The sequence below is a fragment of the Schistocerca gregaria genome, chromosome 2 (assembly GCF_023897955.1).
Source record: "Schistocerca gregaria isolate iqSchGreg1 chromosome 2, iqSchGreg1.2, whole genome shotgun sequence".
Taxonomy (NCBI): domain Eukaryota; kingdom Metazoa; phylum Arthropoda; class Insecta; order Orthoptera; family Acrididae; genus Schistocerca; species Schistocerca gregaria.
This window is the reverse complement of record NC_064921.1, coordinates 676,374,071-676,446,159: the sequence shown is the minus strand read 5'-3', so window position 1 is coordinate 676,446,159 and position 72,089 is coordinate 676,374,071. Positions and strand designations below refer to the sequence as shown.

Here is a 72,089-nt window from a genome sequence, read left to right as displayed (position 1 = left end):
AGCATAGCCCCCTTATAAAATTCCTCCATGTTCCCCTATTCAGTGCTAACATTGGTGCCTCTTCTGATGTTAAACCTATTACTTCAAAATCATTCTTAACCGAATCCAGGTACCTTCTCCTTGGTCTGCCCCGACTCCTCCTACCCTCTACTGCTGAACCCATGAGTCTCTTGGGTAACCTTGCTTCTCCCATGCATGTAACATGACCCCACCATCTAAGCCTGTTCGCCCTGACTGCTACATCTATAGAGTTCATTCCCAGATTTTCTTTGATTTCCTCATTGTGGACACCCTCCTGCCATTGTTCCCATCTACTAGTACCTGCAATCATCCTAGCTACTTTCATATCCGTAACCTCAACCTTATGGATAAGGTAACCTAAATCCACCCAGCTTTCACTCCCATACAACAAAGCTGGTCGAAAGATTGGACGGTGCACAGATAACTTAGTCTTGGTACTGACTTCCTTCTTGCAGAAGAGAGTAGATTGTAGCTGAGCACTCACTGTATTGGCTTTGCTACACCTTGCTTCCAGTTCTTTCACTATGTTGCCATCCTGTGAGAATATGCATCCTAAGTACTTGAAACCGTCCACCTGTTCTAACTTTGTTCCTCCTATTTGGCACTCAATCCGTTTATATTTCTTTCTCACTGACATTACTTTCGTTTGGAGATGCTAATCTTCATACCATAGTCCTTACATTTCTGATCTAGCTCTGAAATATTACTTTTCAAACTTTCAATCAAATCTGCCATCACAACTAAGTCATCCACATATGCAAGACTGCTTATTCTGTGTTCACATATCTTAATCTCACCCAGCCAGTCTATTGTTTTCAACATATGATCCATAAATAATATGAACAATAGTGGAGACAGGTTGCAGCCTTGTCTTACCCCTGAAACTACTCTGAACCATGAACTCAATTTACCGTCAACTCTAACTGCTGCCTGACTATCCATGTAAAGACCTTTAATTGCTTGCAAAAGTTTGCCTCCTATTCCATAATCTCGTAGAACAGATAATAACTTCCTCCTAGGAACCCGGTCATATGCCTTTTCTAGATCTATAAAGCATAGATACAATTCCATGTTCCGCTCATAACACTTCTCCATTATTTGCCGTAAGCTAAAGATCTGGTCCTGACAAACTCTAAGAGGCCTAAACCCAGACTGATTTTCATCCAATTGGTCCTCAACTAATACTCGCACTTTCCTTTCAACAATACCTGAAAAGATTTTACCCACAATGCTGATTAAAGAGATACCTCTGTAGTTGTTACAATCTTTTCTGTTTCCATGTTTAAAGATTGGTGTGATTACTGCTTTTGTCCACTCTGATGGAACCTGTCCAGACTCCCAGGCCATTTCAATTATCCTGTGTAGCCATTTAAGACCTGCCATTCCACTGTATTTGATGAGTTCTGACTTAATTTCATCCACCCCAGCTGCTTTATTGCACTGCAATCTATTGGCCATTTTCTCCACTTCCTCAAATGTGATCCTATTTCCATCATCATTCCTATCACATTCTACCTCGAAATCTGAAACATTACTGATCACATTTTCACCTACATTGAGCAATTCTTCAAAATATTCCCTCCATCTGCCCAAGTCATCCACAGGATTCACCAGCAGTTTTCCTGACCTGTCCAAAATACTTGTCATTTCCTTCTTACCTCCCTTTCGAAGACTGCTAATTACACTCCAGAATGGTTTTCCAGCAGCTTGACCCATAGTCTCCAACATGTTTCCAAAGTCTTCCCAAGATTTCTTCTTGGATGCTGCAATTATCTGTTTGGCTTTGTTTCTTTCTTCAACATAACTTTCTCTGTCTACCTGAGTTCTAGTATGTAGCCATGTTTGATACGCCTTCTTTTTCCTTTTACAGGCTTCCTTGACTGTGTCATTCCACCATGCTGTTTGCTTCATCCTACTTTTACACACTACTGTTCCAAGACATTCTTTAGCCACTTCTAGTACTGGGTCCCTGTACCCTGTCCATTCCTTTTCCAATGACTGTAATTGACTACATTCAACTAACTGGTACCTTATGTTTAAAAAAGGAGTTTGTGATTACTAAGCCAATAATGGCACAGAAATCCAGGAGTTGTTTCCCGTTGCTGTTGGCCTCCGTATCCTCTCCAAATTTACCCATAACCTTTTCATACTCTTCTGTTCGATTTCCAATCCTGGCATTAAAATCCCCCATGAGCAGAACACTGTCCTTGTCCTTTACTCTAACAACTACATCACTGAGTGCCTCATAAAAACTATCCATCTTATCTTGATCTGTCCCTTCACAATGCGAATATACTGACACAATCCTAATTTTCTTGCTAGACACTGTCAAATCCACATCAGTTGTTCGTTTACATACCTTATTGCAACTACACTGGGTTCCATTTCTTTCCTGATGTAAAGTCCTGCACCCCATTGTGCTATTCCTGCTTTGACTCCTGACAGGTAGACCTTGTATTCTCCCACTTCCTCTTCTTTCTCACCCCTTACCCGAATGTCACTAACAGCTAAAATGTCCAGCCCCATCTTACTTGCAGCCTCTGCCAGCTCTACCTTCTTCCCTGAGTAGCCCCCATTGATATTAATAGCTCCCCATCTCATTACCATTTGTTTGCCAAGTCATATCTTAGGAGTCCCTGGTTTGCCAGTTAGAGGTGGGACTCCGTCACCTCCAAAGGTCCGAGGCATTTTGCTCTGATTGTTGCCAGCATCATATTTAAAGTACCAGGGAAGCAGGTTGCTAGCCTTACTTGCCCCGAGTCCCATTGGGTTTTAGCCCTAACGGTTGAGGGACTAACCAGTGGATTTGGTAGTCTTTGCCGTATGAGCACAAAGGTTACCATGTCTCAGAATATGTCCGAGATGCCCAGCCTTCTTCCAAAGTAACTGGTATCCCGACTGTCAGGACCACTTACTTGGCCACTCATACGTTGCCCGTGGTTCTTGAACTAGGACATGACTACAGGAACCCACACCATGAACCACCTCTCTAAAAAAATAACTGTATGTTCAGAACTAGTACATATTGATGTAATGTTCAGAACTAGTACATATTGATTTAACAAAAAACAAAGTAATTCCTTTTTGTAAATTTTAACTTGCAATACATCACATTGTGTACAAAATCATATGAAATTTTTTTTCACGAAAACAGCCAAGCCAACACTGACCTGTCCAAAATTTGAAAAATATTTCTGGTATAGATTACTTATGTTGAGGAAAAGTAATGCTAGAGAAGGATGTCTCTTTACAATATTCCCCTCACGAAATTTGGAAACAATGCGTGACCTACTATAAGGTTTGCCAAACGGTGTACAAAGTGATGCCAAAAGTTAGAATACAGGTGTATAGATGTATCTGATACATAACATATTGCAGAAAACATAAGAAAAAGATCTGCTATACAAGTCACAATTTATATTTATATCAGGTCATGGCATTCAGATTTTTAGATCTGTGGAACACTCTGTCACAAGACAAATGATACGAAGTCAAAACTACAGCATTACAGCACAAAACTACAGAAATTGCAAGTCATGCCTTCAAAATCTTCAAAGGAGGAGAAAACAAAATTCAGAGCCAAGTGTATGATGAGTGAGACAACTCTAAAAACTCAAAACGATGGGTACAGACCATAAGTAGGAATATAGCACAAAATCAATCAGCCACATAAACTAGAGTATGCAAGGATTTGTTGACTCACGAAAGCAGAAAATAATGCAAAATTTTAGGGTCTAAGCTTATGATGTGGGAACCGACGCATGAATCCAAACCACACCATGTACAAACCAGCAAAAATTGCTTAGACACAACAAAGTGAATAAAGTTCATAACCATATATCAGTAAGTTCAAATCATATATAAAGATTAATTATAGGAATCATCTAGCTTCAATCAATAGTGGCATGCTCTCCTTGAGAACACACACACACACACACACACACACACACACACACACACACACACACACAGAGAGAGAGAGAGAGAGAGAGAGAGAGAGAGAGAGAGAGAGAGAAAGTCACAGTGGCCAGGGGTATCCAAAACAGAGTTAATCATGAGTTTGCCCACAACTCAAGAGATACAATAATGCAGTACTCAGGATAAATACAGGTAATCAGAGTCATAAATAGCTTTGAATGATAACATAATTGAGTAGCTTGAGGGCCAAAATCAGTGTGTGAAGTCAAAAACGTATACATCTTGTTATACTGTCTATACTCATAAGTGTCTTCCACACTATTTGCTAATTTTTCATACAAACTAACCTACATACATAGAAGCCTATAAGATTCATTTACAATTGATAAAACAATACATACTGATTTAAAGTTACGTACTGTATTGAGAGGTTAATCCCCCTACTTGAAAAAAACATACATTTATGTGGAATAACACTGTCTGTGGCAGTGATGACTTTTTATAAACAAATAGTTCCAAGAATTCTCCATATAGTATGATTTCTTGGCTAACAATTTACAAATTTCAGTCACAACACTGATGTAATTGACAGATGAGTACATTACCCAGCACCTATGATCTCTCGTAAGCTGACTGGATCAGCAAGGTTACAGCCATACAGGAGTGCGGGAGTGGATCCACCCACATCATTCAGTTTCCTCTCTAGATTTCTCATCACATGCTCCAATGGATAGGTAACTTTCTGTCTAGTTTTCATATAAAATCCTGAAACATTGTTTTGTGTACTAAGTATGGTGCTCAGTACCTCCTCCCCACCATCACATGGCATATGCTAAACAAGTATAAAGGATTTGTGTCAGAAGAGGTTACAAAGTGTTCACATCTGAAACTTCAATAAACAGAGCCAAATACAATGAAAAAAATGAAGTAGTAAAATGATATGCACAGATATACTAAGATACTATTCCTAATTTTTATAGTACAAGATATTAAAATTTATTACTAGATATTTAATGGCACTGTCCCATTTCAAAGATGTAAAAGGATCTACTCATTTAGTATCAATGTATATATGTATAAAATTCTGAAGCAAAAGTCTATTACAATACACAATTATATAGTTGTATGAACCTGCAAATATAGTGTGGCATAGATATAAACTCAGTCAATAGATAAGGCAGAACTGTAGAAACCGCATGATCTTACACACTACATTCATGATAAACAGAACAGAATTATATAATTGTATGACTCTGCAAATATACTATGTCACAGATTAAAACTCAGTCAGTAGATAAGACAGAACTTTAGAAAGCACATGATACTTATGGATCATGTCTATGAGCTTTCAGTTCATTTCTTATTGCGTAATCCAGACAACTTATTAGACTTAGGACACACAAGTCTGCATGCATTAGGATGTGGATCTTCAAGAATTTCCAATGATCCTGAGGAGGATTACTAGGTTGGTTGCACCAATAATCACACCAATTTAGCAATAGTTCATTTATTGACCTTAACACATACAAGGATCACAAAGAACTGAACTGAACGTGGCGGAACGGCCAAAGATAATGCTTAGAGTCCAAAGATTTCATTGGCACCACATAGGCCGCCGCCCCCCCCTCTGCAGTAGTGTTGAGATGCCAGAGGGGGGGGGGGCGGTGACTATGGCGTCAGCAGGGGTGGTCCATGGGAGCCGGACCATGGTCAGCTTACACAGTGTCGTCGGGGAGCTGTGTGGGTAGATATCATGAAGGAAGGTTTGGCCACCGAACCTGGAAGTCGTTGAAGCCAGCCGGACGTCATACTGGGCATGCTGGTCGTGCGGTGACAGGTAGGCTGGCAGTTTGTGAGTGGAACAGAGCGACGATGACGATGTCTCTGGTGGGCGGGGTGAACACACAAAGCATGTCCAGGTCGACGTCAGGCGGGAGGGGAACACATTTCACCAGGTGGCACGAAATGGCAGAGGTTGCGTCATGAACACTTGATGAAGAGAAACGCACGGCGAACAGTGTATAATCACGCAGTGTTATTGAGATGTCGTGGATTATATCCAGGGAGGGACAGGCAGAAACACCTCAAACGAGAGCACGTTCAAGATGGGGGGCATGAGAAACCTCGGCAGGGTGAGGTAGGCGACGGTAGAGAGGTCGGAGGGACCGGCGAAGGGCCAGGCGGCAAGGACGTGATCATAGGCAAGCTCGGTGTGGGGAGCATGTGGTCACTCGAGGGAATGCATGAGACCAGAGTAGAGGGCAAGATTGGAGGAGAGCTCAAAGATTTAAGCTGGAACTCACTTGACGGAGTGTGTGAGACCAGGTTAGAGGGTGAGGTTGGAGGAGAGCTCGACAATTAGAGTTGGAAGTCACTCGATCGAGGGTGTAAGCCTGAAGTGGAGGGAGCGGTCGGAGCGTCGTGAGCCACAACAGTGAGTGGCGTGGTCGTGGCCTGAAGAGGGGTAGAAGAAGGCTCAATATGTTGCGGAGCATGACGTACTTGCAATTGTCCAGAGATTTCACGATGTGAACCTTAGGGTGGGATGGCTGGCAGGCGGAGGGATATGGAGGCTGATGAAGTGGCATCTGACACGGTCCATGAAGGAAGGTAAGTCAGTGAGGGAGAGAAGCGGAAGGGCTCACAAGTTTGCCACGGAGAACAATGTTCTGGCCATATACGAACTCAGCTATTGTGCCTTTGAGGTCTTCCATATAGATTGCATGAATGCCGAGTAGCACAAGGGGAAGGGCCTCCGTCCATAGAGAGTCATGACATCGAAGAGTCGCCTTGAAAGTGCGGTGCCAGCACTCGACTAGCCCATTACTTTGATATGCTGTGGTACAGATACGCTGGATGCTACAAATGTTACGAATCCCGTTGAATAGGGGTGACTCAAATTGTCTGCCCTGGTCAGTCGTGATGATAGCTGGACATCCGAAACGCGATACCCATGACTCGATGAAAACTCGAGCAACAGTTTCTGCCATAATAACCCAGCGAGTTGTTTGATCGATAGACGAGAGAACACAACGAAAGCCGTTAAAGGGGTAAAGAGGGCCGACAATGTCAATATGAATATGCTGAAAACGCCCAGGAGGGATCGAAAAGGCGACGAGGGGGGGGGGGGGGGGGGGGGTTGAAGTGTGCTTGTGTACTTTGCAGCATTGGCACACGGCGCAGGAGGGTGCCCATTGCTGGCAGTCCTTGTTGAGATTTCTCCACACAAAGCGCTCCGCTACGAGAAGGGCGGACGCACGAATCTTGGCCTGGGCTAAATTATACAATGTGTTGAAGACAGCTTGACGGAGCGTGGTTGGGATGAGGGGGCGTAATGTGCCCGAACTGTCGTCGCACCAGATCTCACCAGGAATGCCAGGGAAGGTGGTGCGGACGAAGTGTAGTGAATAAGTAGAATCTGAAATCAGGTTTTGTGTTTCCTCGTCGGCGGGTTGGAGGTTAGGCAGTTCAGAGAGGTCTAACAGCGAATGGACGGCGTCGACTCGTGAAAGGAAATCAGCAACTATATTGTCAGCACCCTTTATGTGTCTGACATTGATGGTGAACTGAGATATGAAGTCTGTGTATCTGAAGTGGCGAGGAGGCGGATCAGCTGGCGGGTTTGTAATGGCGGGAGACAGGGGTTTGTGGTCCGTTAAAACATAGAAAGAGCGTCCCTCAACGTCAGTCTTAAAATGCTTAATCGCTTTGTAGACCGCGAGCAACTCCCTGTCAAACACGGAATATTTCTGTTGTGCATTGGTGACTTTGCACGAGAAGAACTGCAGAGGCGAAGTTTGGCCATTGATTGCATGGCTAAGGACAGCGCCAAAGGCAGTATCGCTCACATCTGTGGTGATGAAAAGCTGTGCATTGGGATGAGGATGCGCGATGGTGCAGGCCTCGGCAAGAAGATTTTTGAGGGCAGTGAAAGAGTCAGTCATAGTAGGGGTCCATGGAATGGGCCAAGATCCAGAAGTGTTGGTGCCTGCCAAGGCGTCCGTCCGTGGAGCCTGAATCTCTGCAGCCTGAGGTAGATGTCAGCGATAATAATTACCCGTCCCCAGAAAGCGCCAAGCTCTTTGAATGACGAAGGTCTGGGTAGGTTTAGTATTGTTTGTACGTTTCAGGGGGCGGTGAAATGCCGTCGGCAGAGACCCGAAAACTGAGAAAAGTGACAGTGTGTTGATGTAGCCGCAATTTGTCCTGGTTGGTCTTGATGCTCGTTGCCATGAGAGTGTTTATAAAAGTTTGCACACGTCGAATGTTGTCCTCGATGGTGGAGCTGAACACAAGAATGTCATCAACATATGCAGAGCAGAATTTTAGGTCGAATAGAATTTCGTTGAAGAAGCATTGCCAGGTCTGGGTTGCGTTTTTCAGACCGAAGGGCATGAATCGAAACTGAAATAACCCAATCGGGGTGGTGATTGCTGTCTTCTCGATGTCTTTGGGTGCCATGGGGATCTGGAGGTTGGCCCGTTTGCAATCAATGACAGAGAACGTGGTCGCACCTGCGAGGGAACTGGTAAAGATGGCAATGTTGGATATGGGGTAGGTGTCCATAATTGTTAGTGCGTTTAGTCGACAGTAGTCTCCGCACATGCGCCAGGAGCCATCTTTCTTGAATGTTATATGTATGGGCATAGACCAGCTACTGGCAGAGGGTTCAATGTCGCCAGAGCTCAGAGTTCAGAAATCTGATTTTTAAGGTCGGAGAGGCGCTCAGGACAGAGTCGATGTGTTTTACTGGGGATCAGAGGACCTGGCATGAGGTGAAGCTTGTGAACCGTGCCATTGATGGCGACGGAAATGTTGCCGGCGGCACGGGAGGCGGTTTGTTTACAATGTGTGGCAGGCAGGGCAGGCGAGGTGTGGTCGTGGTGTTCGGAGCCACTCGGCGGATCTGAAGGGAGCCGAGGCGGCGAAGTGTCCCAGGAGTCAACGTAACAAGATGGCCGCCGGCCTGAAGCAGTGGCACTGTGGTTGGATGAGCTCGTGAACCGTTAGTGAGTCCGTTGTCTGAGGGCGCGGCCTGTGGCAGCACGGCCGCCAGCGATACGCTTGGTGCGAGTGCACTGTTTGAGTTGTCAGTGGCGGTCGCACGGCGGCGCGCAGGAGCCGAAATTGCATAGTTTGAGGTGCTGTCCGCAAGGGGTGGGGTAGGAACTGTCAGTTCGGGAACACATGACGCTCGTCGCGCATGCGCACTTGTGTCCGGCCGAGTGTCAAATGCTGCCGTGTTAGGAGGGTGTGGCCCTGCAGATCTGTCAGTACACATTATGGCAGTCTTGATAGCATGGTTGCGAGGGGTAGCGGGAGGTAAACACACGGAGGCTCGATTGCTGGGATTGCAAGCAGATTCGGCACACTTACTGACCTTGCTTTGTCCTTGCTGTAGTGTCTGTAATTCCTTTGCTGCATAGGAGAGCTGGAGCTGTGTTCGTGGAGCTGGAGGGAGAGCTCAAAGTTTTCCTTGCATAGGCAAGTGGCGTGTTCAAGCTCGACAAGGCACTTGCGCGTGGTTTCTTGTAACGTCGTCGACAGAGGTGAGCATGTACGGATGAGATGAGCCCGGTCCTATGTGTCACGGTGTCACGGGGGAGGGGGGGGGGGGGGTTGCTCGATGGAGCACAGGGGAAGTGAGTCTTGGATGGATGATGGATGTACTAGGTCCAGTGAAAGTTTGGGGTGTCGCAAGAAGTCAATGCCTAGTATAGGTTCGTCAATTTTGCACACTAAAAAAGTCCACTCGAGTTTGCAGTTTGCGGAGAGTGAGACGACATGTAAAGTTGAAAAGTTGAACCCGAGCATTGTAGTTTAGTTGAATTCACGGCTTGCAGTGAAGCATGATGAGGGCGGATGTTTGACGACGCTAGGGACATAGGCAGCAGTGAAACATCGGCACCTGTGTCCACTAGGAAAAGGTATCTCAACGAAATGTCTTTAATGTAAAGTCATCCACAATTATCCGGTCATTCCCAGACAGAATGAAGCACTGAAGGCGGGGGGGGGGGGGGTGCCTGGCATGTTGTGTGCAGGAGGCGGTACCTGGACCTACCTGCAATCGGCGTTTGGGAAGTAGCAGGTTGGTCTGCAGTTCCGTGCCGCCTCACCAAATCGTGTGTGGAAGCAACAGTACAGGTAGTGCGGTTGCATTTCCTGTGGAAAGTTCATTGCCAGTGGCGGTGGCCGAGTTTCGGTGGCGGCAGCAGGTTCGGTTGCAGGAGGGGGCGTGGCTATGGGTGAAGCCAGTGACATCCCAGTTGCTTGTTTACTGCTTCCCAGAGCGAGCTGAACGGTCCACACAGTACAGCACCGGCCACAGGGCGATGAGCCTGAACCTGAGACTTGTCAGGTAGGCAGTGGCTGGCGAAATAGAGGAGAGATGCAACGTGTGAGTTGTCAGAAATTGTCATTCTTTGCTCGATAGGTGCAGCAGACCTTTGAGCCAGAACAAAGTGGATCTGAGGAGATAGTTTATCTGACCAGATGTCGAGGAGAGCTGTGTCAGAGAATAGATCGGCACTGACCAAGGCATGTAGCCATCTCCAGAGCTGGGAAGGTATGTCATTGCCTAGTTGCTCGACATGGAGCACTTACCGTATTGCTGCCTCAGTTGTCTTTTTGGCTAGAGTGTACTGGGTAGAAGAGTCCGGGGCGTCGACCGGGTCAGCAGTCAAGTCCTCCTGGTCGTGCAGGTGGGTAATGAGGCACAGAAACCTGGTTGACTTGTCAAGTTTGTAATGGTCGAACACTTTTTTCACAATTTTGAACCAGGTTGTTGCTCTGTCGGGATTAAATGGCGGCAGCATTCGTAAGCATTGTAGAATGTTTGGAAGAGCAGGTTGAGTTGATTTCATTGGGGCACTGCCTGAACTGAGCTGTTGTTGCTGTAGTATTCCAGGAGAGTGTGGTTCCAGGGGGTGTGGCAACGACGGCTGTTCGGGTGGCAGCGTGAAGGTGACACGTTGTGGTTGAGTGCAATCCGTCATGACACGGAAGGCCGACGCGGGTGGGACACCATAATGTGTCGATTGCAGTTGCGGAAGCTCAACATATTGTGGGTGTGTTTAGATAGATGCGTCGCAGAAGACCAACTCAGATGAGGCACCGAGATGTGCCAAGAATGGTAGCGGAAGCTCGACTGGAGCCAGCGCAGAGGCAACAGGTGAGAAAAAGTTCAAAGTTTGAGAACGTGCATTAGTCTGCGGAAAGCTGGACATATGATCAGACCCGGGGCCACCTGTGTTGCAGGCTGGCTGCAGATGTACAGGCTGTCCAGAAGCACAGTGTGGGAAATAATGTCGAATGTGGGACAGAATATGTGAATGTTCACTGTTCATAGTCACTCCACTCAAAACAGTGTGCGGATAAGGGGAATGTTGTAGCACAAAACACTGAGGTGTAGCAGTGGGACAGAGGTGGAGATCAGGCACAGATAACAAGTTATTGTTCCTGTTGCTGGCTGAGGTATCGAAGTAGGAAGGCATGTGCTGATGCTGAACCATGGCAGGCGTGGGCGTGATTGGTTGCTGATGAGATAGACCTGTGAGTGAAGCAGTTCCGGGCACATGGCAGGTATCCGTGTGGTACTGCATGGATTATGGTGTGGCAAATCGTTGTCCTGGCAGTAGTAGGTTGTCCGACGAAGCATTTGCAGAAATTGGCATTGGTCCCACACTGTGCGGAGATCCATAAGAGGTAACTGCACAGTCAATGAGGGAGGGCACATGTGGCGGGAACAAAGGCGTTTGATAGCCGGAGTCATGCGCACTCCTAACCTCACTTATTGTTGCAGGCTCAAAAACGTCCAGCGAAATCAGTGGCATCATCGAGTGAGAGGCATTGTGTTGCAGTCCTGGCGGGTGTACATTGCCCGCAACACGATGTGAACATGGCGGAACAGTCAAAGATAATGCTTAGAGTCCAAAGATGAATGCATATTGATGTTGGTGTCGATTTCATCAGTGCCACAATCCTATAGAAATATTGAAAAATGTCTGTATCTCAGATGTCAACACTTTCGATTTCTCTTCAGCTTTCACCAACACAAGATCTCCTACATCAGACTTAGAAAATCAGCCTTTATCATCATGTGCTTTCTCCTATCCCCCTACTTTTTCACCATCTCCCTGACACATCCTTCTCTTTCTTGCGGTGACAGAATTTTACATGGAGGAAACTCAAAATTATCAGAAATAAAGTTAGCTGGTGTGCGATTAAACATGATTTCAAATGTTGAAAAACCTGTTGAAGAATGTTGTAATCTGTTCATAATATCATCAAAATCACTGAAATAATCTATCCAACGGGTATTATTCTTATTCCAATTTCTTCCATATAACTTGCTGCAGGGTTACTTGATGGATGATATGCTGAGGTTACAATATGCCTTATTTTTCTGTGTCAACAAACTCTTTCCAAGCTTGTGATGTAAACTAAGAATCATTGTTGGATAAAATTGTTTTAGGAATACCCATCTGAAGAAAATATGTGTTTTCAAACTTATAAAAGATTTGCCTACTAGTAGCTTTCTTAAGAGAAAACAGCTTTATGAAGTTAGAAAATACATCAACTACTACAAAAACATAACAAAATCCATTTTTAGACTTAGACAAAGGTCCATAATCATCCACAGACATGATCTGGGTTACTATTAGGCAGTATGTTTTGCATTTGGCCTCTACTTGCTTGGTTACTTACCTTCACTCATCAGTATCTGTCACAGCTGGCAATTTCCTTCTTGACTCTCCTTCCTATGTCATAAAAATAGGTGTTTTCCTGCATCTTTTGTGTACATTAGGTTTATCCACAATGATCAAAACTCTCATGTGTATAAGTGATTAAAGTATCAATACATTGTTCCGGCCAACATAGTTTCCAGTCATCTGAACCAGTCTTATGTCTCCTGAATAAAATACTGTTGTGTACCTTATAATATTGTTCCATCTTTTCTCCGTCTTTCTTACCCAACATGCTCTTAATCAATTTCAAATTTTGATCATGATTTTGATACCTGCAGTGTCTGCAAATTATCAAGCTCTCTTTTTCCTCTTTCATACCTCTCAAGTACATAATTTTAAACTCTTTATCTTCTTCTCCAAAGTTTTTAGATGTTTCACCCCCTAAAGGTGGTCTAGACAAAGCATCAGTGACAACATTGTCTGTGCCCTTAATGTATCTGATTTCATAATTGAACTGCTGTAAAAACAAGGCCCAACAAGTAATTTTCTTATGGTATAGCTTTGTGATCAGTATGGATGATGGCTTTGGGACCTAATGGATAATGTTTAATCTTGTTGAACACCCAATCTACAGCCAAAAGTTCTTTCTCAGTTACAGAGTATGTCTTTTCATACTTCTGCAATATTCTAGTAGCAAATGCAAGAGATCTATGTTCAGTAACACCATCAACTTCAACCTCCTGAAATAAATGAGCGCCCAAACCAACATCACTGCTGTCTGTCTTCTGTCATAATACAAAAAGGAAGAGACAAATCCAGTCTGAACAATATCTGACTGCGACACAACTGTCCTTTGATCTGATCGAAAGCATCCTGACATTCCTGATTCCAATCCCAAACAGTACTCTTCTTCAAAAGTTCACACAGGCATCAAGTATTCAAAGCTTGGCTGCCACATAATTTTCTATAGAATCCAGTTGACTCAAAAAATGATTTAAACTGTTTTTTGTTGCAAGGACTAGCATCAAGTTTCTCTTTATCAGGTGCAATTCCTTTCTCAGATATAACATGTCCTAAAAATTCAACTTCTTCCACACCAAATTTACACTTACCTACTTTCAAAGCTATACCTTCTGATTCCAATTTTGAAAACACATCTCTTAACAGATCCAAATGTTGTTCCCAAGTCTTTTCAGTGAGCAAAATGTCATCAACATACAATTAATTTTGAACTCACTTCACTTCCCAAGACAGAATCCAGAACTCTTATAAATTCAGCTACAGATACATTTAGCCCAAACGGCACCACACAGTATTGAAAACATTTATCTTGATATAAAAATGCAGTATACTTTCTAGAATTAATTTCAAGTGGGATCTGGTGAAATCCAGAGGTCAAATCTAAACCCTCATGCATTTTACATAATCAAATTTGTGTAACAGCTTGTCCACATTCTCAGGATGGTCATTCTCTCTGATAAGAAAATTACTAAGATGTCTAGAGTCCAAAACAATTCTTACTCCACAGGATTATTGTAGGGACTCCTGTTTCTCTCAGTTACCTCCCACATCTGCATTTTCTGAAGTTCTTTCTCAAGTTCTTTCCTTTTTGATGTCCCTGGATGTAGTTGTAAAGTCCTTGTTCATTCAGTTCGGTCCGTCATTATTGGTAGTACATTGTCATTGTTGGTACAATTTGCTTTGTTGGGCAACTTTTGATTTTCGTGCCTCATGTGATCAGAAATTTATACATATGTAAATTGTACAGGAAATAAATCACTTTCCTTTTCTGCAACGGACAAAACTTCATTATCAGTCAATTAATCCCAGACAACACCCACACTTGTAATCCAGCCTTCCCTCCTTAGTTGTTGCTACTGTATTTATGGTTAAGTCTTTTCATAAGATTTGAAAGGAATAAGATTTACAATAAACTTTTTACTTATTTTCTTTTCTCATGCAGTTGGCTCCAGTTCTTCATGTCTAGGGGTCTGATTCTTGAAGCTGAAAATTTTGCATTTTAGGTTCTAATGGTCCAATTGATCTAAATAAATTTGAAAAAAAATTGTATCACAGTTTACTATGTACACTGTCTTTTGAATTTTCACATTTACGAAGCTGAAATTACATTACTAGTCCAAACTACAAAAGTCCTTTCCCATCAGAGGCTTGCCTACTACTACTTCACTCTGTAGTAATAACAATATTCCTAAGGGTTTTCTTGACAAATGAATTTGTGTTAGTTTTTTATTATTATTTTATAAATGAATCCAGAAATAAATATAATAAACAGTACTAGATTGCATAATTAATGACAGAAATTTTAAGTGTGCAAAAAAAAAAAAAAAAAAAAAAAAAAAAAAGAAGAAGAAGAAAGAAAGAAACCATCAATTTGAACAGTAGATTCAGAGCTAGTGCATATCGATGGTAAGGATGAAAACGAAGTTATTTCCTTTTCATGAACTTTATCTTGAAATAAAACACAATGTGTACATAATCATATGACATTTTTTTCAGAACAACAGCTGAGACAACACTGACCTGTCCAAAACTCGAAAAATATTTCTGGTATCGACTACTTCTGTTGAGGAAAAGTAATGCTGGAGGAGGATGCCTTTTACAATTTCTAGTGTTGAAATTTGGCAAGATTAAAAGGGTAGCCACATGGAAAGTAAATGTTCTGCTATGGGATCTGTTTATATTTTGTGCCACTGATGTCTTAAAGCACTGAAACTACTCAGCTGTGTTTTCTGTTAAGGTACAAGTAATGTGTGCATCAGTTACAACGTGAATGGGTCACTGTATCTTAGTGTTCAGGGATGTAGTTCAGATATAGCAGCAGCTGGGAAAAAAGGTGAAGTAAAAAATTTAGAAACAAATATAAATATTTCTACTGTAAGAACTCTTCACCAAAATGTACAATATGTATCAAGTAAATTAATGAGACAGAAGTATAAGTAACAGCAGAACTACCACATATATTTATTATAACAGAACATGGGTTAAAAGAAAATGAAATTAGTGTTTACATCATAAAGAACTAGGAGATGTCATCATAAAGGTGGAGCTGCAGTATATGTACACAATGAAATGAGGGGTTGGTCACCTGTGGACAACTGTACAGAAATGCTGTTTGAATCAGCAGCAAAACAAACAATGTTCGAAGGGGAAACATGTTTGATACTAGGGATATATAGATCAGCAAAAAGTCAGGTAAATGGTTTTTTAAAGGAGCTAGAAGTTCTGTTAGACAAGGCTGCTAGGCAATTCACATACATAATAGTAGCAGGTGATCTAAATATTAATCAAATGAAAGAAAGCTGTTACAGAAGGAGTTTCAGTGATCTAATCAACATTTACGATCAAAAAATGGAAAAACCAGGATGTAATGTACAATATTATGAAATGGGTAGTTGTTACTCACCATACAGTGGAGATGTTGATTCGTAGATAGGCATGACAAAAAGACTGTCAAAAAGTGAGCTTTCGGCCAACAAGGCCTTCATCAGAAATAGACAACATACGCAAACATACTCACACAAATACAATGCACACACTCATGACTACAGTCTCTGTCTGCTGAGGTCTGAATGCAACTCGCACACACATGACCTCAGTGTCTGAGTGCTGAGGCCTGTGTGTGTGAGCTGCATTTGCATGTGTGTGTGTGTGTGTGTGTGTGTGTGTGTGTGTGTGTGTGTGTGTGTGTGTGTTTTCTGACAGTCTTCCTGTTGTGCCTATTTGTGACTCAGCATCTCTGCTATATGGTGAGTAGTAACTATCCTTTTCAACATTTATTATTGAAATCTATTAGTAAATAGTCTCACTGTTTACAGTAAAGACATAGAAACATTAATAGATCATATAATTACCAATATATCACAAAGCAGACAAAAAGTACATGCATTGCTGACCCCCATGGGGTATTAACAGAAGTATCAGATAAGCCTACTATATCAGAAAAAAATCTTTAAAGAGTTGTGACAAACAAAGCAAGCAGACCTGTGGAGACTACCAGGATTAATGCAATCAAAAGATGGGAGTGATATATAGCAAACAGCAAATGTGAATAAGGGATGAGAATCTTTCTCCAAAATGTTGTCCAATTATAAAGATCATGCATGTCCATTAAGATGCAGAAATTTGTGAAACTAAAGCTGGGGCATTGTTGTTGTTGCGGTCTTCAGTCCTGAGACTGGTTTGATGCAGCTCTACATGCTACTCTATCCTGTGCAAGCTTCTTCATCTCCCAGTACCTACTGCAACCTACATCCTTCTGAATCTGGTTAGTGTATTCATCTCTTGGTCTCCCTCTACAATTTTTACTCTCCACGCTGCCCTCCAACACCAAATTGGTGATCCCTTGATGCCTCAGAACATGTCCTACCAACCGATCTCTTCTTCTGGTCAAGTTGTGCCACAAACATCTCTACTCCCCAATCCTATTCAATACTTCCTCATTAGTTATGTGATCTACACATCTAATCTTCAGCATTCTTCTGTAGCACCACATTTCAAAAGCTTCTATTCTCTTCTTGTCCAAACTATTTATCATCCATGTTTTACTTCCATACATGGCTACACTCCATACAAATACTTTCAGAAATGACTTCCTGACACTTAAATCTATACTCAATGTTAACAAATTTCTCTTCTTCAGAAATGCTTTCCTTGCCATTGCCAGTCTACATTTTATATCCTCTCTACTTCGACCATCAGTTATTTTGCTCCCCAAATAGCAAAACTCCTTTGCTACTTTAAGTGTCTCATTTCCTAATCTAATTCCTTCAGCATCACCCGACTTAATTCAACTACATTCCATTATCCTCATTTTGCTTTTGTTGATGTTCATCTTATATCCTCCTTTCAAGACACAGCCCATTCCATTCAACTGCTCTTCCAAGTCCTTTGCTGTCTCTGACAGAATTACAATGCCATCGGCGAACCTCAAAGTTTCTATTTTTTCTCCGTGGATTTTAATACCTACTCTAAATTTTTCTTTTGTTTCCTTTACTGCTTGCTCAATATACAGATTGAATAACATTGTGGAGAGGCTACAACCCTGTCTTACTCCCTTCCCAACCACTGCTTCCATTTCGTGCCCCTCGACTCTTATAACTGCCATCTGGTTTCTGTACAAATTGTAAATAGCCTTTTGCTCCCTGTATTTTACCCCTGCCACCTTTAGAATTTGAAAGAGAGTATTCCAGTCAACATTGTCAAAAGCTTTCTCTAAGTCTACAAATGCTAGAAATGTAGGTTTGCCTTTCCTTAATCTTTCTTCTAAGATAAGTCGTAGGGTCAGTATTGCCTCACGTGTTCCAACATTTCTACGGAATCCAAACTGATCTTCCCCGAGGTCAGCTTCTACTAGTTTTTCCATTTGTCTGTAAAGAATTCATGTTAGTATTTTGCAGCTGTGGCTTATTAAACTGACTGCTCGGTAATTTTCACATCTGTCAACACCTGCTTTCTTTGGGATTGGAATTATTATATTCTTCTTGAAGTCTGAGGGTATTTCGCCTGTTTCAAACATCTTGCTCACCAGATGGTAGAGTTTTGTCAGGACTGGCTCTCACAAGGCCGTCAGTAGTTCCAATGGAATGTTGTCTACTCCCGGGGCCTTGTTTCGACTCAGGTCTTTCAGTGCTCTGTCAAACTCTTCACGCAATATCATATCTCCCATTTCATCTTCATCTACATCTCTTGATATTCATACAAGTGGTTCTCTTATCTCCAAAGGTCTCTTTAATTTTCCTGTAGGCAGTATCTATCTTACCCCTAGTGAGATAAGCCTCTACATCCTTACATTTGTCATCTAGCCATCCATGCTTAGCTGGGGCATAGTAGATGTAAAAATGAAGATGGAAGAGCTGAAAACTGCGAAAGAACAATCTCAGGTAAATCAAGAAGCAAACTGTGATGCCTATAGGAACAAGCAAAGATCATATAAGAAATTGATAAAAGGAACGAGATCCAGTTACTACATAAAAAAATTACAGCTTCTAATAGTATCACAAAGACCATATGGTCACACATAAAGAAAGAGAGTGAAGGTTTAGACATGGAAAACGGAGGGAACATAACCATAAAGAAGAATGGGAAGGAAATCAGGGACCCTAAAGAAGTCAATAATATTTTAAATCAACATTTGTTGAGGTAGCAGACAAATTAATAAAGCATAATTTTCCTGACACAAAATGTGCACAAAGTAATCCTCACAAGACAAAAAACTTGTTCCTTCTCCCAACAAATGAACCTGAATTAGTAAAAACACGCAGATTAAAATGAAAAAATACTGAGTGACCATATGGTACATCTACGAGACTAATTAAATGCTGCCTGCTGTGGGTTGTAAAATATCTGACTTTTCTCACAAACTTAGCCATGGAAGAAGGAATATTCTTGACATGTTTAAAAAAGAGAGTAATGTGATCCATATTTTGAGGGAGACAGTAAGAAAGATTCAGGAAATTACCTATAAATAGCTTTTACAGCTAACATATCTAGAATAACAGAATGTGTAATTAAAGAAGGAATAGTAAATTTTATGGAAAAATGCAATACTTTGAAATTTATCCAGGATGGGTTTAGGAAGCGTAGATCCACCACTATAGTAACAGCTGAATTTGTAGCCTGCGTAATGAAGGCACTAGACCAACAACAGAAAGTTTATGGTATGTTTTTTGACGTTTCAAAAGCTTTTCATTGTGTATGCCACAACATATTATTAGAAAGGCGTAAGTGTTATGGTATAAGGGGCCTACAACCAATATCATAAAACCACTCATGGAAAATGGAGAACAGTGAGTAGAAATAAAAAAAATGTGAACACATTACTGTCACAAAAGTGTACCCAAATTTTGAATTCGTTAAATATGGGGTCCTCAAGGATCTGTTCTTACCTTAGTACTTTTTATTTTATATGTAAATAAAAACAAACAAACAAACTCCTCCCAAACAGGCCATGAAGGCCCAATGGTACTGACTGGCCACTGTGTCATCCTCAGCTCATAGGTGTCACTGGACGTGGATATGAAGGGGCATGTGGTAGGCACACTGCTCTCCTGACTGTATGTCACTTTCCAAGACCGAAGCCACTTCTTCTTAATCAAGTAGCTCCTCAGTTTAGTCTCACAAGGGCTGAGTGCACCCCACTTGCCAACAGATCTCGCGGACCGGATGGTCACCCATCCAAGTTCTAGCCCAGCCTGACAGCGCTTAACTATGGTCATCTGACGGGAATTGGTGTTACCACTGCTTCAAGGCTGTTGGCTTTTTATGTAAATGATATGCCCAAAATAGTAGATAAAAGTGATGTCATGTATGCAGATGACACTTCATTTGTTATAAGTAGTGTTTCAGCAGATGACTTACAAAAGCAAACTTCTCTAAATACGGAAAATGGGAACAATTATTTCAGAGGAAATTCTTTTTATAAGCATAAAGAAAATCACATATATGCAAATACATTCAATGAAGACACCTAACTTGAACAATATTAGTGTCAAGCTTGGAGACTTGGATCTAAAAGAGACAGAAACGTATCAATTCTTGGATGTGACAGCGGATAGAATAGAATAGAATAATTTTATTGTCGTTAGGCCATTAAGGCAATAGACAAAGTCATACATAGAATACAATATAATTCATAGGTAAATGATACGGGAAAAGCATATAAATAATCCAGAATGAGATTTTCACTCTGCAGCAGGGTGTGCACTGACATGAAACTTCCCGGCAGATTAAACTGTGTGCCGGACCGAGACTCGAACTCTGGACCTTTGCCTTTCGCGGGCAAGTGCTCTACTAACTGAGCTACCCAAGCATTACTCATGCCCCATCCTTACAGACGTACTTCCACCAGTACCTCATCTCCTACCTTCCGAACTTTACAGAAGCTCTCCTGCAAACCTTGCAGGACTAGCACTCCTGAAAGAAAGGATATTGCGGAGTCATGGCTTAGCCCCAGCCTAGGGGATGTTTCCAGAATGAGATTTTCACTCTGTAGCGGAGTGTGCGCTGATATGAAACTTCCTGGCAGATTAAAACTGTGTGCTGGACCGAGACTCGAACTCTGGACCTTTGCCTTTCGCGGGCACTTGGCCACAAAAGACAATGGTCCCAAGTTCAAGTCTCAATCAATCAATCAATCTCTTTATTCATCTGTTAACAATATACATTGTATGGATGTAGTCATTTACAATATAGTTTCTTATCTTTAATCTATTTCAAAAACTTGGATAATAAATACAAATATTTTATATCAGTGTATATAAATAATATTACACAGTTTTAATCTGCCAGGAAGTTTCATATAAATAATATTTGTTTAGAAGTGAGTTCAAGTATATTTATAATGGTAAAAATGTCAAAGACAATAAACCCACAAACACTGCTACCAATGTACTACGGACTAGTTCATTCACAAGTTTCATGTGGTATACTGGTCTGGGGAAATTCTGCAACTGTGCGCATTCAAAGAGTATGAAAGCCACAAAAGAAGGCTGTAACATGCGTAGTAAAATTATCTCCTAGAGGTTCCTTCATAAATAAATTCAGGGAACTAAACATATTAACAATAACATAACTTTAAATATATATTAAACAATTATTTATGTAAAAGGCAACCATGCTGTATTGTTAAACAGCGATATCCATAACTATAACATAAGAAATAAAAATGATTACCATATTCAAGGAAATCAGTTCATATTAACCAATAAAGTGCCCATAAAAGCAGGAGGCCTTGCCTTCTATACAATAGTTTGCCAAACTATGTAAAGGTAATAGAAAATATGGCTGGGAAAAAAAACCTAATATTTCACTTGGTTAAAACTTGTCTGTACAGTGTTAGAGATTAACTTGAAGAAAAAAAATTAATCATATGTAACTGTGCAAACTTCTGGAAAGCATAATGTGACTTTAATCTTTGGTAATTATGAACATATATCAATGTCCTTTTTTAAAAGATGCTTGTATTCTAGAGGCTATTTTTGAAGAAACCTGTCATTTTGCTGATATATGTTTGTAGTTACGTAATTTTGAAACTTATAATTGTTCAAACTTCATATAAACATGATGTGTCCAATACCACTGTATAGAATGGTCCATGGTCATAAATAAATAAATTACGTTAGAGCACAAAGTTATTTATTAACACTTACAGAGTTTACTGCAACACAAAATTAGTTATTGATAGTTCATAAAGGTTAATGATCCTGTGAATTTTCTAGGACTACAAGTGAAAAACTTTCAAGACTGACAGAGAGTGAATTACCATGGTGGAAAAACTTGTAGGTGAGGCTGAAAACAATCACTTACCAAAATGGTTTCACATTCTGCCAAGGTAGAAAAGGAAAGCAGAATGTCATAATACTTAAATCTTAAGCAGGTCCAGTTGTAATATGAACATTCCAAAGAACAGTCGGTGTAGTGCCAAGTCATGAATATTTCAGTCAGCCATGGAGAGGTACACTTTTGCTTTTGAATATAAGTGAGAGTGAGACTGTGACCCCTTGCCCTTAACATGGCTGGCTGACTAGTTCACATGACCTGCCGACTGGAGAGGCTATATGTTCATCACTCCCGGTAACCGCACTGGATGTAGGTTGAATGAGGCATATCAATAGTATGGCACATCCATAAAAGTGTATAGCAGGATTAAAGAAGGTGACACATTTGTTAACCAATAGAGTATTGAATAAAAGCGAAATAACACATTTCACAAGAGAAACAGTGCTAGATAATCTTCATTGCACCCCAACTAAAAACTGTTTGCAATCCATGTAGTTCAGTATCTTGTTATTCATTTACTCACACATTGTGGTCCATAAGCCCCATAATCAAGGAGAGGCTTTAGGGATGTTGATCTGATTTTACTCAAACAGGCTGAAGCAGCCAATGGAGGCTGTTTCTTTAATATGTACTATCAACCTGTCACATTTGCTTGTCCTGCTCTGATAAAGAATTAAACAATGAAAACTACAGGTAGCAATATCAACAATGTAGGAAAAGATAGATTGATACTTACCATAACGAAGATATGTCAAGTTGTAGACAGTTGTGGCCGAAAGCTACATGTGTGTCTTTTAATCATGCCTGTCTGCAACTTGACGTGTCTTCTTTATGATATGTAGCAACCTATATTTTTTAATAAAAAATTGACTATTGAATAACTGCACGTTATTGGATCTAAAAACAAACTGTCAATGGCTCTTGCATTATATCTTTCATCAAAACTCTATCCATCCTTGATCAATACTACCATACAGAAAATCAATTTTCAAGTATCCAAAAACTGTGGTTAAGTCTGCATGACCTTATTAAAACTGTCTCTAGTTGATTTATAAAGCTTCTTGTTGACAGGCTGTAAAATGTTAGTACTAGAAACTTGTATGTTTCCTGATCCACTATTGCAGCACAACATTCAAAGAGCTGCTCAACAAAATATTCATTACCCTGCATGGCTGGGGGCTTAACTCCAGTTTTTGCACATATAGCTACTCCCCTTTGTTATTACTGGTTCTGTAGTACTACCATATTAGCTTGTATAAATCAAAATTAACCTGTCCAATTTCAATGATTTCTATGTGATGCTACTTCAAGACACTTTTTTTCCCTGTGTCTGTTAGTACTTGTCAAAAATGAAAATGAATGTTTGGTTATTCTCGTTGCACTTGCTGCCAGTTATGTTATACAATAACTGTTTAAGATATTCAAGAACCTGTTACTGACTTCATCTGCATTCATCATATTAACATTTAAGTCTCTACAAAAAGAATGTATACCTTAGGACTACATGGCTTGTTTTGCATTCATTTTGCAAAAAAGATATTGGCATCACCATTATGAGATCTAGTATAATCAGTTTTTAAGTGTGTTTTGTTCTTTTATCTCTACCACTGATAACTCTAAATGTTTTTCTTGACTCAGAGATATTATTTCACTTAAAAGTTGGAACTGAAGTTTGATTGGTTTATTGATCTATTTCATGTACAGACACACAAGTGCAAGATTTGGATTTTTATGTTAATATCAACAATTTTATATTTACTTATACCTTTGTACATAAAATACACATTAATATATCAATTAATGAGAATACTTAAATAAATGTAGTTATGCTATATCTAAGGAGATAATACACAAATTTTCTTCTCTATGGGACTACACTGGGTTAACATAGAAAAAATTATTTTTTGTAGATATTCATTTACTGTGTAAAAGCAGTGATCAACTCAGTATGACTTCAATTTAGATCTGAAGTGACCAATGTCCTTTATGTGTTTAATGGTACCTGGTAACACATTGTATAGCTTGATACCAGGGTGTATAAGACTGTTTTGAAATAACTTCGTGTTGGCACTTTGAACAAGTACATCCAATTTTTGTCTTGGATCATAGCTGTGCATTGTGTGATTCTGAGTGATGAGTGGTCTTTTTTAAGTTTTAAATACAAGGAAGAGGCAGGATCATCCTTTCTTGAAATAATGATCTACATGATTTGCAATTATCAACGCCTTCCATTATTCTTATGTTTTGATGCCATCTCCAGAATTTCTCCAGAACATAATCCCATACCAGAGGTGAGATTGTATGACAGCGTAAAATACACACTAAAGAGTTTTGCAGCTGCTAAAAAATTTTAATGTCCACAATACAAAGCAAGAAGTACTTAATTTTTTGTTCATTTGCTCAATATGTACTTTCCATTTCAATTTGGTACAGGCTGTTTTGGTAATTGTCTGTACATATAGTTCTACTTTGGGTGATATCAGATTTTTTGTTTGTGTTTGTATATATCCATAGCTATAGTTTTTCCAGTGTTTATTATTAAGTCATTGTTATCAAAGTAACATGTTAGCCTGTCAGTGGCTTTTCTTACGCTTTTTTACAAGGGTTTATTCTGAGTTTCCTGTAATTAGAACGCTTGTATCATTAGCAAATTGAAATATTTCACTGCTGTCACTGCTTATGTTTAGGTCATTTACATAGAGTAAGAACAGATCAGGACTCATTACTGATCCTTGTGGCATACCACATTTAACAGTCAGTAGCTTGGAATTATATTTCCTAATGACATTATCCCTTTCCTGATATATTTCCCTGTAAGAGCTAAGCCAATTGTTAGTTATTCCTCTGATGCCAAGATTTTCTAGATTATGTAGCAATTTATCAAGATTTACAGTGTCAAATTCCTTTGACAAATTTAAAAATATGCTCATTGTAAGATTTTTGTTGTCTAATGCTGATAGCACCTCAAATAGAAAGGAGTGAACTGCTGATTTGTTTGAACAGTTTGCTCTAAATCCATGCTGAGATTCTGACAGAATGCCATTATTCTCTAAGAAGTCTGTCAGCCTCTTATTGAAGAGCCTTTCTGACATGTTTGCGAAAACAGACAAAAATGCTAATCGTCTGTAGTTGGAAATATCATCTTTGTTTCCTTTCTTGTACAATGGCTTTACTTTTGCTATTTCAAATGTGAAGGAATAGTTTCTGTAGCAAAAGATTGGTTACATAGGTGAGATATGGGCTCAACAGTCAGGTCTCCACATTTTTATAATAAATATCATGTACTCCTGCAGAGTGTATTGTTTTGTGACTTTTTATTGTAAGCTGAATTTCTTCTGTATTTGTTGGGTATAGGAAAATTTATTTGCTTGCTGTTTGCTGTTTTCTATTGGAGGTCTGCTGTAGTAGTTTCTGTGTTGCATTTATGAAATAGTTATTAAGTCATCTCTTAATGTAAATACATGAGCCTCTACTTCTCTTTACTTATCTTCCAAGTAATATGTTAGTTCATAAGAAAGTAAACCTAATTATTAAATTTCAGAGCCTTTCCATCAGTGTTCAGTAATGCAGATAATGATGTTCTTTACAGCCTACTGTTCAAGTTCTGTTGCACTTTGTTCCTTATTGATTGAAAATTCATTGGAAGGCTGTCAAACAATTAAAGTTACTTATCTTAGGAGGTTCTTCTTGCTTCTTTCCTATATATAAAACATTTCAGATGACAAGAAAGCAGAGCCTTCCGTAACTCCCACTGCCACACGGGTTCTGCTACCGCATCAAAGGAAAATTAAGTCCAGAAAATTAATAAATTAGGACACAGAATTGCTAGCCAATGCTTACTTTCAGGAAATGAAATGTACAGTACTACCAATGGACACATGTAAAAGTAAAAGTGATTTACTACCTAGTTGTCACTCCCATTACCACTGTTTCTCCTCTTACAATCTGAGAAGTATACATCAATCTCCTTTTGCCCACATACTGTATCCTGTTTCTTCTATTGCTACTGAAGTAGCTGTTGTAGCTGACATCGTTGCTGCTGAGTATAATGATACTACTACTTAAATTGTTTCTTCCTTGTTTCTCGAAAATATGCTGCTTCTGTCATATCTACTGGAAAGAGTAGGTTTACCACCAGTAAGCAGTTACTAGTGGCTTTCTTGAGTGTAGTCTCTCCTGTCTGGATCTTCTGATGACTCTAATTTGATTGGCTCCTATATTTCATGTTTATGAAGGTAATTTTAATTAACACATCAAGTGTTTTACATTAATAGGATTCATATTTCTTATTTAAGTGCATTTTATGTTTGAGGATGTGCATTCTCTTCAAATTAATTGTGTCAAAAAATAAAGCATTATTCTTAGATATGCAGATTTTTTTATAGATGGTATTGACTTTCTGGATCTCCTTATTTACAGAAGACCAGTCTTTAAATCATGCCTATGAGTTAGGCCTATTACAATCATTTTTAAAAAATTCTTTTTATTTTTTATTCTATGTAAGACTGTCACCAGTGTTCAAGCTGCTCCTCTAAATTTGTTTTCATACACGTAATTTGTGTTACAAAATTTTACTTTGCACCAATTTTGCAACACTTGATTACTATAGTTGACGATATACAATCAATTCACTTTAATGTCATCACCTATGATTGACATTAATGGCAGTCTCTGTAAGCCCATCTTTATACAGGTTCGTTTACAGACTTCGGTTGGTCAATATAAAACCTCAAACTTTGCCATCTTCATTTCAAATTTTATTTTACTTTTGTAACAAGTCTCTGCATTATACTACACCATCTTTAGAGTTTCTGACCAACATGTAGGAAGACGCCAATCTCATGTGCAATCAAAATAGGGGCAGCATTCAGTAACCAGTACCCATAAACTGCTTTTTTTGGCAATGTGATCCCTCCGTTCATCAATTGCAGACTCCATGGAGTGCACAGTTCATGAATGAAGAGGACAAGTTGTTAAAACGGTATCCTATGGATACCGGTTACTGGAAACTTGCCCCTGTTTCAACTGCACATGACAATGGATTCTTCCTACATGTAGATCAAGGGACCTAAATATGTTGTAGTGTGACGCTGAAACTGGTCACATAAGTAAAATAAAATTTGAATGTGTTTTGATTTGATGTTTCAATGTGCAATAATCAATAACAGGTGGTTGTGGAAGTTATATACAATGAGGGATGTGGAAAACAGTGCAGTTGTTGCTCTCATCGAGAAATGAAGTGATTTATCTGATAGGGCATGATAATTAGCTTTCAGGCCAAGTGTGAAATCTTTTCCAAACTAGCTTAACTTTGTAAAGTGTTTGTGTGCCAACATGGTTACAGTATACTGAGCATAACAAAATGATACTATCCAAAACTGGTGCCAAGAAAGCTGTGGTGCACATTACAATATGTAAACAAAAGTCTTCTCCAATTTGCCAGACTTCAGAAATGAATCTCTAACTAGGATCCAATGAGATTTGTACCTTGATGATATCACAGGGTTTGTTGCATGTGTGTACAAAGGTCACTGGTGGTTTGGATGTGTTTTGAGTGTTAATGAAGATACCAATGAGGTTTCTATTAGCTTCTTATGTCCCCAAGGGCCTTCACCTTCATATGTATACCCTGAGGAACCTGACACCTTAACTGTGGACAAAAAGCACATTTTTACAAAGGTTGGTGTGAGAACAGCAACAGGGTGAACAAATTTCCCTTCATCAAAATATGCACAAACAGTGTTATATATTGCTTCCCAGTTCTGAGGCATAGTAGGTCTGGATGATATACTTGTCATATTTGGTTCTGTAAATCTGAACCTGTTATCCATGCTTTAATAGGATGTGTTCAGCTGGGATGGCTACATCATGTTTCACATCACTGAAGATCAGATTTCATAGTATGTGACCTTGCATATTATAAATGCTTGCTATTGGCCTGTTGACTGTACTAACTTACTGTGTTATGTTATAACACCACCTTTTTAACAATAAACATGTTTTTCAGTGCTTTGTGTCATATTGCTGCAGTCTGAAAACAATTTATTTTGCGTTAATGCAAATCATTGCTGTATATATTAATTTGTATCTCCTTATACCATTCTCACCCCTTTATATATATATATATATATATAAAAATAAAACAGAAAGAAACTTCCACATGGGAAAAATATATTAAAAACAAAGATTCCAAGACTTACCAAGCGGGAAAGCGCCGGCAGACAGGCACATGAACAAAACACACAAACACACACACAGAATTACGAGCTTTCGCAACTGGCAGTTGCTTCGTCAGGAAAGAGGGAAGGAGAGGGAAAAATGAAAGGATGTGGGTTTTAAGGGAGAGGGTAAGGAGTCATTCCAATCCCGGGAGCGGAAAGACTTCCCTTAGGGGAAAAAAAGGACAGGTGTACACTCGCACACACACACACACACACATATCCATCCGCACATACACAGACACAAGCAGACATATTTAAAGGCCAAGTAAGACGATAGAGAAGATTTCGAAATGCAACAGAGACAATAACAAACGTAATTGTTGGGTTCAAATTAATGATGATGTAAATAAAATAGAAAGAAACTTCCACATGGGAATAATATATTAAAAACAAAGATTCCAAGACTTACCAAGCGGGAAAGCGCCGGCAGACAGGCACATGAACAAAACACACAAACACACACACAGAATTACGAGCTTTCGCAACTGGCAGTTGCTTCGTCAGGAAAGAGGGAAGGAGAGGGAAAAATGAAAGGATGTGGGTTTTAAGGGAGAGGGTAAGGAGTCATTCCAATCCCGGGAGCGGAAAGACTTCCCTTAGGGGAAAAAAAGGACAGGTGTACACTCGCACACACACACACACACACATATCCATCCGCACATACACAGACACAAGCAGACATATTTAAAGGCCAAGTAAGACGATAGAGAAGATTTCGAAATGCAACAGAGACAATACCAAACGTAATTGTTGGGTTCAAATTAATGATGATGTAAATAAATGTGTCTGATTGTGTCTGTGTATGTGCGGATGGATATGTGTGTGTGTGTGTGTGTGTGCGAGTGTACACCTGTCCTTTTTTTCCCCTAAGGGAAGTCTTTCTGCTCCCGGGATTGGAATGACTCCTTACCCTCTCCCTTAAAACCCACATCCTTTCATTTTTCCCTCTCCTTCCCTCTTTCCTGACGAAGCAACTGCCAGTTGCGAAAGCTCGTAATTCTGTGTGTGTGTGTGTGTGTTTGTATATGTTAATTTCGAAGGTTACATGCTTCGAGAGATTCAAGGTCACTGACCTTAATAGTGTACATTCTTCAAAATGACAAAAACTGCATATAATTTAAGAGCTTGTTTTAAGACCTTTCCAAAATTACGCAGTTCACTGTTCTATATTTATTAGAACAAAAGTTACAGTTGTTTACGTCAGCAGTGTTTGTCAAATTTTCTGCACTTTTTAGAACTTCTAATGGTCATAATTCTTATCTTACTTGTGCTAAAATTCTGTAATTTGATATTTTTCATTCTCTTGTCATGTGCAGGGAACACACCAAATTTTATGAAACTCGAAGAGGGTTAGGTTGACACCTGTGTTGATTTGACATGGAATGACTCGAATGGGTAAATGGACTCAACAAGCTGAAGGAATATGTTTCAAGCAGTGAAATATTTCATCAATACTCCACTTTCTGCTACGTAAATGTCTTCTCAGGCTCTTCCACCAAGTTTATACTAAACACTGTGGCTAAGTTGCTCACTTACTATTTTTATTATTGAAACCTAGTTGCTGAGCATATCTTATTGTCAACATCTGCTTATCATGGCACTTAAATCATTTATTATAATATGTAATAGCTGAAGGTATTTGGCTGTACGGATACATTTTCAATGGCTGTTGTTCTGTTATCTTCCATCCTGAAGCAAAATCTTACTGTGAAAAATAATTTAAAACCAAAGATCAACTACTATTGTTCTATATCAGTGCTATGAGAGAAAACCAGTTACCAGTAATGAGTATCCAATTTAGTCTGGTAACCTAACTAGCACTTACTATAATTTCACGCTAAAACTCACTACTGGTGGCCTGTAAACCATCAGTACTTCCAACCTGTGTTTTTACAGATACATTGCTTTGGCACTGCATGCAAATGTCTATTCGGTGTAACATTCAAACTTGTATGGCATGTGGGTTATGTTGCCTTTTGTATATAGTCACCCTCTACAATAATACATTTCATAATACACTGAAGTGCCAAGGAATCTGGTGTAGGCATGTGTATTCAAATACAGAGATATGTAAACAGGCAGAATACTGCACTGCAGTCTGCAGCGTCTTTATAAGACAAGTGTATGGCGCAGTTGTTAGATCAGTTACTGTCACTATAATGGCAGATTATCAAGATTTAAGTGAGTTCAAACGTACTTTTATAGTTGGTGCATGAGCAATGGGACACAGCATCTCCAAGGTAGCGATGAAGTAGGGTTTTTCCCATACAACCATTTCACAAGAGTACCATGAGTATCAGGAATATGGTAAAACATCAAATCTCCGACATCACGGCAACTTGAAAAAGATCCTGCAAGTACAGGACCAACTACAACTGAAGAGAATCGTTCAATGTGACAGAAGTGCAACCCTTCCAAAAATTGCTGCAGATTTCAATGCTGGACCATCAACAAGTGTCAGTGTGCAAACCTTTCAAAAACATCATTGATATGGGCTTTTGGAGGCAAAGGACCACTTGTGTATTCTTGATGACTGCATGGCCCAAAGCTTTATGCCTCACCTGGCCCCATCAACACCAACATTGGACTGTTGATGGCTGGAAACATGTTACGTGGTCAGAGGAGTCTCGTTTCAGAATGTATCAAGTGGATGAACATGTACGGGTATGGAGACAACCTTATGAATTGACGGACCCTGCATGTCACCAGGGTACTGTTGAAGCTGGTGGAGGCTCTGTAATGGTGTGGCAGTTGAAATGACATGGGACCCTTCATACGTCTAGGTACGACTCTGACAGGTCATGCCACATAGTGTTGAGGCACTTCTGCATGCTCGTGGGGGCCCTGTGCGATGTTGGACAGGTGTACCAATTTCTTTGGCTCTTCAGTGTATATTATCCTGTATAAGCTGAACAGAAACTTTTGAAATATGATAAGGACCCATCCTTACAAAGGAATAGTTATTTCAGTAATGGGTGGAAGTAATATTGGTAAAACTTGAGGAGAGAGACCAAGGCTTTAATACAGGTTCATTATGGCTGTAGGAGTTAAGCAGACGTGATGAGATTGCATATTACTGTCTAGTGTGGTAAGCTGTGTCAGACCAGTCTTTAGACTAATGATTGCCACAGCACAATATTACCATGCTCCAATCCAGATGTATTTGTTTAATTTCAGAATTGTACAAATAAGCATAACACATGCACTGATTTCCGTGTTTCCTTTCAATCACACTTTCCAAAGCCATCCTGGCTCAGAAGAATAGTTTGAATACCACAGTGCTTTTTCAGATGATGTGCTCTTGCCTACCTTTATGCTGAAAGGCAGTTACAGCAGAGCTTATCACGAAACCCCTATACCACAAATGGATGCTCAAACACTATCCTGTAGTAATCTATGCAAATGTATTAAGCAGTTAGAAGACTGTATCCTGTGGTAGGCAGCACATCTCCTATTCTGCTTAATTTGCACAAACTATGTCAGCCAATTTCTCCAACAAATCTACAATTTTTGATGTCCAAAAAACGGGACATTCTAAACCTACATTTCTATGCAGCCAACCCACAGTAGCCCATTCCCCCATCCCAGGTCACATCACATGAACCCTGTTAATGTTTCACGTTGTGAGACTAATATTTTCAATGCAAAGTGGTTACATAGCTCTTCAACCACAATCTACTCTATTTAATCAAGAAAAGCAGAAAAGTACCTCAAACAGAATGACCTCCTCCAAGACAACCGGGATGAATTTCCAATTCACATCTTTCTTACATGAAATACTGAAAGTCATGGATTAAGACTAATACATAAAAGCGGCTGTAGTATTTCTTTAGTGCCAGATAAGCATTTGATTCAGTGCTAGACCAAAGCTTATCAACAAAAAAGTTTGTAATATTGGGTTTCAAACTAAATTGTGGATTTGAAAATTTGTATGCTGGGTGCTCCACAACTTGTATGTTTGACAAAGGACATCTTGTGATACACCATAAAATGTGTCTCAAAAGTGTTTACTGGCCAGAGTGGTATCTCGACACAAAACTTTTCATCAGTGGCATCTCGTACAGAAGATAAACAATAAATGGATGTATACCTATGTTAATAACACAATAAAGATTATTTACATTTATGATGATTACAAACAATGCCGGTCTAGAAAATATTGAAATCCCATTAATATTCAAAATCTGATTATAATCCTGTACACAGCCATGCTCCATGACCACTGTAGGGTCTGTTATCTTGTGTACCAACGAAGTGTCATCCTTCTACTGTACACAGATTGTCATGTACAAGTTACTAAACTATAAAAATGTTGAACAGAATGAGAATGACCATCTCTGTACCACATTGTATGCTGCACACAAAGTGATGGATGTTTCACCGCCAGGCCACCGAGTGCATTGTAATGGTACGAGTGAGGCTCTAATGTGACTGCCAGCAGTCACACACAATAAGGCATGTGATTCTGCTGTGGCCATTGGCAGAAAATGTGTTACAATACGTATAAACACAGTCACCAATTTCTTCTAACAGTGTGGCTGAGATGAGTAACATAGTGGACTACACACAACTAGCTGGATACACGGGCCAGGTTTTTATTGTATAGTAGATAACTGAACACCTTACATAGGACTTCCTAAACATTTTGGATTATTACACTCTTTCCCAGCTCATTTATGCATTAATAGTTTTTGCTGCTACAATCAAAGTGACTTCCAACTAAACTGTGATCTACACAACCACAATATATTTTAATTTTCATGTAGACTGCCTGAGAGTGGGGTTGTGTACTCTGGAGCAAGTCCCCATTTAACATTATGCAAGAAATTGGGAATACCAACCAATTCAAATGAAAATTAAAACTGTGCCCTGTTAAACATGCCTATGAATTACCTGAATATTTTGATTCAAGGATTGGGCAGTTCTGTTAGTTACATGGCAAGGAGATAAACAAAAGTTTAAATGTAACTGAGGTTGTAGCAGTTTTCTTCAAAGTGGCAGCATTCTATCTAATTTATTAAATTAAATTTCGCTGGCATAAGCTCATCACCCTTTAAGCACTATACTAACAGTTAATTGTTAATACAGTGCACAGATTAAGTTCCTACGAATTGCTTGTCTTTTGTTATTGGATCACAGTAGGTTCTCCATTTTGGTGGGACACAACAAATGAGTGCTGGTAGTGCTTTCAAAGACATATGATCCACGAGGCTAGCAGCTGGAAGCATATGGATCAATCAACGTATTTCTGAGTCAGTCAAGTCAAAGAACACCATGTTACGAAGAACATTCTGCATTTCAGGAAAAATGCCTTCTGGGAATTCCCCAAGGTGGTATTCCATCACCCATCCACCTGCTAAATATACTGGTCCACCCTCGTGCCAACCATCTTTCAAGTCTTTGTTAAGAGTCACGTCAGTTTGAAACTTGTCATCTCGGTGTAGGTTATTGTAGTCCTATCCCTGATATATCATATGCCTGGAAAGACTACACCACTTGTGAAGGCTCCCGAGCCCATGATGAACTGCAATGACTATTTCACAGCCAGTTACTTTTAGTTTAGTTCTACAGATCACCTAATAGCAAACTCTCCCTGTTTCGGACCTACACGTATCACTGGACTACCCCTCCCCCTGCAAATCTATTTATCCTCAATAATATTCCATCCGATTCCCTCCTACTTAATTAGGTTTATGAACTTACAGTCACCCACTCTCCCATTATTATCTCCACCTACACCAGGGTTTGCTTTCTCTACTGCTATGTACATATTTGCTGCTGTTTTCTCTCTCTCTCTCTCTCTCTCTCTCTCTCTCTCTCTCTAACTCTCCCTCCTCCTCACACACTCAGACCCTATTCTCATCACCTGTGAGAACTACTCACCTACTAGACTGCAGTACTAAGAGTATGTAACTGCATCTTTTTGAATAATCTGAAGAATAAGCTGAACTACTATATTCAAGTCTTTTGTGTGCCTCTGCTGATAATAAAAATGCTTTTTCTTTACATTTTATGAAAATTTTGTTTTTAAATCTAAATTATACTTGTGTACTATAACTGCAACAACCCTAACACATATTCAGAAAACAAAAGAAGCAGCAAAAATGTTCACATTTTGTCTAATTCTGAGGTCAGAAAGCAACAAATAGGCCCACATGTAAAATTGACATTTATACTGATAGCCAAGGGTGGGGAATAGCGTCTGAACTGCAAAGTATATGCAGACATAAGGTCAACAGCATAGTGAAACCAGGCGCAAATTTCAAGGCAGCAACTGCAGTCAGTCACAAAATAATCTCAGGTCTGAACAGTAACGATTTTTCTGTCTTTCTTGCGGGGACAAACGACGTAGCTAAAAACGAAGCAAAAGATTTCGTGCTGTTCCTTAAACGGAGGTTGCACGAATTCCGGAACACGAATGTGATCGTTTTTTCTATACCACATCGTCACGACCTACATAATTGGTCCTGTGTAAACAACGAAATAGAAAAAACTAATAAAGCTGTGCAAAATATATGCAGGGAATTCAAAAATACAACATACGTTGATATAAGCACACTAGGGAAACGATTTCATACATCACATGGCTTGCACATCAACAGACTGGGAGAAACATTTGTTAGTCGCAAGATCTTGGATATAGTTCGTGCAAAATCAAACATGCAGCGTGGTATAAAGCATGCAATACCTTTAAAAGACAAAAGTGATATATCTTTAGAATTTAACATGCAACATGACGGAACAGTGGCGTATACCAAGAGCACTGATGAAAATGCTTTTTTAGCGGAAGTAAATATTCCAGCATTTCCAATTTAATCAGAAACAATATGTGCAACTCGGATTTGCCACATGCAGATGAGTGCTCACTTGAGAATGAAAACAATGACAAAATATTAAGGTTACTTCAAGTCAATATTCGTTGTTTAAGAAATAAACTGTTAGAATTAGAACATTATTGTAACATTAAGGATGTAGATGTGATATGTGTGTCAGAACACTGGCTAACAGAAAATCAAGTTAGCAGTTTTGTTCCTGAAGGATATGTTTTAGCTGATATAATGTGCAGGAAAAACAGAAAAAATGGGGGAGCTGGAATTTATATCAAGCATGGCCAAAAATTTTCAAAATTAGATATAACGCCGTATTGTTCAGAAGTAAATGCTGAGTTTAGCTTTATAAGACTGACTGAAGAAAACATAATAATTGTTAGCCTGTATAGGTCTCCAAATGGAGACATAAATGTTTTCTTTGAGCAATTTGAACTAGTAGTTATGAAACTTTTTAAGTTTAAAACAAAGATTGTTATTTGTGGTGATTTTAATATTGAAATGGGAAATGCAAGACAACAAGACTCCAGAACATTTTTAAATATATATAGATCTTTAAACTTGCACTGCACGAACAACTGTCCTACTCGTAATGATGCATGCCTAGACAATATTATTGTTAATTTGCATAGAGAGGAATATGTGGTTAGCTTGGCTGATGGTGCTTTTGCAGATCATGATCCATTGCTTTTAACACTTTACCATTATAAACCATCTTATTCCAATGAATTTAATGTGGCATGGGTAAGAGGTCAGAGAAAGGAGCACATTATGTCATTTATTAACAAGTTAAAGGTTACAAACTGGGAACCTGTTTATGAGTGTCATCCAGGAAAAACAGGAGTTGAAAATGATTTTGAAGCTTTCTTTAAAAAATATAGAGATGTATGGTACTCCTGTTCCCCGTTAATAAAAGTTAGGTCCTCAGTTAAATGTAAAAATACAAAAATAAACTGGTATACAAAAGAACTAGCAGAAATCAGAGAAAATATGCTCATACTGTATAGAACATATAAAAGCAAGGACAATCAAGGGTCTGAACAGAGGGATATGGTATACAATGCTTACCTTAGAAATAAAAAGTATTACAAAGCTAAGCTCAGAGAAGCCAAAAAAGCAGCTTGTGAAAGGTATATAGAAGGTGCTCCAAATAAGTGTAAGGCAGCATGGGAAGTTATCAGACAAGATAATTCTCACAGCCAAGTATGTCAAACTCTGCTGGATCCAGGAGAATTGAATGACTACTTTGTCACATCAGTCAGAGAACTCGGAGACAAAATTAAAGCCACAGACACATCGGCAAGGGATCTGCTTGGTCCCCAGCTGTCTGAGGGACCTTTGTTTCACTGGAACAATATCACGCCTGATCAAGTCTGTAAAACTGTTGCTAAACTATCGAATTCCAAATGTATGGACTGTTACTGGATGTCCAATTATGTTGTTAAAAGAACAGTCCATCTCATAAGTAAGCCACTAAGCATTATTTTTAACAGATGTTTAGAGAATGGAGTTTTCCCAGATTTGCTAAAAATCTCTAAAATTATCCCCGTATTCAAAAAGGGTGATAAACAACTCCCCCAAAACTACCGAGCCGTATCAATTGTGCCAATATTTTCAAAAATAATTGAATCACTCATGTACTTTCAATTAAAAATATTTTGAAAAGCATGATCTGCTTTGCAACAATCAATATGGATTTAGGCCAGGTAAAAATACCACTGCAGCTGTTCTGGAAATTGTTGATCAGACTTTAACGGCCTTTGAAAATAAGAAGATGGTGTCACTTGTATTATGTGATCTAAGTAAAGCTTTTGATTGCATTCCTTTGAACATATTATTAACAAAACTGGAGTATTATGGTATACAAAAATCTTCATTAGCAATAATTTCTTCCTATTTGACCAACAGAAGACAGTTTGTCTCAATTAGAAATGAGCATTCCCCCTTAGTAGAAATTGGTACAGGTGTGCCACAGGGCTCTGTCCTTGGCCCCTTCTTTTTCATTGTGGCTATCAATGACCTGCCCCATTCTGTATCACAGTCTGTAATCTGCTATGCAGATGATACAACCCTGCTTACTTCACACCATGACATCCCAACCCTTGATAAGATTACACTAGAAACTCTTGACTCTGCATTAAAATGGTTTGCAGCCAATAAACTTGTATGTAATCCAGACAAAACCCAAAAGCTTCTGTTAGGATTATCTAAAAATATAGAAAATAAAAGTGTCAAGCTCTTAGGAATACATATTGATGCCAAACTAACTTGGGAAGAGCATATAAGCCAAATCTGCAAAAAAATCTCAAGAGTGACCTACCTCATGTGGAAACTGAGAGATATGGTCAATAATAATTATCTCCGTGTAGCATATTTTGGACTCTTCCAGTCACATATATCATATGGCCTACTCATATGGGCCATTCTCCTCATATCAGTAACATCTTAAAAGTAAAAAAAAAAAAAAAAAATTGTTCATATAATGTGTAATGCTGGTCCTGTAGAACAATGTCACCCTCTTTTTACCAGGCTTAGGTTACTAACAGTGGTGAATCTGTATATCTATGAGGCTGCACTCTTTGTCAGGAATAACATTAAATAATGTATCATCAGGGAAACAATTCACAAGCACGATACTAGAAGTAAGGCAAATATTGACATTCCAAGGCACAGGCTAGCAATAACAGGAAACTCCCATAAAGTAACTGCCCTCAAAATTTTTAACAAATTTCCTCTTGCCGCTCGATCCTTGCCTTTTAAAACGTTCAAAACGAAATTATATGACTGGCTAGCAAAAAACCCATGTTATCATATAAAAGAGTTCTATGATATTGACAATACTGATATTAATAATTCAGATTGTAGTGGTATATAAGATATTTAATTTTTACATGTAATGTGATCAATATTTGTACCTTACTATCATTGTAAAAGCCTATTCTACTGTATGTGGTCAATGGCAATAAAGAATCTGAATTAAGGATTAAATGGAAAATTAAGGATAAAATGAATTGGCAGCATTAAATTTTACATTGGACATTTTATCCTTAATGGGTTAGGCTACCCTATTCTGTTTAGCTTGCCCCTCATTATGGTCTGTAACAAAACAAAACAATGCATCACAATGCGTTGTTGACTGGTAACTTGGGGGGTGTGGGTGGGGCCTGGATATGTAGTATCTCTTGGTATTCTAATATGTTAGTGCTATGATACAGAATGACAACACCTGCTTTTAAATTGTCAGGAATATATCATTTACGATGCTATAATCTGTACAAGTACAACTGAGGTAGGGTACAACGGTAATAGGCCTAGATGCCAGTCAATTAGTTGAAATGAAGCTTGGTTAGATACGTGTGTTCACTGTTAGTGCAGAAATTTGAGATTTATGTACATAGAATTTGTTAACTTTGCAGAAGAATGTTGTAATCCTAATGATGATCATGAATATAACAATAAAAAAGACATCTGAACTGCATGAAGAGTGGCCATCACATTCGTGTAGAGTGGATGCTAACAGATTTACCAAATCATCATATACCCATGGTGAAAGGAGTCAACAAGAAGCTAATTTTAACAAACATTTTAAAAGACGTAGCACAATATAACCCAAACAATAGATAAGACAGTTTCAAAACAAAGGTGTCACAGATGGCATGATTACAGGATGGAAAAGAAAACTAGTTCAAAGCGGATGAGGAAGAGGAGAAAGAAACACTGAAAGGCTGAAATTATATGGTAAGGAAGGAAGAGGAAACAACAGATTAAAAAGAACTGAAATTGGGATGTGGTCCTCAGGACTCAACAAAACAATAAAAGATACATCTGCAATGATCTACACAAGGGCTTGCTAAACTGACCACACAGAGAGAGATATAAAGATTTATATTGAGAATGCGTAAACATAAGAGGAGAAAATATTATACAGTAATACATCATGTGAAAAACATACATTTGTTTCCAAAATACTACTAACTGTATTTAGAGGCTAAAGATTAGAATTTCCTTGAGTCACTGAAATTGAGCAAGTCTGGCACGATTAACTGCAGGGTGAAGTCAGAAGAAGATGATGAATTTCAAGTTTTTAAGGTAGATTGATAGATTTGGAGGGGACCAATCTACAAGGTCATCAGTCCCATCAGATTAGGGAAGGATGGGGAAGGAAGTCGGCCCTGCCCTTTCAGAGTAACCGTCCCGGCATTTGTCAGAATCAATTTACAGAAATCATGGAAAACCTAAATCAGTATGGTCGGACATGGGTTTGAACTGTTGTCCTCCCGAATGCGAGTCCAGTGTGCTATCTCGCTTGATAAGTTTTTAAGGATGTTGCACATTTCAACATTGAAGTGTCAGTGATCTCCACAGGTGTCTAACCAGATGCTATGGATATATAGGCTGACTGGGGATAGGCTCTGAATATCTAAAGAACCTTAATACAACTTGGATGTGGTAGGTGTTTCAGAGGCTACTCAGTATGGGCTGTGCCGAAGGATTTTTATATCTGTACCAAAGTCACAGTCCAAACAGTGACACATAATCCCTGTTCTCAATGACAAATAATGTCACACTGTCATGCTAAATGTTGATCAATGAAGTATGTCTGCAGTCCACAATAAGAAAGGATTGTTGATGATGACCAGCCTTCAGTTGAGTAACTCAGGGTTTGTCAAACCTTTACCCAGGCAGCACGGCAAAGTTCCTTCAGTTGAGGCATTAACAGTGAGACACTTAAAATACTATACCATAATAAACAAAGAGAAACTTGTGAAGGGAAAGCATGATCATTGTAACTTTAAAAGCATAGTAATCTTGGGTATTTGGTACATGTAATAACCTAATGGTTCGCTTACAATTAGCAACTCTTATTTGATACCTATGTAGCCCAGACATCAGAATATGCTCAAGAGACAATATTGTTATTTATGTTGATTCAGATGGCCATGCCAAAATAACTGAGCAACATGCGTGGCTTTAATATCTTACTGATGATGCCATATTAAAATATTAGTGAGGTTTTTTGGTTACCACAGTGTTACATGTTCTTGGAGACCCACAAGGCACTGCTTAAAGTGCAGCCATTTTTTTGTATTGTCTTAAATTGCTAAATCTACTCAACATACCATAGTTCACAAATATCTAGCGCTACCATTTTCAGACTCTCCTTTATTATGGGTGTTTATGCCCTTCTCCATTGCACCCATGTTCTAAGTGTAGCGCATTTGATTAGTAATCAAAACATCCTCAGTTCTGGATTTGAGTCCCGTCATAACTTAAATTTTGAATAAGAATCATCAGCAAAGGTGACCAAAAGACTTCCAGCACAAGGAGTCACCCTCATTCAGCTAATGGCCTTGTCAAAGAGAGCATGGGAGCAGATGAATGTTCAGGCACTCTCTTGCCCTTGGGGTGTGAAACAGCCGATAAAATGTGGAAGAATCAGCTGTGATCAATGGAATGAGGATGCAGCGGCAATGAAAACCACTGCATTAAAGACACACAATGTGTATCCACAGGACATGCAGCCTACAACTGAAAAAGTGTCATGATGACCTCTCCATTGGCCAAAGATTCTGGAACAGCTCCCCATTCAGATCTCTGGCACAGGACTGCCAAGGGGGAGGTGACCATTAGAAAAAGATTGAATAACCAATAAAAGGATGGCATTCTAAGAGGTGGGGCATGGAATTTTAGAAGTTTGAATGTGATACGGAAGCTAGAAAATCTGAAAAGGGAAATGCTAAAGCTCAATGTAGATATAGTGTAGGTCAGAGTAGTGAAATGGAAAGAAGACAAGGATTTCTAGTGAGATGAGTATGGGGTAATATCAACAGCAGCGAAAATGGTACAATTGAGGGAGGATTCATTATGAATAGGAAGTTAGGGGAGGGAGGGAGTAACTGTGAACAGTTCAGTGATAGCATTATTCCCATCAGAATTGACAGCAAATCAACACCAATAATGATGGTTCAGATACGCATGCTGATGTCACAAGCCAAAGATGAAGATTGGTTGGATTAAAAGAGGAGGAAAGAGACCAAAGTACGAGGTCAACAGTCCCTTGTTCCGAATAAAACAATGCCACAAGTGTGAGAATAAAACAAACAAGACTATAACTTATAACGAAATGAAAAATCACAAGAATGATGAAGAGCAACAAACATGTAAATGGACAAAAGGGGACAGAAATGCAAGAAACAGGATGAAGAGATTAAAACAATAAAGCACATTATCATGGCTAGCTGACCACCAGAACAAAAAAGGAGAAGCCAGACACTCTGCAACACATTAAAACCTCCACCCTACAAGCACTAGGGAGGAGGACACAGAGGGATAAAAGAAATGTGCTAAAACTTAGATCAAATGATAAAACTCAACCTCACCAATAAAACATAAAACTAAATCAGCCGATAAAAGTAGTGGCAACCAGTCTGGTAATCCAAGATTTCGTCACTGGGCAGTCAAAGTGGGACAGTGCACCAGAATGTGGGTCAGTGCCAACCGGGCAATGCACTACACCCAGGCAGGTCTGCATGGTGCAGGAGGTAACCAATGCGGAGCCAGCAGAGGACAACTGATTCCCTGTGAGAGGCCTGCTTGGAAGTCTTCGACACATTCGTAGTCTCCTTAATAACACGCAGTTTATTGTGTGTACTGTTATGCCATTTTGTCTCCCAAAGCCGAAAGACCCTACACAGCGTAAATCAGAATGCAGGTCAGGTTCAGAGATGCCCATCTCCAGAAGCAGTTTCCGCATAGCCTGTTGGCAAGTTCGTTGCCTGGGATGCCAACATGTCCTGGGGTCCACACAAACACCACTGAACGATGGGTCCGGTCCAGGGCATAGATGGACTCCTGGATGGACACTAACAAAGAATGGAGTCAGTACACAGAAGAAATGATTCTCCGATGAATGGATATACTGAAGTGCATGAGAGATGGCCACCAGCTCTGCAGTGAATACACTGTAGCCACTGGGCAAGGAATGCTGTTCAGAAGATGAAGAGGTAGACAAAGTATATTGAATAGGTAATTCAGTATATGAAGCAAGATGAAAATTTAATAGTTGAGGACTGGAATGTGTTGTAGGAGAAGGAGCAGAAGAAAGGGTTACAGGACAATATGGGCTTGGTAGAAGGAATGAGAGAGGGAAAGACTAATTGAGTTCTGCAATGCATTCCAGCTAGTAAAAGCAAATACTATGTTCAAGAATCACAAGAGGACAAAAGGACAATTGGAAAAGGCTGGGATATATGACAGGATTTGAGTTAGATTACATCTTGGTCAGGCAGAGATTCTGAAATCAGATACTGCGTTGTAAGGTGTACCCAGAATCACAAATTAGTAGTGACGAAGAGAAGGCTGAAGTTTTTAAGAAACTAGTCAGGAAGAATCAAAGTACAAAAGATGTGGGATATAGAACTACTACAGAAAGAGGAGATATGCTTCAAGTTCTCTGGGGTTATAGATACTGTGATACGCAATTCAGTCGAAAAAGAATGGACATCTCTAAGATGGGAAATCAGAAATTGGAAAGAGAGATGTAGCTACAAAGAAGGTAACTGTGCAGAAACAGTGGGTAACAGAAGTAATACTTCAAATGACCGATGAAAGGAGGAAGTACAAGAATGTTTAGGGAGTGAAACGGCTACATGAAAAATGGGAAAAAATTGAAAAAGCAGTGATTGTCGGAAGGACTGACCCAGTGTATAAAAAAATTAAAACAAGCTTAGGTGAAATTAAAAGCAAGGGTAACAACATTACGAGTGCAATGGGAGTTCCACTGTCAAATGCTGAGGAGAGAGCAGATAGGTCGAAAGAGTACACTGAATGACTCTATGATGGGGAAAGACATGTCTGATGATGTGACAGAAGAAGAAATAGTTGATATAAAAGAGATAGAGGATCCAGTATTGCAATCAGAATTTAAAAGAGCTTTGAAAAACGTAGAATAGAATAAGGGAGAGGTATAGATAACATTTTATCAGAATTTCTAAAATCACAGGTAGGAAGTGTCAAAAAACAATTAACTTAACAGCTCATGCATTCAAGTTGCTGACAAGAATAATATATAGAAGAATGGAAAAGAAAACTGAGGATATATTAGATGGCAATCAGTTTGGCTTTAGGAAAGATAAAGGCACCAGAGTTGCACTTTTGATGTTGAGCCTGATAGTGGAAACAAGGCTAAAGAAGAATCAAGACATGTTCATAGGATTTGTCGATACTGTCAAATGGTGCAAGATGTTTGAAATTCTGAAAAAAATAGGGATAAGCTATAAGGAAACACTAAGCATATACAGTATGTACAAGACCCAAGAGGGACCAATAAGAGGAAGACCAAGAACACAGTGCTCAGATTAAAAAGGGTGTAAGGCAGGGATAGAGTCTTTCACCCCCATTGTTCAATCTATGCACTGAAGATTCAATGATGGAAATAAAAAGTGGTTCAAGAGTGGAATTAAAATTCAAGGTGAAAGGTAATCAATGATTAGATTCGCTGATGACATTGCAGTCCTGAGTGAAAATGAAGAATTACTGCCGGCCGCTGTGGCCGAGCGGTTCTAGGCACTTCAGTCCAGAATCGCGCTGCTGCTACGGTCGCAGGTTCGACTGCTGCCTCGGGCATGGATGTGTGTGATGTCCTTAGGTTAGTTAGGTTTAAGTAGTTCTAAGTATAGGGGACTGATAACATCAGATGTTAAATCCCATAGTGCTTAGAGCCATTTGAAGAATTACTGGATCTGCTGGACTGAAGCATCTGATGATTATAGAATATGGATCGAGGATAAATTGAAGGAGGACTAAAGTAATGAGAAGTAACAGAAATGAGAACAGTGAGAAACTTAATAGCAGGATTGGTCACCATGAAGTAGGTGAAATTAAGGAATTCTGCTATCTAGGCAGCAAAATAACACGTTATGGATAGAGCAAGGACGGTACAAAAAGCACACTAGCACTAGCAAAAAGGGCATTCCTAACCAAGATAAGTCTACTGGTATCATACATTGGCCTTAATTTGAGGAAAAACTTTCTGAGAATGTGTGTTTGAAGCACAGCAACGTATTGTAGTGAAACATGGACTGTGGGAAAACTGGAAAAGAAGAGATCGAAGCATTTGAGATGTGGTACTACAAAAGAATGTTGAAAATCAGGTGGACTGATATGGTAAGGAATGAGGAGGTTCCCTGCAGAGCTTGCGCGAGGAAAGGAATACATGAAAAAAACACTAAGAAGAAAGGAATGGATGGTAGGACGTATGTTAGGGCATCACAGAATAACCTCATGGTACTAGAGGGAGCTGTAGAAGACAAAAACTGTAACAGAAAGTAGAGACTGGGATACAGCCAGCTAATAATAGAGAATGTAGGTTGCAAGTGCTCTTAGGAGATGAAGAAGTTGGCACAGGAGAGTAATTCATGGCAGGTCGCATCAAACCAGACAAAAGACTGATGACTTAAACACACACACACACACACACACACACAGAGAGAGGGGATGAACAGTAATAAAACCAACAAACTGCAGGGACAGATTCCTGACTGGAAATAGAGGAGGAAAGGTCCTATGAACATGTGTTGGAAACGCATTGTTACCATGGTAGATGACACTGATGAAAGAACTTTTCTCTGACGAGTGCCACGTGTTCCTCATGCGTTGCAGGCTGTATGGCTGATGCAGTGCACTGCAAGCAGTAGAATGGTCTGGTATTCATGTAGGGAACAAACCAAGATGGTGTTTGCATATGGCTACGCAGATGGAAACGGTCACGAGGCACCACAGCTCTACAACAACAAGTACCCTCACGGACACCAACCACATCACACAACATGCCCTTTTTGGACATTTGTATGATAATGAGTTCTTTCAGAAAGATGAACACGCATGGAGGCTGTGGACTGTGTGTACACGAGATCTGGAGGACCGAGTTCTGCAGGGTATCGAGACAGACACTAGCACAAACTCCAGGAAAGTGGCCCCCCAAATATGGTGTAGTGCAAAGTAGAATTATGTGTATCCTGCATGACAATGACTACCATGCAGGTCACTTCGAACACCTGTTGTTATGTGGATATGATACAGCTCTGTACTGTGTTCCAAGGCGACTCATTGTTGCTGCACACACTGTCCATTTCTAGACACAAGTTCGTAGATAAAATGTGTAGCTTAAGAGAAGCAATACAGTTTTTCAGGGACTCTTTGAACCATACAAGCAATATGAAATCACAGAATGGGGGAATCCAATGAATGGAAGGAAAAGAATATTCATACTACAGAAGAAAGCCATTCGAATTAAATCGAAAATGAAGCAAAAAGAATCTTGTAGAAACTGCTTCAAAGGTCTTAATATTTTGACATGTCCTTCAATGTATATGCTCAAGACTACTGTGATGCATTAGGAGATCCTACAAAACAAGAACCAATGAGACTGTTCATCCTCGTAACACAAGAAACAATTGTGGTGCATTTCACAAAGACTCCACATTTTCGAAACATGACCTCAATCCTTCAGTATCAAGTTATTAGAAGCATTGCACAGAGGCCTGCAAAACCTCAAAACTGAAATGATATTACCTGCAACCCTAAAAAAGTTTCCAATAGAAGAAAAATTCTATAGTGTGGCTGAGTACACGAGCAGTAACAGTTCGTCCTGAGAGTCATAAATTTCATGTACCACATTATGAGAAACTAGAATTAGAAAGTAAACTAGAATCAAAACAACTCATGTACAATTTAAGATAATGTTGTCGCGACATTGTATTTTTTAGCTCTGGTGTACATATTGTAAATCATTGTGCATTATGTAACATTATACATATACTAGCCCTCACAAGGGCTAGTAGAATTCTTTGGATGACAGAAGAAATATTGAATTTTAGTGATGAGAGGAGATAATATAAAAATGCAGTACATGAAGCAGGCAAAAAGGAATACAAACGTCTCAAAAATGAGATCGACAGGAAGTGCAAAATGGCTAAGCAGGGATGGCTAGAGGACAAATGTAAGGATGTAGAGGTTTATCTCACTAGGGGTAAGGTAGATACTGCCTACAGGAAAATTAAAGAGACCTTTGGAGAGAAGAGAACCACTTGTATGAATATAAAGAGCTTAGATGGAAACCCAGTTCTAAGCAAAGAAGGGAAAGCAGAAAGGTGGAAGGAGTATATAGAGGGTCTATACAAGGGCGATGTACTTGAGGACAATATTATAGAAATGGAAGAGAATGTAGATGAAGATGAAACGGGAGATACGATACTGCGTGAAGAGTTTGACAGAGCACTGAAAGGCCTGAGCCGAAACAAGGCCCCGGGAGTAGACAACATTCCATTAGAACTACTGACGGCATTGTGAGAGACAGTACTGACAAAACTCTACCAACTGGTGAGCAAGATGTATGAGACAAGTGAAATACCCTCAGCCTTCAAGAAGAATATAATAATTCCAAACCCAAAGACAACAGGTGTTGACAGATGTGAAAATTATTGAACTATCAGTTTAATAAGTCACAGCTGCAAAATACTAACGTGAATTCTTTACAGACGAATGGAAAAACTGGTAGAAGCCGACCTCGGCGAAGATCAGTTTGGATTCCGTAGAAATATTGGAACATGTGAGGCAATACTGACCCTACGACTTATCTTAGAAGAAAGATTAAGGAAGGGCAAGCCTACGTTTCTAGCATTTGTAGACTTAGAGAATGCTTTTGACAATGTTGACTGGAATACTCTCTTTCAAATTCTAAAGGTGGCAGGGATAAAATACAGGGAGCAAAAGGCTATTTACAATTTGTACAGAAACCAGATGGCAGTTATAAGAGTCGAGGGGCATGAAATGGAAGCAGTGGTTGGGAAGGGAGTAAGACAGGGTTGTAGCCTCTCCACAATGTTATTCAATCTGTATATTGAGCAAGCAGTAAAGGAAACAAAAGAAGAATTTGGAGTAGCTATTAAAATCCATGGAGAAGAAATAAAAACTTTGAGGTTCGCCAATGACATTGTAATTCTGTCCGAGACAGCAAAGGACTTGGAAGAGCAGTTGAATCGAATGGACAGTGTCTTGAAAGGAGGATATAAGATGAATATCAACAAAAGCAAAATGAGGATAATGGAATGTAGTCAAATTAAGTCGGGTGGTGCTGAGGGAATTAGATTAGGAAATGAGACACTTAAAGTAGTAATGGAGTTTTGCTATTTAGGGAGCAAAATAACTGATGATGGTCGAAGTAGAGGAGATACAAAATGTAGACCGGCAATGGCAAGGAATGCGTTTCTGAAGAAGAGTAGTTTGTTAACACTGAGTATAGATTTAAGTGTCAGGAAGTTGTTTCTGAAAGTATTTGTACAGAGTGCAGCCATGTATGGAAGTGAAACATGGACGATAAATAGTTTGGACAAGAAAAGAATAGAAGCTTTCCAAACGTGGTGTTACAGAAGAATGCTGATGATTAGATGGGTAGATCACATAACTAATGGAGGTATTGAATAGAATTGGGGAGAAGAGGAGTTTGTGGCACAACTTGACAAGAAGAAGGGATCAGTTGGTAGGACATGTTCTGAGGCATCAAGGGATCACAAATTTAGCGTTGGAGGGCAGCGTGGAGGGTAAAAATCATAGAGGGAGACAAAGAGATGAATACACTAAGCAGATTCAGAAGGATGTAGGATGCAGTAAGTACTGGGAGATGAAGAAGCTTGCACAGGATAGGGTAGCATGGAGAGCTGCATCAAACCAGTCTCAGGACTGAAAACCACAACAAAAAATGCATATACTGTGTAATCTATTATATGTTTTTACTGTGTAACCTATTATATACTCATTGTCTAGAATGTAAGCATAATGACATGTCCTATGTTACAAGAACACAGATGTAAAATGTAGAAATGGTAACTTATGGGATCAATTAAAATCAAATTTTTCATAATGCTCATACTCCATTGCTGACATTCAAAGACTGCAACAGCGTAACACAAAAAATGCTTCCCCCTCCTCCCCCCCCCCCCCCCACCCACATATAAAACCTTTTGGCATTTCCTGAATATAGATCTTCTCTTGACACTTGTAGAATACTATTTTGGAGTAAAACCAACAAATGGTTTGAAGTGAGAGATTTAACTTATATACCATAACTCTCCACAGCCGTGCTGCAAACCCCAGTTTACAAAGTTACGTATAATTACAGCATCTTCCCTACACTCACACACACACACACACACACACACGTAATGAATACAAGGTAAACCCACTTACAGACCTGGGCCACATTAAAATCATACTTCACAATGAAACACCATTTGATATCAAGTGATAGAATGAGCAAAATAAAATAATAATAATAATAATCATAAAAAACATTTCTTCTTTCTTCTGAAAATGTTGTCACAACACTTATGCAAATCCCCAGCATATTTTTCCACATTTATTTTCATACAGATAGCAGAAGACTAGATTTTACTGTATAATTTACACAAGAGGATTTCTGCTGTTGTTTTTCTGTTTTTGACACATTAATATATACTGGATCTTGCTGAAGGAACACTGGCAAGCAAAGAACAGTGATAAAGTGAAAATAGATTAGTGGTGTAATGTAGCTTTTATTGTAAATATGGATGTAACTTGTTTCAGTTAAGTTAGTATCTAAGACAAATATGCTTGTTATTACATGCCACTATTTCTATAATTATTTGACAAGTAGAAAATCATTATGCAAAAACATCTAAGGACAAATTAATCAATCATGCACACATAATATTCATCATACTTCCAGATGGAAGAAGGTGTGAAGGAACTTCCTTCCCCTGGGCGCGCACACACACACACACACACACACAAAATGGTTGGCAAGCCAGCTGTGGGACTTGGGGGGGGGGGGGGGGGGGGGGTAGTGGTAAATATTTTGCGTACATACGAAAGTCAGCTACCTGCTTTATTAAGATGCGAAGAACTGATAAAGAGGTTTTCAAAAAATACATTTACAATAAGAATAACATCTTCGCACAATAATGATCACAGTTAAGAAAAATCACATTTTTCATTAAAGAATACATGAACAAGTTTCATGTGTAACAAACATATCTAAGATATGAATTGGTCCACAGATCTCACGTAGACACACTGCTTGGTTTAAAAAAACAATATACAATACATATCACAATACAGACTCATTTTGAAGACAACTACCACTCAGTTGGTTCACATTCAGAAATTTAATTTTATATTTCTTTTCTAGGTTTCAAAGATGTTTAACATAGACATCACTATAGTATTAACGCAGAAGATAAATAAGAAAACAATTGTGATACACATCTGCAACAAAATAACATATTCAAAATATTAAAAAGAAAATAAATGTAAAAGGGCAAAAACATATTTTACAAAGTAAATGCAACCAAGCAGATTCCCTAAAATCAATACCATATAACAAACTGCGAAAGACAATACTGAAAGTAAACAACTCACTGCTGCATAGTGCACATGTTCCCGAGCAATCAGAAACAGAGTAGTAGATAGTAACATTTCATTAGATATACAAAAATGACACATTTTTAACAAATAATAGGCCTAATATAAATTTTATGACCTTACCATTGTTTTGAACACACATCACACATAAAACACTAGAAACAAACAAATTCAGTCAGGTTATGTTACAGATGCTTCAACAAATCAGAAATCTTTTTGCAAAAAATCCACTTGCCATGCAGGACGCTCAAGCTTTGCTTCACTGTGTATCTTCCCATGTTCCCGCAATGCTCCTTCTGTGAAAAACTTTGTTTTGCACTCTGAGCAGGAATAAATATTTTGGCTTTCATGTGATTTTAAATGTTGCAACAGCTTGTGGTTTGACACAAATGATTTCTCACACAGATCACATTTGAATGGTTTCCCAGTGTGGAGCATCATATGTGTCATCAAGCCAGATTTTTGGGGAAAGCGCTGTAGGCAAACTGAACAACAGTATGGTTTCTCACCGGTATGGATGCGGACATGCTGTTTCAATATCGATCTTACAGCAAATCGTTTGGTACAGTACGAACACTGAAATGGGCGCTCTCCAGTATGAGCTCGCAAATGCCTTTCGAGATGTGATTTCTTCTTATAACCCTTACCACAAGATTCACAAAAGAAACGCCTTTCTGCTACTTTACTAATGGTTGCATCTTTCAAAGGACCTGGATCAACTTTTGCTTTAAAGAAACCACCTGAGCGCGTAACACATGTAATTGCACACCTGTAAACTGGAACAGTGTCTTTTCTGATTATTTGGCTGGAAATAATTTCTGAAGCAGAAGTACAAACAGTGAGACTATTTGAATCAAGTCTTTCAATTTTCATTTTAGGTGCTGGATTACAGACAGATTTAATCCCACAATAAATTTTGCTGTTTTCTAAGAGTTCTTCCTTTTCAGATATTTTACATAGGGGGCTTGAATTTCTGTGCAGGGAGCTCAGTTCATCAACAGTTGACATGTTTGTTACAGCAGTACCACAGATACCGTGCCTGTATTCTGCACTGCCAGTTTCTACCAAAGGTACAAATACCTCTTGTAGAGTACAGTTTCCCTTGTGACAGTCCACACTGTTAACCAAATCAGGTGAATCATTGTACTCTGCACTGCAGGTAAGTGTTTTTGAAAACTCCACAACATTGTGATCTGAGGCTGTAATCTCACTGCATTTATCACTCACTTTGTTTGTGTCATCAAATACAGACTGGTTATTTTTGTGAGAATGTGTATCTGTACACGCTAATGTGCAATTCTTATCACTTGTACAGGGCATAATTTCATTTTCAAAAGTATTATTCAGGTCTTCTGTAACACAAGCTAAAGAGTCATTTATGCATTCTTTCTTAACCACTTTCTTCTGGGAACTTGCCACTGCTAAAACGCATCTACTACTGCATTCCATACTGGTATTTTCAGCAACTGTCAAATTGTTGATACTATCCTCATTTCTGGTTGGGCTAAGAGGTCTGCTACCTTCCTCTATTTCTAGGTCTTCATATTCATCAAAAATATCTATCTTGATATCATAGTCACTATCGAATAATCGTCCACTTCCATTAACCTCTATATCAGTCTCAGTTTCAGAACCACTGAAATCATCACTCGAGACTGCAGAAGCTGAGTGATCACATTGTTCATTTGTACCACTTATAGCAGTCCTTTGTTTGTCTTGAAGCATCACAGGTACATTTAAATTATTGCCACTATACAGTGGCTGTGCACTCTTTGCTGGCTTCACACTTCTTTCACTAAGGCTACCACTGTCATGTAAAATGCTCATATCCAATGGTACATCTGATAATTTAAAAGGAGAGTTTTCGTTGTAGAAAGGAACTAAATTGACTGGACCGTCATCAGTCAAGGACGTCGCTGGTAATGAAATGTCTGATAGACATTCGTCGGATTGTTTCACCGTTTCCGTCGCCGTGGAGTCATTTTCACCACATATTCCGTCGTGAGTTGCAGAATCTACACTACCTTCAATCACTTTTCCGTCACTGCTCGTAAATGTCCAACCATTTAAAGCAATCATGGCGAAGGAAAGTTCCTCTGAGGTATGAGCAGACACATGGTGCCTGTGAAGAGTTATGAGATTTTCATGAGATTGCCGACAAATATGACAAATATAATTTGCTGTCGTTCCTTTCAATAGAGGCATCTATGAAGGAAATATAATTTACGCAGGTATTAGATTTGAGTGATAGTTTCACAACAGCACCTACATTAAATATATGAAATAGTACCTTACTATATCTACAGTCCCTGTGAGGGGCCGCCTCCATGAAAAGTCTGTAGTTTCATTCAATTATTCGCAATGATAAATCAAGTTACCACATTTATAAGGCTAATTAATTACGCCGAGTCTTAAGTTTTCGAATGAAACGACGTATTTACTTTCAACGATAATAATACCGTAGTGATAGAGGTTTTACGCGGTACAAGCAAAAAAATAACTGGAAGTAGCACATACAAAATTGAACAAGAATTTATCTTTACCACGCACTGAAATTTTAGACTTTACGAAAACAAATTACGCGCTCATTTTTTTCATTGTTTCTCACCAGTTGCTAAGGTACTCTGAAGATATTTTACTACGAAGATTCCATAGATACAACAACAATGCATTCTATACATTCCAGAGTAGAAAATAATAAAAAATCTCGAACAAAAGTTTTGTGTAGTATATAAAAAAAATCTGACGAATGTAATTAAGCATCTTTATTTTTTTTAGAAAACATAGTTTAGCATATACTTCACATATGTCATGAGCAGATCTGTTAGTAACACAATCTCAGGTAGCAAAACGTTTAACATTCTCTTATTTTTGAAAAAATAAATTACGCTGGCTTTATTCACAGGTTGGTAAACATTTAGATCAATTCAAAGTTATTACAAAGTGTTACGTTATTGGGTAAGAGAAATGATTTACAACCGCATTTTGATTTACGAAATTCAATGGTTTTATTTACTTTAGGAAAATGTGATATATTTTCATGTTATTGTACTAGTTTGGGTTTCGAACATCTGAAAGATCTCGATGTTTCTAGAAACTACGCTACTGTTCTCAAGCATCGATTATCGTACGTTTCGACACGAGATGCACCGTACCGCGTCGCTTATTGGTGGATTCGAGCTTGTCGTGGGAGAATGTTCTGGTGGTTTGTGGGTGGCAGATCTGAGTGTATATATTCAGCCTCGCCAAGGTATCTCTTAGTATGTCATTTTCGTTTCGTGACAAACCGAGACTCAGTGAACGGCTTCGTGGTAAATCTGGTGATGATTTAATCAACGAATTAAAAAATCATATTGACCAAGAGCGGAAGATGTTCTTTGATACTGCTCCTAATTGGGGATCTGTTCACCCGTCGGGATCTTTCTCTTCTAGGGTAAGTTTGCTTATATCAACAACTGTATCAACAAATATTGTTTATAAGATACCGTGTGTTCAATCACAATTTGTTTACCTACTTAACTTTAAAGGAGGTTGGCGTAAAGTAAGTGTGACCCCATTTGCAAAGTTAAGGTAACCGTATATTCAAGTAAGCGTTATATAGGTTTTAATACTAAAAGTGCATTATATGGGTTATATGGATTTAACGACTGGCGTAATTCCACTTTCTTGTTTTGTGATGTAGCCGGCAGTGTTGCTCTTCAGTATATTCAGAAACATTCTGCGGAAATAACTATTTGATACCACATAGTAACACTTCGGTGCTACACAACCCGGAAAAAAAATGTCAGTTGCAAATCTTTTTTTTTCCGCTCCGCTAGAACTTGTACTGGAATTATCGCAGTTATAGTGATAAACGTCAACACTAAGGAATGAGGGAGTTCGTTGAGTTGCCGTGGATGTAAACCGCATGTCTTTTGCAAATGTTTTGTTGTGACATGGACTTTTCCAGAATGTTGGTGCTGTTAGATATCGGTTTTGCAGAGACAAATTGTAAATATATCATGGAGTTTTTTTATATCCTGGTGTGCAGACTTAGGCATAAAAAAAAACCTTGTTAGTAGTAGGGCTACGTTTAGTCAAGCGAGATCGTGTGACATTCGGTGAAATTTAGTTTCCGTTTTCACGTACGGTGTGTTACGCACAGGTGATTTACGGGAGACCTGATAAGTTTTCTGCCTGTTTTGGTTGAAGAGACGCTCTAGAAAGAAAAAATTATTAGTGTACCTTTTTGTCAAAGGAAAGAAATTGTTGTTATAGATACGTTGACAGTAGTCAACGTAGGATAATAATTCACGGGGCATTATCAGAATCAGCGATACAATATTAGGGTTCTCTTGTAAGTATGGCATGACACTTTGGGAAGGAAATGTTGAGTTTCAGGCCGACCTCGCTGCTTCAGATGTATGTCTGGTTTGTGTACATTTTTGTGGTGATTTGCATTACTAGTAGTTATGTTTTGGTCAGTTGGTTCAGAGATTGTTGGGGGTTGGGGAATATTCCAGGCTTAAACACGTGTGGGGAGGGCAAGCTATTCACGTATCACACCCACAGACTTTGCTTGTGACGTAGTTGGCGCATCGTTCAACTGAAATAGCCCCAAATGGCCGTGGCTGCTGAGTCAGCAGCCCTTGTATTTAAGTCCGGTTTGCCTTGCGGTCGTCGCAGTAGCGTTACGGATACTGGAGTGGTGTATTAAACGTGTGCTCTGTTGGTATAAAGATGGAATCGCAGAGTTCTCGTGGGCCTGTTACTTACATGCAGGTGAGGTAAAAATAACAAGTTTCTTGTTCGTTTCACTTTTCTGGCTATCACCGGTCGTTATTTTTGAACAGCAAGATTCAATGAGAGATCTTTTTTCCCTTGTACTATCGGCTTGTGTGTGTGTGTGCGTGTGTGTGTGTGTGTGTGTGTGTGTGGTAGGTTAAGGAGGAAATTGAAACGCTGTGGTGCAATTATACATCAAAGGGGCAAGTGACCTAGGATTAGCAAACATACAACAGTTGTAGTTCGGTTAGGTGAAATCGTGGTTCTAATTATAATGAATTGTGCTGCGTAGGTATAATCATATGTTGAAATAAACGTTGTTACATGTTATGTTACAAAGATTGTTAAAATTTGTGTACATGGAAAATTGGGTAAGATTCAAATAGCTTGAAAATTGTTTTGAGCTAATTTGGTCCAGTATGTTGAGACCAATTCACATGATGTTATAGGGCGTAACACTTTTCTGAACTGAAGATCCAAAGTAACAGTAATGTACTGTCTACAACATTGTCAAAGAATGGCAAAATGACATGGAAAGTTGAGTGCAGTTTGAGTAGCTGAAAAGGACTCGCCACTCATTTGCTTTTTTTTTTTTCTTAGCATTGTGCTTCATGAAAGGAAACAATGTTGATAACTTACTTATCAAAGGCTCAAGTTTCTCAGCAAAGTACTGTCTACATTATGGTTAATGTATTTAAACCTTCTAGCAGAACTGGGAAGTCCACTTGCTAAAAAGAAGGAATTTACCCCCATTTAAAACAATGAAAGCAAGTTATTGGTATATACGACACAAGTTTTTACTGTTTGCAACATGTAAGGTGTTACAGCCTACTGAAATGGCATGGAATTTCTTTTTCTCCATATTGCATTGTAGGAATGCCCAGATTTCATCTTGAGATTGAGTTTATTGAGTCATTTGAGTTAAGAGTATAAGCTGCAATAGCCAGGGCAGCACGATTCTTATGGAAAACCTGGACTTCTCAGGGAATTCTGTGGTTTTTAAGCCAGGAAAGAAATTAAATTTTATTGAGTATTATAAATCACGAATTTTAAAATACTTAATATTTCAGCATGTGTTAATTATATGAATATTATTCCATAAAAATTACTGATGTTTTAAAAACTGCTGTTAAACTACTGCTTACATACCTCAGCTGTGAGGGAAGAAAAGTCATTGTGGTATGTTGTGCCCCCCCCCCCCCCCCCATTCCCTTCACCATTAATTTATTGCGAGCTTCTTGAGACCATCTTCCTCTTGACTCTTGGAATTCTGAGGAATTTTTATATAAAATTTTTTCCTCAAATTTGAGTAGCCACCCTGGTCGCTAGAGTACTTTTAGTCTTAATGAGGTGCTTCTAGGATGATTTTCTACTGCTCATGACACACTTGAAACATTTTGCTATATGATGTTTCAGTGTATTAAGGCCTTTGACCAATCTCCACTCCCACACAAACAAATGCCAATATGAAATATAAAATTGTGAGGACAGATAAATGTGGAGCCTAACCAGAAGGTCTACATCATTAGCAATGTCTGCTTACAATTTGACAATTGTTGTTCATGGATGCTTAAAACTACCAGGTAAATTCAGAAATCCTGTAAAAACATTATTGACAAATGTGACAGATTGGCTAGTAGAAGTAAGGCTATCAATCCAGAGGTATGGAATTTGATTGCCAGTTGTTTCAACTGCAGCATTGAATTGTTAATGTAAAGTTATGACAATTTGCATTCTTGTACAGATGCCACATTAAATTGTAAATTCTCCTATAAATGTGTGGATAAGTCTGAAAGAAGACTGGGAATTACCACTTGCAATTGTACTCCCTGAAAGTACCTTCTGGTTAGTAACAGTCTTACCATTACACATTGAAGTAATTGGATTCATATTAAGTGCATACACTCTACATACACTGATGTGGCAAGACATGTGACGGCGATATGCACATATAGAGGTGATGGTAATATCGCTTACGTGAGGTATAAAAGGGAAGTGCATTGGCGGAGAGTTCATTTGTACTTGGGTAATCATAAAAAAGTGTCAGACTTGATTATGGCCACACGAATTGACTTCAGACTTTGAACGCAGAAGGTAGATGTAGCTGGATATACAGGACATTCCATTTCCGAAATCGTTATGGGATTCAATATTCTAAGATCTGAGGTGGTTAGTGTGTGTCAAGCATACCGAATTTTAGGTATTACCTCTTGTTATGGACAATGCAATGGCCAATGGCATTCACGTGACAGAGCGCAGCAGTATTTCTCTAGTTACCATTACTAACAGACCAACAACACTGCTTGGAATAACCACAGAAATAAATGTGGAACATATAAGTGTAACCATCAGGGCAGTGGTGAAATTTGCCATTAATGGGCTGTGGCACCAAACGATTGATGTGATTGCCTGTGCTACCAGCATATCACCTGCAGTGCCTATCCTGGACTTGTGGCCATATTATTAGGACCCTAGACAACTGGAAAATGGTGGCCTGGTCTGATTAGTCAAGATTTCAGTTGGTGAGAACTGATGGTAGGATTAGTGTGGCACAGACCCTGCGAAGACATCGATCCCGGTTGTCATGAGATGCTGTGCAAACTGGTGGTAGCTCCATAATTGTGCGCACTGTGTTTACGTGGAATGAACTGGTCCTCTGGTCCACTTTCGCCAATCATTGACCATTTGCAACCCTTCATAGACTTAAATGTTCTCAAACAAAGATGGAATTTTTATGGATGAGAATGCACTGTCATTGTGCCACGATTTTTCGCAATTGGTTTGGAGAACATTCTGGGCAATTAAAGGGAATACTTGTCAGGTTGGTCCTCTATATAACTGTTTTTCATAGTGAACATAGAGAAGCAATCATTGGTAGTAATACAGATTGATGGAAAGTGTTGTCATTCAGTGTATCTGATAATTTTTGGCATAGTTGATAAAAACTATTGTCTCTTATTGATAAAATGTCCAAATAGCCTGTAACGCAATGTTACCCAGTGAAGTTGTGCTTCTCAGGGACACAATGAAGTATGGTTGCAGATCTGTTATGTTCCCATAAGTTCTGAGTGTAGTGCAGTTAACAGTTAAACTCTGTAGCACAAGAAATGTTATTGCAAGCTTTTATAAGTTTGTAGTGTGAGCAAAAAAGTTCAAAGGTGTTGGAAAAAGTAATTGAACACACTTGCTAGTGAATGAATGGGTTTATAAAAGGGGAAATGCCCTTTTGTGTGTAGTGTTGTCTGCAGTATCTCAAAATTATGTGCATTCTAAGCACTTAAGCAGTTTTGTGGGACAGCTTCTATTTTCAGCAAAAGTTATAAGTAGCATCTGGAATGAAGAAATGATCACATTATATTGAAAGATTATTCTAAAGGATTTTATTAGACTTAAGTGGCATAAAAGGAATTATTCAGAAACCTTATTGTGTATTATTCATTATGTTAGTTAAATTAATGAACAGGCACATTTTTTATTGTGCAGTAGTAATTTAATTTGTGTTGAATACTGCTCCAATTGGGTGTTGTAGGGGGATGTTGCCATTTTATGAAATGTCTACTGCAACAGTACTGTCTCACATCCTGAACATACTGTCTCAGAATGTTGTAAGCTGCTTATTAACATTCATTGCATTCTAAAATATTTGTTCATTTGAAAGCATTGAACATTCATAAGGATTTTAATAGAAAAATATTAAAGTAGGTTAATTGGTGCTGTCAGGGTGTATTAAAGGTATTGATGAATATGTTCTGTTATGGTCAGTGAAGTTGTCATAGGTTGTTTTTAAAATATGTGGATGTTGAGGGACAGGCTGACCTGTAGGGTAGGTGTGGTTGGAAGATAGTTTTGCTGTGTTGACAAAGCCTATAGACATCAAATGTTAAATCCCCCTCCCCTCTGCCCCTGCCCCATTCCATAATTGTATTTTATATCCAGTGAAAATCCCATATTCCCATTGTGGTTAGATATTTTTGAGTTTATGGTATGTTCGAACTTTCCTACTCAAAACCAACATGTTTGGGATACCAATACTTAGTTAAAATACAGGTGAGTGTGTGACCAGGGATGCCAGTCTGCTAGTTGGTAGCATTGAAATACTTGTTGTATGTACAGTCAAATCTCTGCCCAGACACCTTCATTTTAGTTTTCTGTGGCTTCCTGAAGTTGCTTCAGATTTTCCTGGGATGAATCATTAAAGCTATAGCAGACTTGTCTATAGCTTGCTGAAAGATTTCACTGGTAATAGGACATAGAGGTTTAATAAAAAATGAGCAGTACAAACTTTCTGTTAGTATTTCATCCATTTATGTTGTTAGAATTGTTTCCCATATAAAAAAAAGATTAAGTAGTAGCGTCTGCAACAGGTAATGTAGGGACCACTTTACTGTTTAGCTAAGGCATCAAGGACTTGTTAATGTGTCATGGTTGCTCATGAAATTAAATAACCCTGTCATTGTGCTCCCCAGCCTCAAACTGCGTACATGATAGTATGTATGTCAGCTTGTGAATGCAATTCGTTACTTCTGGAAACATATACTGTGTCTTCCAAATTTGTGGCAAATATAACACATTAGACTGTAACTAAAGCTCAAAATAACGGGTCTTGCCTCACATCTGTCCAACTAATTAGACAGTGACTGACTGGATAACAGTTAGAATTCTAAATAATGACTCAGAGAAATGTTGAGGTTTTTAATGGCTTCGCTTTAGTGATTCATGGTGGAACTGGTTGAAATTTTGACAAGATGGATGTTGGCTTAATCTAAATTTTTTCCTACATGACTTTTAGTAAGTTACTGTGAGTGCACTCTCCTTTCTGCTTACTTTACGTATACAACATGTTAAAGTGCCATTGAAGTATCGTGTGACAAAATGTAAGAAATGTCAGATCATTTTGTGGAACATTAAATGTTTTTGTTACCCTCTTAGGAATATGTTTTACTTGTTTACAGACCCTGTGTTTACAGAATTATCAATAAATTTAATGGAATGAAAAGAAACTGAAATATTGCTGCACTAGATGTTTCATATTTTTGGTGCTATATATATTGTTCTGGTTCATGACCTGATTAATGCCATTTGGGTGACTGGCGAGTGACACACACACACACACACACACACACACACACACACACACACACACACACACACACACACACACACACACACACCATAACACTATGGGAAGTCTTGGAATTTCATCTGGGGCATTGGTACTAAGTAGTAGTGCACTCAGAAATTTAATTTTTGTAATTATGGTGTGTGTGTGTGTGTGTGTGTGTGTGTGTGTGTGTGTGTGTGTGTGTGTGTGTGTGTGTGTGTGTGTGGGCGCGCGCCAAAACAATTTGATGCAACTCTAAAAGAATTTTTGAGAAAATAGACATTTCCAAGTGTCTTTAATCCCCAAAATCAAAGTCCAAGTTGTCCTGTGGTAGAAAGTTAACATGCCATATGGGGATGTGGGTTTGATTCCTGGATATAACTCATAAATGGATGTTCTAAGAGTATTTCTGTGATATGTAAAATACATCAATGATATGTGGACAGTGCTTAAGACTTAAGATTGCTAGTTAGACTTATTTCAGTTATTTTTTTTCTTTTTTCCATTAAATTTGAATACCAACATCATTTAAAATAGAATTCATGAGATATATGCCAATTATCACTTATCTAATTGTCTTATTTATGAAAATGCACACAATTGTAGTTACAATTGTGTATTGCACATGAAAATCCAGTTTTCATTGCCAAAATACTGATCTTTTGTAAAAGAATGTTATTAAGGGTTGTTTGAATTCAAAACCATTAAAAATTAATTTTTTCCCTCTTTATGTATTTTGCATTTCATCATAATGCTTGTTGAACATGCCTTTTTCTTTAAAATACGGAACATTTGAGAATGAAACTCAGTACACTCATATAGTGAGTGAGCATTCTACCACAGACCCACAATGTTCTTCAGAAAATTGACCTGAGTTGAGGGAATTCCAGGTTTCGGAAAACATCAAAGTCTATTTTCTTGAGAATTTTGGGGAGTTTCATGTAACTGTTTTGGTGGATTGATATTTGTTCTGAACTTCATGCACCATAAATACAAAAATCCAGTTGCCATGTGATCTTGTAAGTTTGGCTCAAGAATTTTACACAAAGACCTGACCTGTACTTACTGGCCAAATCCTGCAGATAAAATTATCAGGATTTCAGTAATGTATTGGTTCCTCACGATATAAATCAAAAGTATGCGTTAGACATCTTGATAGGGAGTCGGATGGGCCTGTGTGAAATAATGGAGGTGAGTACAGAGCTCCCAGTAGCAGATGATTGTGTTGTCAATGTTTGAGAGGAAATGGAGATGGTGTGCTTGGTTTAGCAAGAGGCTATATTCTACTTACCTCAGTCTGAACATTTTAACTTTTCTGCTTGTGCCTTTCTTAATCTTTGAAGAAAGAAACAAATGCCATGTGAAAGTTTTAAACCAAGGTACACTCTAAATAGCCTACAAGCCCTCAGACTGACTTCAGATACCTGATAACTATTGCACATTGTTTGATTGTATATCTATTTTACATGTCATATCACATTCTGTGTAAAATGGTGAAATGAATTTACTTACACAATGTCTTAGGAAGTGCAGATGTTCTAGTCAGAGGAACTGTGACCAGAAAGGTAGTGGGACAAAAGAAAATAGAATGCATATTTTACCAGTAGTATCTTCAATATATTTCTCTGTATAGAGAAAAATGTGAACAAAATACCCAGTCCCACAAGAAAAGTGTAGCACCCATAAGGAGAGGAGAAAATGAAAGAAAACTTCAGATTGTGAGGGTATGTGATTATATTATTTTGGTGATTACAAAATTGTGTCAAAGAACTGGGGTAGTATGTGGCCACTTATCACTGTGATGTTGCATCCTCCACCCCTTTCTCTTGTGGTCTTCCTTGCCTAACTGTAATGATTTTGTTGACAAGGGTGTCATGAGTCATTTAGCCTCTACCAAGGCAAGCCTGCCTCCAATAATTTTAACTAGCCCTTGATATCCAGAATACTGGCACTGGGACAGAGTTAGTGTCCGAGCTGATATCACACATTCTGTTTGGGACAGGTCTGGGCCAAAGGATTGTCTTTTCATGCAGGTGTTTGTAGGCACATGTGCCATGTGGGATGAGTATTGTCCTCAATAGTTCCCCAAAATTGGATGCCAGAAGTAACACATCTGTGCCTCTCTTAAACATTGGAGGAATGGAGCATTCACCCAGTTGCTGCCATACTTGTAGATGTTCATCCAGGATATCGCAGAACTGTGTTTAATTACTGAGCACAGTATGACTCTCAGTAATCCATGCTTCCCAGTTATGTACCAGTCCAAAAGCAGCAGTTTGTGGTGTTCATGGCAGCCTACGCATGGTACGTTGATCTCCTGATCAGGCTGCCACTAATCTCTGCCTAGCAGTGTGGGATGGTGGAATAGAGCAGGTAGCCCATTACTTGTTCTTGGATGGCACATGCAGGTGTGAAGGGTTTATGAAGTGCTTGATGCAAATTGTTCATCCCTTGTGGTCAGGTGTGTCAACTGGAACCTTGATAATGCCTGCATTCATGTTCCCAAGCAGTATATCAAACTAGAGTTACATCCAAATGCCCCCAATAGCTGGAAAGAATTAAATGCTCCAATCTCTGGGTGAAAATATAAGCCAAATTAAACTTAGTGCAGATCATTGTTTAAAGTTGTGATTTGAAATGCTGGGAAGTAGACTTATCAGTAATGAATACAACACATGTAACAGATACTGTTTGTTATGGACTCGTGTCATGTCACAATCAGTGACACCTGAGAGGCTGCAGGTACACAGAACAGGGCCCAGAGCCTTAAATTTCATAGTTTTGGGGACAACTATGAAAAATCATTGTTTTTAAATATCTGATGATAAAGTAGTTGTAATGTCTGTTGAGTGTTGTTGAACACTGCTAGTAACTTGCAATGATTTATTCTTAATGTAATCTAGTCAAGGTATCTGTAAGATTTGCTCACATGTTTAAGTACTACAAATATTTATGAGTTGCTTCTTTCAGACCGGCTTTCCTTTTGACGACGACATGATGCCCAGGAGTGGACGACAGGATATTCGTGCCCATCTAGATGATCTGGCACAGCGACATCCAGAATTTGCAGACCAACTTCGTTGTCCTCCTTGGGCTGGAGAAATGAGTGGATCACCATCACATACTGGCACCTGGGGACAGAATAGACGTGGGTCAAGTGAAGCTGAACCACACACACAGGCAAGAAGCAGCAGTAGTGGCAGCAATGTGGAAAGTGAAATGGGCACATCATCTCCAAAGCCAGAGGATAACAGAGGCAGAAACCCTTTCCCTCAGCAAGGAGAAGTTGGTAGAGATGACGGTGGGAATCGTGGCCATCGTTCCATGTCTGCACCTCCTGATGCTAGAAATCAGCAATCACCCCAGCCTCAAAATCAACCTCAGCAAACACCTCAGCCTCAAAGATATGTTTCCAGAGTTAACATAACACCAGGAAAACCACCTGTTGCACCTCAGAAACCGCAGTCACCACAGCAATCGTCTAGCAATGTGAGGCATATACCTATTTTTGTTGAAGGGAGAGACGAACCTATTCTTCCTAAAAATCTGGCTTCTGAAGAACCACCTCCAGAACAAGTGTTTTCACAAAGGATTCCTCCACAGCCTCAGCAGACATTTTCAAAGCCACAGACGTACACATCGCATCATCAGTTCCAGCCACAACAGCGTTTTTATTCTCCACCACAGTCAGCACGGACAGAATATACTCGTCCACAGCAGAATGTACCACACTCGAAACCTGAAACAATGTTTTCTCAACAGAATTCAGCTCCAAGTATGCAGCAGCCAGCATCACAGCAACCAAAGGAGATTCCCAAGCCATCACAACAACCGAAGCCTCAGCAGCCAAAGCCTCAACAGCCTAATGATCCAATTCATCGTGTCCAAGCTGTCCAGAAGGATGTGGAAAATCTTCAGAGAATGGTGGAAAATTTTGCTGGAACTTCCAGGAAAGATAAGCAGTATATATACCTTGATGAAATGTTAACAAGGAATTTATTAAAGCTAGATGATATTGATACGGAGGGTAAGGAAAATGTGAGGCAGGCACGCAAGGAAGCAATACGCAGTATACAGAAATGTATCAGTATTCTGGAATCGAAGGTGCCAGCACCAGAGGAACAGAGTGAAAATGCAGTTTCAGAAGACACAGAAGGGATGCAGTCAGTAGATAATAGTGACACAACTGAACTGAGAGAAGAAAATCCAGCAGAAGAAATGGAGGCTGACATAGTTGCGCCTGAGCCTCCAGTGCTGGAAAATGCAGGTGAGAAAATGGAGCCAGATGTTAAAGAGACTGAGGAACATATTGAGAAAATGGATGTTGAGCACTCAGCACCAACACAACAGTCAGAGACAGAATCAAGTCTGATAGAAACAAAAGGTGAATCTCAGCCTTCAGCAGAAGCAACTGAAACTAACAAAAATGAAAATGATGAACATAAGGGAGAATCAGCTGATACACAGCTAACAATGGACATGGTAGTGACACCTGAGGCTCCATTGACTGAATCAACTAATCAAGTTGCAAGTGAGAAGCCTTCAGAGAAGGTAGAGAAAAGTGATATGGAAGTAGAACCACCTGCATCAAATCAGACTGGTCTGGTACAGATGGAGGCAGAGGCTCTTCCACAGAAAGATGAGGCAGTAAAAACAGATGTGGAAGTTCAGAAGGAAGGTGATGTTAAAGAACCACACTTACCACAGACAGCGAAGGAGACAGAAGTGCAAGAAAATGTTAGTGATACACCAGAGAATTCAAAAGAAGCTGAACCAAAGACTGTAGATGAGACATCTGTGATGCAAATTGAACCAATACCAGCTGGGTCGGAAATAACAATCCCTCCAAAAGCTGAAGAATTGAGTGAAACACAGCAAGAATCAGCAAAAGAAAATGCCAGTTCTGAACTAACCTCTGATAAGGATCCAAAACCAGAAGTTGAATCAAAGAAAAAGAAGACTGGTAAAAAAGTGAAATCCCCATCCAAAAAACCTCCTAAACAAGGTTCTAGTAGCAAGTCAGATACAATTTCTAGTTCAGAAGAAGCACAAAAAAGTTAATTTTTTGAGAACTTTTTTAAAAAACTTATTTAAGAGTATTTTAATAAAGACTGCAGAGACATGTAAAATGTTGGAAAGTATTATTCTCATTAATGTGTATAGATTTATTTATGTTGATTTCTGGTGCTGTCTCATGGATGTGAGTGATACCAGTTTTTATTTCTACTTCAGTTGTTCCTTGGTACTGAATGTGTCCTCAATCACTTTATACTTTTAAGTGATGTATATAATGTGGATAATCTTGCCAAAGATATGTCAGATGTTTTTTGTTGTAACTGGATCAGTTTCTTTGAGCTGTGATAATTTCTAAACTTTTAAACTATGTATGAAATGAATATTTGTTCTTATAAATTTTCTCTGTAAATGAAGCATTGAATAAGCCTATAGCACTTTTATAATTATATGTACAAATATTTAAATGTAAATAAATAGTAAAAATTCTTGTATCCACATGTAATGAAATTAGTTTTCCCCACGTCATCCTCCCTTGGCGAAGTTTAGTATGCATAATAATAATAATACATTATAAATTAACCCAGTAGTTCAGGCATATTGACTTGTGCACCCCGGTCCAGACTACCTGTTCTCCACTGTTAGTAGGAAAAAATCTTCAAATGATTATTGCTTTAACATAATTTTTTCAGTCACTGCTTGAGGGGAAAGTTTTCATATTTATAAATGGAAATACATTGTGGATAGTCTCCACATTTAGTGATTCACAGTTCTATTGACTTTATCAGCAAATCTATATGTAGTCATCAGTATTTACAGAACCGAAATCCGGAATAGGTGGAATAACTATTATTATTGTTTTTATTTGTTTAAAATGTAAGACGGCAACTACATAAATGTAGTACTGTTATTTTGCTAAAATAAGTTCTAAATAGAATAGTGGTAGAGGTATCAGTAAAAGATAATATAATTGACTTAAACATTCACCCTGCCCAATCTCAAGCAGCACTAGTTCAATATGTGAAAATGTAATGACATAAAAATATTGATAGCAAATTGGCAGCTTGTAACCCTGTTTAACTGTGACGACCATTACAATAAAGTGAGCACACAATAAGCAAGGTACCGTTAATTTGATGCGCTACTAGCACACAGTGCAGGAGCACATTACCATCTTGCTTATGGTGTGTTCCACCTCCCTCACCTTTGGTTCTCCGGCACTGTGATATGAAAGTTATTGTGTATCAGTATACTGCAAGCTGGTTTGTAGTCATGTTTCTGTATAAAAGCAATGTTGCTTACATAAGTTTCAGAAAGATAGGTACTTTGCCTATAGTTGCAGCCTTATTATGAATCACTTGCTGAATGCAAATTGTAATTTTGAAAAAAAGTCCTCTGTAATAATTAATAATAAAAGTTTACAGTGATTTATTTCATCTTCTCAGCAATGGCATAATTGAGGAAACTGTAATCTCAATCACGGATGCTCCAGTTTTGGCAAAGTAATATAAAAAAATAGAGTAATTGGAAATTAGTCTTCTGTTTATAAATTTCAGATTTTTACATTGAATGTGTCAAAGAAAAGAGGTGGGGTAGTGGTTTTATATATAGATTTCATTAAGTGGGGACAAACTGAAGGAAAAAATCCTTTGGGGGGGGAGGAGGAGAGGTGGCAGGGAGACACACTTTTGGATATACTGTGACTGGAAATCCCTCCCACGAGAGGTGCACCCACAAGAAGGTGAAGATGAGATTATTGCTGGTGTAGGTTTCAGTGACTGAAAGCACACATTTGAACACATCAGGCATGTGTGAATCTTCTGTCTGTAATAATGTTTCATTGGTATGGTGATGGCAGATGAGGCTCTGCCATCACATGTCGGTCTGAAGGTATGTGCTCTAATGACTTGAGCTGACTGTTTTTTGTCTTATGAGGTGTCTGCAACTATAGTAGCCAATAGACTTAAACAGGTAAATTGTCGTGTCACACAGTAGCTTGATAGCATCTTTCTTTCATTTAGCAAATCTCGCTGTCAGATATTAGAACAATAGATCTTCCTAACCTGCTGCAGTCAAGACTATATATTCTGCTTCATATTTGAATAAGGCTACTGTTGGCTGTTCCTTACTTTGCCAGGGTGTCGTTTCTTCGTGGGATTTAAACAAATATCTAGCTGCCAACGTCCTGACTTGGGAGTATCGGGTCCAATCTGCACCACAATAACCAATTATTTGGCATATTTCTTATTATGAAAACATTAATGTAATACTGTTAATACCTTAAAATTTTTTACTGCCTGAAAGTGTGGGGAAGTGGCTGACAATGCTCATCAAGCAGGCTAGGCATGGCCTTTACACTAGAGCATACGTTAAACTTCCTATTGTTTCACACTAGGCAGTAGTTCATAGCTTCTTGCTCTTGGTCTGTTTTTGGACTCTTGTCAGAGGTGAACACTTGGTTATTGTTCAGTGGTGTAGATACCAGGCTACCCTCCTCAGCACTGACTATTATGATTTGCTCTGTGTAGTGCGCATGCTCTCTCCACAAACTACTTTCTTTGTAGTTCCTAGTAATTTAGATACCTAAGTTATTGCCATCACAAAGATGTTTCAGCTTGAATTTTTCGCTTAGTATGTGTTTGAAGACTGTTGCTCTCATGGAGAGTTCCTGAAAATATTTACAGCAGACATTTAAAAGAATTAGTACAAGATACTAAAGAGTAAAGAACACTGTCCATAGTTTCGTAAAAGCAAGAAAAAATAAAACTTGAAGTGCGGCATAGATACTAAATTCCCACAAATGTATTGTGAATCGTTTGAAGAAGTTAAGAGCAGCTGACTATATGCCAAGTGTGAGGAGACATAGTCATTGTATCTTTTGGTACAGCAATTCTGCTGACATGCTTACAAACATCCCTGCCCAGTTTGCACAGAAATTATGTATTTTTGTATTAGTGGAAAATAGAAACTGTGGAAGAAATGGCATGTAGTAGTGAACAATTTTTCTTTACTATGCCTACTCCAATTTAAATAGAACACTGTGGTACCTTACTGGTTGTCACATGTTTGTGACCTGCTTTATATAATCAGTAACTCACCTGAAAATCATTAATCTGAATTTGTGCCAGTCACATTGATTTGTGTCTATCTGTTAATGTTGTGGGATGGAGGCTGTGTACAATGTTTAGCCCAATGTGACATTTAATGGTGCTGTAGTGAGTCGTACCTCTGGCCTTGACGTCATTAGGGTGGTTAATTTGTCTGCACCAGAACAGCAGATTTAAAATTGTGGATTGTAAATAGCGTGGCTGTCACCTCTGGAAGTGACTTGTGTCAAACTGGACTTCTGGGCCGGCTGCGGTGGTCAAGCAGTTCTAGGCGCTACAGTCCGGAACCACGCGACTGCTGTGGTCACAGGTTCGAATCTTGCTTTTGGCATGGATGTGTGTGATGTCCTTAGGCTAGTTAGGTTTAAGTAGTTCTAAGTTCTAGGGGACTGATGACCACAGAAGGTAAGTCTCATAGTGCTCATAGCCATTTGAACAATTTTTTTGGACTACTCGAGACTTTTTCATATTTTCAACCATATGTTACCAGATTTGTGGTTCTCCCTTCAAAGCTGCAAAACAAAGCAGTCGCCTTTGTATTGTTCAGGACTTTGCAAAACGTGCTCAATATCTTTATCACAACAGTTTTTGTGGATATCAGATTCTTTGTAACTGAGTTTTAGGGAATGTTTCATTTAACAAATGATCGAGGTAAGGTATGAACGAAGACAGCGTTACTCTTCTACAGACTGTCTGAAAATTGTCTCTCGGTCTGTTCAATTCACAGCTGCACACTGCAGTATACCATCTATACGCATTTCCGAAAGTTCTCCATCGAGGAGTAAAATTGTCTATTTATCTACATATTCGATTACGTTTTATCCGCGGCTTCGTTCGCGTATCAGTGCTATTGTTTTGATAAGTACCGGAGAAGCACAGCACACTTCGTGCGCCGCCCCCTTCGCTGCCCCATCGCTCGATGTCAGGTGTGATACGTTTAATGGGTTTATGTCTATTGCATCACATCTCCCGATACGTATGCGTTGTTTTCAATGCAGTTTTTTTTTACTTGAAGGCTAATCTAATAAGAAATGTCGTGAAAAATGTTTGAAAGTTTAGTCAGCCTTTTAAATGTGATGTTACAATAAGTAGTTTGCCGGCAACAACACGCTGCCTAATCAATATGTGGTACATAATTTGATGTCATCCTAATAGGTAGATCTCAAATATGAAAATTTCTCAAGAATATATACTATTCGGGCGAACCGTAAAAATGAGCATATATCGTAACGGATTTTTGTGATCTTTTTGAGTGGGTTTTGTACTTTCCAATTTGACATCACTGTAATCGCCTAAGCAAACTGTTGTATAAAAAAAAAACTTTGCTGCTTTGATTCACTATTATCGACTATTCGCTTCTGCCTACTGATATAATTTTTTCAGGTACTCTTTTTTTATGTTCCTCCAGAGTTCAAACTATACCCATACCAAGCTACATCAAATTCGATTCTGTGATGCGGGCCTGAAAAGGTGGCAGTTACAAATTTATGATATTGCTACCTTAAGGATTAACCACTGTGACTTTCGACAAGAGGTGAAATGCTATATTATGATCGAAATAAGCTGGTTCCTGATAAAAACGCCGAACAGGACGCAAGGTACTATTTGCCAACAAGAGGACTTTGGAGAAATGCCAAGGCGCATAGAACAACAAATGTACTTACTGTAAGAAGCCTGATGATGGAAAATCGAAACGTGTAGCTTCAAATAAAGCTGTTTATAGTGAGGGGTGGCAGTACTACTTACTAACTAGGAAAAGAATGCAGAGATATTAAATATTTCTGAAAATATCAGATTGTGCGAGCCTGAATGCAGCACTAGAAATTTACAAAGTTTTCACAAAGTAAAAGATTTAACTTTACCTGCATAGCGAGTAAGAAGATAAACGGCGTCATGCTTTATTGCACTTTTATCGCAAATCCTATGCCAAAAAAGGAAACAAAAAGCAAAGAAATGAAGGCATAACATAAGTCGCACGCTCCTTTAATTCCAGGCTTAATGCATTTTTAAACTGTTACATGCTACATGTAAGTAAACATTGTTACGCAGAAATTCTTCCGTCTCCCACCCTCCTGTCTCTGCGTGGGAGGAGGAGTGATACACATGCAAGTGGGATGTTTTTCCACTACCCTTTCAAAGCTAATGTTCAAAACCTGTTCGTTATTTTCAAATGGAGCGAATACAGAGCTGTGGTAGACGACACGAAGTAACTCAGATCGCTTGGCAACACGGACGCCGAGTCACTGGCAATTGGTTGGTAACTCGTTGAAAGAGATTTATTGATGAGACGCTCTGCAGTCGCACCGTCTGCAAAGCCTAGTTTAATAACGCAGGTGGTGATTCGCAAGCGACCAGTTGGCTACTGGTTGCTAACCAGTTGCTCCGTGTGCGGTGGGCCTGTAGTTTGTCGGTAATCTAGAAGCGCTCTTGGTGGGGAAAGAACCCCCGCTACTGCCCTACAGGGGCACAAAAAAGGTTGCCCGTTACCTGTATAGCGGTGTCGTACAAGTTGCGGTGATTTACGTAGTTCTTTGTTATTTTAATTACCAGCATCAGCTAGCTTAGTTTGTATATTTAGTGATATGTTACTCAGAATCGATGGATAGCGTGTTCCACATGTCCGAAGTACTAAGAAGAGGCGTTTGCGGTTACCGACGGTTAGGTCGTCTACAATGTAAAGTGCCTATCAAAAGTCTGCAATTTATACAAAGGCAGCCTAGTTGCAATAGGACGCAGCAGAAAGGAACATGGAAATAACCATTTAGTTCACTACAATCGACCACAAAGAGGCCTACGAATTTTGGGAGGAAACCATCACTTTAGATAACTTCAGAAGTGGATAATTAGACAGACGATGGAGCACTTTTACATTAATCAAAAAAATAGTGTTGACATTAGGCAAATAACTTTTTGCTGTAAAACAAAAAATCAAGCTTTCTTGGCAGAAAGCTGTTTTGCATCACAGTGGGTGGAATGGGATTTATCTGGAAGAGATCTCTAAAAAAGGTAGACTCTGGTAGAGGACTGAAATAACTGACTGACAACGCAAACTCTTAAAACAACTAAAGAAATTAAGGGAGCAAGGCGGAAAGTCCCGTAATACGAAACTTGGGTGGACAACAACATTACTTACAGAAAATGTTGTCAGGGCTCTGGAGTTCAGGCATCATGGACATTGTTAGTGGAAGCAACAGGATTGTGGTGGTGAATGTTGGATCTGAAGCTGGCTTTTTACAGAGCACACATAGAATTAACGAAGTGGTTGTACAACAGAGCACTAGCACAGACAAATGAACGACAAAAATATTTCGAATTGAGTTTCGGGGAAAGTAATTCCGAAACTGTCATCCAAAATAATTATGGATAATGCTTCATACCAAAACATGTAATATAACGAGTCTTCAACTAGGTTCTCGAACAAAAGGGAAATGCTAAAATGGAATCTAAAAACAATGTGGATGCTGAGTTGTCAATGAGAAATAACATCATTTGACTTAATTATACAATGTAAACTGAAAGATAAAGTATTTGAAATTCATAAAATATTTGAAGATCATGCACACACACTGTGTTGCGACTTACACAATACAACAGCGCGTTAGTCAGCTGAAATGACGTGAGGAAAGCTTAAAAATTTCGCCAGAGGATGAAATACTCTTGGAGATATAAAATATATTGTTTATGTTTTCAAACCTATTTTCCAAGATAAAGGCAGACAAATGTGGTCCACAGGAATATATTTATCACAATTTATACAAAATCGGCAATTTAAGAACTTTATAATCAGATTCATTTATTTTTCACTGACTGAATGTGGAGATTTTGAACCGACTGATATCGATTGAGCACGCATAAATCTTAGAGTGACTAGTTTTCTTTGGTGTGATCTTTCGTTTTCGCTATATAAGATTGGTTTAGTCTGTTTCCTCATATGTGATTTATGCTGACATGTCTGTATGGCTGTCCACACTAACAGTAATTGAGTATAAGTTCGTCCTCTCCCCTGCAAGTGTTGTTCTGGCTATCTGATCACACCGATTTCCTACAGTGGTGACCTGCAACGAGTATGCTAATTTTTCAGTTACATCCAAAATGTGCAATTGAGTGCTCCACCGGAACAACGTATCATTCCATCGAACAACACCTACAGGGTGACATTCTTAATGGATCTCAGCACATGGTGAACAGTATGGGATAGACGACGTATCCAGTGATAGCTTAATGTACTTCCTGTGTGTGTTGCCGATAGTGTGGCACAATCTGTTAATCTCATCGACTTTACCAAGAAGATTAACTGAGTACAAGACAGTATTCCCGTGAGCAAATCTGGTTTCTGAGTCCATAGAATCAAGGCAATACCCCGCAACCAGCTATTTATGCTTCATACTGCAAACAACACAAATGAATCCATTTCTCTTGCCATGTGAAACTCAGCTGGTTGGCCTATAGGACCAGAATTTCGGTTTTTCTCCCACATCGAGATTGAAGAAGGGGGTTTTAAACGCAATCAGTGTCGAATCACATAATATAGCCCAATATGAACACGTTTTCCACGATGACTTGGTACTACAACACCTGCCAACAGGGTTATCTTCGTTTGAACAGGAACATCCATGGACATGATCAGAGTTTTGCACTAACACAAAGGTGCCATTACTATGATGGTGACAGCAATG

The 72,089-nt window shown here is 39.0% G+C and overlaps 2 protein-coding genes across 5 annotated transcripts; one reads left to right on the top strand and one right to left on the bottom strand.

Annotated features, from left to right (window-relative positions):
• Positions 1-48,540: 48,540 nt before the first annotated feature.
• On the bottom strand, positions 48,541-52,076 carry LOC126334739 (zinc finger protein ZFMSA12A-like). Of its 2 annotated transcripts, none has more exons than XM_049997284.1 (2): positions 51,719-52,076; positions 48,541-51,633 (listed from the first exon to the last, which is right to left on the bottom strand). In XM_049997284.1, exons 1-2 carry the CDS (start codon positions 51,755-51,757, stop codon positions 49,633-49,635), a joined length of 2,040 nt encoding a protein of 679 aa, XP_049853241.1. In that variant the 5' UTR covers positions 51,758-52,076; the 3' UTR covers positions 48,541-49,632. The 2 variants fall into 2 exon arrangements, with proteins under 2 accessions (XP_049853241.1, XP_049853242.1); XM_049997285.1 differs by having other exon boundaries at positions 48,547-51,550; positions 51,719-52,038.
• A 76-nt stretch (positions 52,077-52,152) lies between these two features.
• On the top strand, positions 52,153-64,800 carry LOC126334737 (BAG domain-containing protein Samui-like). 3 transcript variants are annotated; one of them, XM_049997282.1, is made up of 3 exons: positions 52,153-52,333; positions 52,523-52,861; positions 62,264-64,800. In XM_049997282.1, exons 2-3 carry the CDS (start codon positions 52,691-52,693, stop codon positions 64,352-64,354), a joined length of 2,262 nt encoding a protein of 753 aa, XP_049853239.1. In that variant the 5' UTR covers positions 52,153-52,333; positions 52,523-52,690; the 3' UTR covers positions 64,355-64,800. The 3 variants fall into 3 exon arrangements, with proteins under 3 accessions (XP_049853239.1, XP_049853238.1, XP_049853240.1); XM_049997281.1 differs by having other exon boundaries at positions 52,324-52,386; XM_049997283.1 differs by lacking the exons at positions 52,153-52,333; positions 52,523-52,861 and adding an exon at positions 53,224-54,189.
• Positions 64,801-72,089: the final 7,289 nt, after the last annotated feature.

Excerpts from the sequence above, each read along its gene's own strand:
- LOC126334737 (XM_049997282.1), top strand. The coding sequence starts at position 52,691 with ATGTCATTTTCGTTTCGTGACAAACCGAGACTCAGTGAACGGCTTCGT. Across the intron at positions 52,862-62,263 it reads CGGGATCTTTCTCTTCTAGG|ACCGGCTTTCCTTTTGACGA; the intron begins GTAAGTTTGCTT and ends TGCTTCTTTCAG.
- LOC126334739 (XM_049997284.1), bottom strand. The coding sequence starts at position 51,757 with ATGGAGGCGGCCCCTCACAGGGACTGTAGATATAGTAAG. Across the intron at positions 51,634-51,718 it reads GGGACTGTAGATATAGTAAG|ATGCCTCTATTGAAAGGAAC; the intron begins GTACTATTTCAT and ends TTTCCTTCATAG.